The sequence below is a fragment of the Papaver somniferum genome, unplaced genomic scaffold (assembly GCF_003573695.1).
Source record: "Papaver somniferum cultivar HN1 unplaced genomic scaffold, ASM357369v1 unplaced-scaffold_33, whole genome shotgun sequence".
Taxonomy (NCBI): Eukaryota; Viridiplantae; Streptophyta; class Magnoliopsida; order Ranunculales; family Papaveraceae; genus Papaver; species Papaver somniferum.
The window spans coordinates 7271348-7343436 of NW_020644373.1; positions in this window are offsets into that span (position 1 = coordinate 7271348).

Here is a 72089-nt window from a genome sequence, read left to right on the forward strand (position 1 = left end):
ACTCATCTTTAACAGAAAAAGTTTGAAAAATGTATTGTAATCACAATTAATATGTTCTAAGGAAGTACGTCTAGTAAAAGTTCCATTTCTATGTACGTTGATTCAAAAATATATGAAGGAAGTCAAAATTCACTAGAAGAAGGACGAAAGACGAAGCAGAACTAATCCAAATCCTAACAAATTTCATCTATCTTGTATCAAATGGAAATACAAAGCCAACACAAAAAGAAAGTATGCATAAAAATGTTGAATTTTATATAAGTTAACTCAAAAAGTCTACACACTTCGTTATAAGTCAGAAATTGATTTCTGAGACTATATTGTAAATTAGATAAACTCATCTTTAACAGAAAAAGTTTGAAAAATGTATTGTAATTACAATTAATATGTTCTAAGGCAATACGTCTAGTAAAAACTGCAATTCTATGTACGTTGACTCAAGAAAATATGAAGGAAGTTAAATATCACAATAGAAGAAGGATGAAGGACCAAGAAGAACTAATCCAAATCCTAACAAATTTCATCTATATTGAATCAAATAGAAAGACAAAGCCAACACAAAAAGAAAGAGTTCATAAAAATGTTGAGTTTTATACACGTTAACTCAAAAAAGTCTACACACTTCGTTATACATATGAAATTGATTTCTGAGACTAAATTGTAAACTAGTTAAACTCATCTTTAACAGAAAAAATTTGAAAAATGTATTGTAATCACAATAAATATGTTCTAAGGCATTACGTCTAGTAAAAATTGCATTTCTATGTACGTTGATTCAAAAATATATGAAGGAAGTCAAAGTTCACTATAGAAGAAGGCCGAAAGACCAAGCAGAACTAATCCAAATCCTAACAAATTTCATCTATCTTGAATCAAATAGAAATACAAAGCCAACACAAAAAGAAAGTATGCATAAAAATGTTGAATTTTATATACGTTAACTCAAAAAGTCTACACACTTCGTTATAAGTCGGAAATTGATTTCTGAGACTATATTGTAATTTAGATAAACTCATCTTTAACAGAAAAAGTTTGAAAAATGTATTTTAATCACAAATTATATGTTCTAAGGGATTACGTCTAGTAAAAATTGCATTTCTATGTACGTTAATTTAAGAAAATATGAAGGAAGCCAAATTTCACAATAAAAGAAGGATGAAAGACCAGCCAGAACTAATCCAAATTGTAACAAAATTCATATATTTGAATCAAATTGAAAGACAAAGCCAATACAAAAATAAAGAGTTCATAAAAATGTTGAATTTTTTATACGTTAACTCAAAAGAGTCTACACTCTTCGTTATAAATCGGAAATCGATTTCTGAGACTCAATTGTAAATTAGTTAAACTCATTTTTAACAGAAAAATTTTGAAAAATGTATTGTAATCACAATAAATATGTTCTAAGGCAGTACGTCTAGTAAAAATTGCATTTATATTTACATTGATTCAAGAATATATGAAGGAAGTCAAATTTCACTATAGAAGAAGGACAATAGACCAAGCAGAACTAATCCAAATCCTAACAAATTTTATCTATCTTGAATCAAATAGAAAGACAAAGCCAACACAAAAAGAAAGTGTTCATAAAAATGTTGACTTTTATATATGTTAACTAAAAAAGTCTACACACTTCGTTATATGTCTGAAATTGATTTCTGAAACTAAATTATAAACTAGATAAACTCATCTTTAACAGAAAAAGTTTTAAAAATGTATTGTAATCACAAATAATATGTTCTAAGGCATTACGTCTAGTAAAAATTGCATTTCTATGTACGTTGATTCAAGAAAATATGAAGGAAGTCAAATTTCACAATAGAAGAAGGATGAAAGAACAGCCAGAACAAATCCAAATTCTAACAAATTTTATCTATTTGAATCAAATTGAAAGACAAAGCCAATACAAAAATAAAGAGTTCATAAAAATGTTGAAGTTTTATACGTTAACTCAAATAAGTCTACACTCTTTGTTATAAGTCAGAAGTTGATTTCTGAGACTAAATTGTAAACAAGTTAAGCTCATCTTTAACAGAAAAAGTTTGAAAAATGTATTGTAATCACAATTAATATGTTCTAAGCCATTACGTCTAGTAAAAATTGCATTTCTGTGTACGTTGATTCAAGAAAATATGAAAGAAGTCAAATTTCACACTATAAGAAGGATGAAAGACCAGCCAGAACTAATCCAAATTCCAACAAATTTCATCTATTTGAATCAAATTGAAAGACAAAGCTAAGACAAAAATAAAGAGTTCATAAAAATGTTGAATTTTATATACGTTAACTCAAAAAAGTCTACACTCTTCGTTATAAGTCGGAAATTGATTTCTGAGACTAAATTGTAAACTAGATAGACTCATCTTTAACAGAAAAAGTTTAAAAAAATGTATTTTAATCAGAAATTATATGTTCTAAGGAATTATGTCTAGTAAAAATTGCATTTCTATGTACGTTAATTCAAGAAAATATGAAGGAAGCCAAATTTCACAATAGAAGAAGGATGAAAGACCAGCCAGAACTAATCCAAATTGTAACAAATTTCATCTATTTGATTCAAATTAAAAGACAAAGCCAATACAAAAATAACGAGTTCATAAAAATCTTTAAGTTTTATACGTTAACTCAAATAAGTCTACACTCTTTGTTATAAGTCGGAAGTTTATTTCTGAAACTAAAGTGTAAACAAGATAATAAACTCATCTTTAACAGAAAAAGTTTGAAAAATGTATTGTAATCACAATAAATATGTTTTAAGCCATTACGTCTAGTAAAAATTGCATTTTTGTGTACGTTGATTCAAGAAAATATGAAGGAAGTCAAATTTCACACTATAAGAAGGATGAAAGACCAGCAAGAACTAATCCAAATTCTAACAAATTTCAATATTTGAATCATATTGAAAGACAAAGCCAAGACAAAAATAAAGAGTTCATAAAAATGTTTAATTTTTTATACGTTAACCCAAAAAAGTCTACACTCTTCGTTATAAGTCGGAAGTTGATTTCTGAGACTAAATTGTAAACTAGAAAAACTCATCTTTAACAGAAAAAGTTTGAAAAATGTATTGTAATCACAATTAATATATTCTAAGGAAGTACGTCTAGTAAAAGTTGCATTTCTATGTACGTTGATTCAAAAATATATGAAGGAAGTCAAAATTCACTAGAAGAAGGACGAAAGACGAAGCAGAACTAATCCAAATCCTAACAAATTTCATCTATCTTGAATCAAATGGAAATACAAAGCCAACACAAAAAGAAAGTATGCATAAAAATGTTGAATTTTATATAAGTTAACTCAAAAAGTCTACACACTTCGTTATATGTCTGAAATTGATTTCTGAGACTAAATTGTAAACTAGATAAACTCTTCTTTAACAGAAAAAGTTTTAAAAATGTATTGTAATCACAAATAATATGTTCTAAGGCATTACGTCTAGTAAAAATTGCATTTCTATGTACGTTGATTCACGAAAATATGAAGGAAGTCAAATTTCACAATAGAAGAAGGATGAAAGACCAGCCAGAACAAATCCAAATTCTAACAAATTTCATCTATTTGAATCAAATTGAAAGACAAAGCCAATACAAAAATAAAGAGTTCATAAAAATGTTGAAGTTTTATACGTTAACTCAAATAAGTCTACACTCTTTGTTATAAGTCAGAAGTTGATTTCTGAGACTAAATTGTAAACAAGTTAAGCTCATCTTTAACAGAAAAAGTTTAAAAAATGTATTGTAATCACAATTAATATGTTCTAAGCCATTACATCTAGTAAAAATTGCATTTCTGTGTACGTTGATTCAAGAAAATATGAAGGAAGTCAAATTTCACACTATAAGAAGGATGAAAGACCAGCCAGAACTAATCCAAATTCTAACAAATTTCATCTATTTGAATCAAATTGAAAGACAAAGCCAAGACAAAAATAAAGAGTTCATAAAAATGTTGAATTTTTTATACGTTAACTCAAAAAAGTCTACACTCTTCGTTATAAGTCGGAAGTTGATTTCTGAGACTAAATTGTAAACTAGAAAAACTCATCTTTAACAGAAAAAGTTTGAAAAATGTATTGTAATCACAATTAATATGTTCTAAGCCATTACGTCTAGAAAAAATAGCATTTATGTGTACGTTGATTCAAGAAAATATGAAGGAAGTCAAATTTCACACTATAAGAAGGATGAAATACCAGCCAAAACTAATCCAAATTCTAACAAATTTCATCTATTTGAATCAAATTGAAAGACAAAGCCAAGACAAAAATAAAGAGTTCATAAAAATGTTGAATTTTTTATGCGTTAACTCAAAAAAGTCTACACTCTTCGTTATAAGTCGGAAGTTGATTTCTGAGACTAAATTGTAAACTAGAAAAACTCATCTTTAACAGAAAAAGTTTGAAAAATGTATTGTAATCACAATTAATATGTTCTAAGGCATTACGTCTAGTAAAAATTGCATTTCTATGTACGTTGATTCAAGAAAATATGAAGGAAGTCAAATTTCACAATAGAAGAAGGATGAAAGAACAGCCAGTACAAATCCAAATTCTAACAAATTTTATCTATTTGAATCAAATAGAAATACAAAGCCAACACAAAAAGAAAGTATTCATAAAAATGTTGAATTTTATATACGTTAACTCATAAAATCTACACACTTCGTTATAAGTTGGAAATTGTTTCTGAGACTATATTGTAAACTAGATAAACTCATGTTTAACAGAAAAAGTTTGAAAAATGTATTGTAATTACAATTAATATGTTCTAAGGCAATACGTCTAGTAAAAATTGCATTTCTATGTACGTTGATTCAAGAAAATATGAAGGAAGTCAAATATCACAATAGAAGAAGGATGAAAGACCTAGAAGAACTAATCCAAAACCTAACAAATTTCATCTATCTTGCATCAAATAGAAAGACAAAGCCAACACAAAAAGAAAGAGTTCATAAAAATGTTGAGTTTTATATACGTTAACTCAAAAAAGTATACACACTTCGTTATACATCTGAAATTGATTTCTAAGACTAAATTGTAAACTAGATAAACTCATCTTTAATAGAAAAAGTATAAAAAATGTATTGTAATCACAATTAATATGTTTTAAGCCATTACGTCTAGTAAAAATTGCATTTCTCTGTACGTTGATTCAAGAAAATATGAAGGAAGTCAAATTTCACACTATAAGAAGGATTAAAGACCATCAATCCAAATTATAACAAATTTTAATATTTGAATCAAATTGAAAGACAAAGCCAAGACAAAAATAAAGAGTTCATAAAAATGTTTAATTTTTTATACGTTAACCCAAAAAAGTCTACACTCTTCGTTATAAGTCGGAAGTTGATTTCTGAGACTAAATTGTAAACTAGAAAAACTCATCTTTAACAGAAAAAGTTTGAAAAATGTATTGTAATCACAATTAATATGTTCTAAGGAAGTACGTCTAGTAAAAGTTGCATTTCTATGTACGTTGATTCAAAAATATATGAAGGAAGTCAAAATTCACTAGAAGAAGGACGAAAGACGAAGCAGAACTAATCCAAATCCTAACAAATTTCATCTATCTTGAATCAAATGGAAATACAAAGCCAACACAAAAAGAAAGTATGCATAAAAATGTTGAATTTTATATAAGTTAACTCAAAAAGTCTACACACTTCGTTATATGTCTGAAATTGATTTCTGAGACTAAATTGTAAACTAGATAAACTCTTCTTTAACAGAAAAAGTTTTAAAAATGTATTGTAATCACAAATAATATGTTCTAAGGCATTACGTCTAGTAAAAATTGCATTTCTATGTACGTTGATTCACGAAAATATGAAGGAAGTCAAATTTCACAATAGAAGAAGGATGAAAGACCAGCCAGAACAAATCCAAATTCTAACAAATTTCATCTATTTGAATCAAATTGAAAGACAAAGCCAATACAAAAATAAAGAGTTCATAAAAATGTTGAAGTTTTATACGTTAACTCAAATAAGTCTACACTCTTTGTTATAAGTCAGAAGTTGATTTCTGAGACTAAATTGTAAACAAGTTAAGCTCATCTTTAACAGAAAAAGTTTGAAAAATGTATTGTAATCACAATTAATATGTTCTAAGCCATTACGTCTAGTAAAAATTGCATTTCTGTGTACGTTGATTCAAGAAAATATGAAAGAAGTCAAATTTCACACTATAAGAAGGATGAAAGACCAGCCAGAACTAATCCAAATTCCAACAAATTTCATCTATTTGAATCAAATTGAAAGACAAAGCCAAGACAAAAATAAAGAGTTCATAAAAATGTTGAATTTTATATACGTTAACTCAAAAAAGTCTACACTCTTCGTTATAAGTCGGAAATTGATTTCTGAGACTAAATTGTAAACTAGATAGACTCATCTTTAACAGAAAAAGTTTAAAAAAATGTATTTTAATCAGAAATTATATGTTCTAAGGAATTATGTCTAGTAAAAATTGCATTTCTATGTACGTTAATTCAAGAAAATATGAAGGAAGCCAAATTTCACAATAGAAGAAGGATGAAAGACCAGCCAGAACTAATCCAAATTGTAACAAATTTCATCTATTTGATTCAAATTAAAAGACAAAGCCAATACAAAAATAACGAGTTCATAAAAATCTTTAAGTTTTATACGTTAACTCAAATAAGTCTACACTCTTTGTTATAAGTCGGAAGTTTATTTCTGAAACTAAAGTGTAAACAAGATAAACTCATCTTTAACAGAAAAAGTTTGAAAAATGTATTGTAATCACAATAAATATGTTTTAAGCCATTACGTCTAGTAAAAATTGCATTTTTGTGTACGTTGATTCAAGAAAATATGAAGGAAGTCAAATTTCACACTATAAGAAGAATGAAAGACCAGCAAGAACTAATCCAAATTCTAACAAATTTCAATATTTGAATCAAATTGAAAGACAAAGCCAAGACAAAAATAAAGAGTTCATAAAAATGTTTAATTTTTTATACGTTAACCCAAAAAAGTCTACACTCTTCGTTATAAGTCGGAAATTGATTTCTGAGACTAAATTGTAAACTAGAAAAACTCATCTTTAACAGAAAAAGTTTGAAAAATGTATTGTAATCACAATTAATATATTCTAAGGAAGTACGTCTAGTAAAAGTTGCATTTCTATGTACGTTGATTCAAAAATATATGAAGGAAGTCAAAATTCACTAGAAGAAGGACGAAAGACGAAGCAGAACTAATCCAAATCCTAAAAAATTTCATCTATCTTGAATCAAATGGAAATACAAAGCCAACACAAAAAGAAAGTATGCATAAAAATGTTGAATTTTATATAAGTTAACTCAAAAAGTCTACACACTTCGTTATATGTCTGAAATTGATTTCTGAGACTAAATTGTAAACTAGATAAACTCTTCTTTAACAGAAAAAGTTTTAAAAATGTATTGTAATCACAAATAATATGTTCTAAGGCATTACGTCTAGTAAAAATTGCATTTCTATGTACGTTGATTCACGAAAATATGAAGGAAGTCAAATTTCACAATAGAAGAAGGATGAAAGACCAGCCAGAACAAATCCAAATTCTAACAAATTTCATCTATTTGAATCAAATTGAAGGACAAAGCCAATACAAAAATAAAGAGTTCATAAAAATGTTGAAGTTTTATACGTTAACTCAAATAAGTCTACACTCTTTGTTATAAGTCAGAAGTTGATTTCTGAGACTAAATTGTAAACAAGTTAAGCTCATCTTTAACAGAAAAAGTTTGAAAAATGTATTGTAATCACAATTAATATGTTCTAAGCCATTACATCTAGTAAAAATTGCATTTCTGTGTACGTTGATTCAAGAAAATATGAAGGAAGTCAAATTTCACACTATAAGAAGGATGAAAGACCAGCCAGAACTAATCCAAATTCTAACAAATTTCATCTATTTGAATCAAATTGAAAGACAAAGCCAAGACAAAAATAAAGAGTTCATAAAAATGTTGAATTTTTTATACGTTAACTCAAAAAAGTCTACACTCTTCGTTATAAGTCGGAAGTTGATTTCTGAGACTAAATTGTAAACTAGAAAAACTCATCTTTAACAGAAAAAGTTTGAAAAATGTATTGTAATCACAATTAATATGTTCTAAGCCATTACGTCTAGAAAAAATAGCATTTATGTGTACGTTGATTCAAGAAAATATGAAGGAAGTCAAATTTCACACTATAAGAAGGATGAAATACCAGCCAAAACTAATCCAAATTCTAACAAATTTCATCTATTTGAATCAAATTGAAAGACAAAGCCAAGACAAAAATAAAGAGTTCATAAAAATGTTGAATTTTTTATACGTTAACTCAAAAAAGTCTACACTCTTCGTTATAAGTCGGAAGTTGATTTCTGAGACTAAATTGTAAACTAGAAAAACTCATCTTTAACAGAAAAAGTTTGAAAAATGTATTGTAATCACAATTAATATGTTCTAAGGAAGTACGTCTAGTAAAAATTGCATTTCTATGTATGTTGATTCAAGAATATATGAAGGAAGTCAAATTTTGCTATAGAAGAAGGACGAAAGACCAAGCAGAACTAATCCAAATCCTAACAAATTTCATCTATCTTGAATCAAATAGAAATACAAAGCCAATACAAAAAGAAAGTATTCATAAAAATGTTGAATTTTATATACGTTAACTCAAAAAATCTACACACTTCGTTATAAGTTGGAAATTGTTTCTGAGACTATATTGTAAACTAGATAAACTCATGTTTAACAGAAAAAGTTTGAAAAATGTATTGTAATTACAATTAATATGTTCTAAGGCAATACGTCTAGTAAAAATTGCATTTCTATGTACGTTGATTCAAGAAAATATGAAGGAAGTCAAATATCACAATAGAAGAAGGATGAAAGACCAAGAAGAACTAATCCAAATCCTAACAAATTTCATCTATCTTGAATCAAATAGAAAGACAAAGCCAACACAAAAAGAAAGAGTTCATAAAAATGTTGAGTTTTATACACGTTAACTCAAAAAAGTCTACACACTTGGTTATACATATGAAATTGATTTCTGAGATTAATTGTAAACAAGATAAACTCATCTTTAACAGAAAAAGTTTGAAAAATGTATTGTAATTACAATTAATATGTTGTAAGGCAATACGTCTAGTAAAAATTGCATTTTTATGTACGTTGATTCAAGAAAATATGAAGGAAGTCAAATATCACAATAGAAGAAGGATGAAAGACCTAGAAGAACTAATCCAAAACCTAACAAATTTCATCTATCTTGCATCAAATAGAAAGACAAAGCCAACACAAAAAGAAAGAGTTCATAAAAATGTTGAGTTTTATATACGTTAACTCAAAAAAGTCTACACACTTCGTTATACATCTGAAATTGATTTCTAAGACTAAATTGTAAACTAGATAAACTCATCTTTAATAGAAAAAGTATAAAAAATGTATTGTAATCACAATTAATATGTTTTAAGCCATTACGTCTAGTAAAAATTGCATTTCTATGTACGTTGATTCAAGAAAATATGAAGGAAGTCAAATTTCACACTATAAGAAGGATTAAAGACCAGCAAGAACTAATCCAAATTATAACAAATTTTAATATTTGAATCAAATTGAAATACAAAGCCAAGACAAAAATAAAGAGTTCATAAAAATGTTGAATTTTTTATACGTTAACTCAAAAAAGTCTACACTCTTCGTTATAAGTCGGAAGTTGATTTCTGAGACTAAATTGTAAACTAGAAAAACTCATCTTTAACAGAAAAAGTTTGAAAAATGTATTGTAATCACAATTAATATGTTCTAAGGCATTACGTCTAGTAAAAATTGCATTTCTATGTACGTTGATTCAAGAAAATATGAAGGAAGTCAAATTTCACAATAGAAGAAGGATGAAAGAACAGCCAGAACAAATCCAAATTCTAACAAATTTTATCTATTTGAATCAAATAGAAATACAAAGCCAACACAAAAAGAAAGTATTCATAAAAATGTTGAATTTTATATACGTTAACTCAAAAAATCTACACACTTCGTTATAAGTTGGAAATTGTTTCTGAGACTATATTGTAAACTAGATAAACTCATGTTTAACAGAAAAAGTTTGAAAAATGTATTGTAATTACAATTAATATGTTCTAAGGCAATACGTCTAGTAAAAATTGCATTTCTATGTACGTTGATTCAAGAAAATATGAAGGAAGTCAAATATCACAATAGAAGAAGGATGAAAGACCTAGAAGAACTAATCCAAAACCTAACAAATTTCATCTATCTTGCATCAAATAGAAAGACAAAGCCAACACAAAAAGAAAGAGTTCATAAAAATGTTGAGTTTTATATACGTTAACTCAAAAAAGTCTACACACTTCGTTATACATCTGAAATTGATTTCTAAGACTAAATTGTAAACTAGATAAACTCATCTTTAATAGAAAAAGTATAAAAAATGTATTGTAATCACAATTAATATGTTTTAAGCCATTACGTCTAGTAAAAATTGCATTTCTATGTACGTTGATTCAAGAAAATATGAAGGAAGTCAAATTTCACACTATAAGAAGGATTAAAGACCAGCAAGAACTAATCCAAATTATAACAAATTTTAATATTTGAATCAAATTGAAATACAAAGCCAAGACAAAAATAAAGAGTTCATAAAAATGTTGAATTTTTTATACGTTAACTCAAAAAAGTCTACACTCTTCGTTATAAGTCGGAAGTTGATTTCTGAGACTAAATTGTAAACTAGAAAAACTCATCTTTAACAGAAAAAGTTTGAAAAATGTATTGTAATCACAATTAATATGTTCTAAGGCATTACGTCTAGTAAAAATTGCATTTCTATGTACGTTGATTCAAGAAAATATGAAGGAAGTCAAATTTCACAATAGAAGAAGGATGAAAGAACAGCCAGAACAAATCCAAATTCTAACAAATTTTATCTATTTGAATCAAATAGAAATACAAAGCCAACACAAAAAGAAAGTATTCATAAAAATGTTGAATTTTATATACGTTAACTCAAAAAATCTACACACTTCGTTATAAGTTGGAAATTGTTTCTGAGACTATATTGTAAACTAGATAAACTCATGTTTAACAGAAAAAGTTTGAAAAATGTATTGTAATTACAATTAATATGTTCTAAGGCAATACGTCTAGTAAAAATTGCATTTCTATGTACGTTGATTCAAGAAAATATGAAGGAAGTCAAATATCACAATAGAAGAAGGATGAAAGACCTAGAAGAACTAATCCAAAACCTAACAAATTTCATCTATCTTGCATCAAATAGAAAGACAAAGCCAACACAAAAAGAAAGAGTTCATAAAAATGTTGAGTTTTATATACGTTAACTCAAAAAAGTCTACACACTTCGTTATACATCTGAAATTGATTTCTAAGACTAAATTGTAAACTAGATAAACTCATCTTTAATAGAAAAAGTATAAAAAATGTATTGTAATCACAATTAATATGTTTTAAGCCATTACGTCTAGTAAAAATTGCATTTCTATGTACGTTGATTCAAGAAAATATGAAGGAAGTCAAATTTCACACTATAAGAAGGATTAAAGACCAGCAAGAACTAATCCAAATTATAACAAATTTTAATATTTGAATCAAATTGAAATACAAAGCCAAGACAAAAATAAAGAGTTCATAAAAATGTTGAATTTTTTATACGTTAACCCAAAAAAGTCTACACTCTTCGTTATAAGTCGGAAGTTGATTTCTGAGACTAAATTGTAAACTAGAAAAACTCATCTTTAACAGAAAAAGTTTGAAAAATGTATTGTAATCACAATTAATATGTTCTAAGGAAGTACGTCTAGTAAAAATTGCATTTCTATGTATGTTGATTCAAAAATATATGAAGGAAGTCAAAATTCACTATAGAAGAAGGCCGAAAGACTAAGTAGAACTAATCCAAATCCAAACAAATTTCATCTATCTTGAATCAAATAGAAATACAAAGCCAACACAAAAAGAAAGTATGCATAAAAATGTTGAATTTTATATACGTTAACTCAAAAGGTCTACACACTTCGTTATAAGTCGGAAATTGATTTCTGAGACTATATTGTAAATTAGATAAACTCATCTTTAACAGAAAAAGTTTGAAAAATATATTGTAATTACAATTAATATGTTCTAAGGCAATACGTCAAGTAAAAATTGCATTTCTATGTACGTTGATTCAAGAAAATATGAAGGAAGTAAAATATCACAATAGAAGAAGGATGAAAGACCAAGAAGAACTAATCCAAATCCTAACAAATTTCATCTATCTTGAACCAATTAGAAAGACAAAGCCAACACAAAAAGAAAGAGGTCATAAAAATGTTGAGTTTTATACACGTTAACTCAAAAAAGTCTACACACTTCGTTATACATATGAAATTGATTTCTGAGACTAAATTGTAAACTAGTTAAACTCATCTTTAACAGAAAAAGTTTGAAAAATGTATTGTAATCACAATAAATATGTTCTAAGGCATTACGTCTAGTAAAAATTGCATTTCTATGTACGTTGATTCAAAAATATATGAAGGAAGTCAAAGTTCACTATTGAAGAAGGCCGAAAGACCAAGCAGAACTAATCCAAATCCTAACAAATTTCATCTATCTTGAATCAAATAGAAATACAAAGCCAACAGAAAAAGTCAAAAAGTCTACACACTTCGTTATAAGTCGGAATTTGATTTCTGAGACTATATTGTAATTTAGATAAACTCATCTTTAACAAAAAAAGTTTGAAAAATGTATTTTAATCACAAATTATATGTTCTAAGGAATTACGTCTAGTAAAAATTGCATTTCTATGTACGTTAATTCAAGAAAATATGAAGGAAGCCAAATTTCACAATAAAAGAAGGATGAAAGACCAGCCAGAACTAATCCAAATTGTAACAAAATTCATCTATTTGAATCAAATAAAAAGACAAAGCCAATACAAAAATAAAGAGTTCATAAAAATGTTGAATTTTTTATACGTTAAGTCAAAAAAGTCTACACTCTTTGTTATAAGTCGGAAGTTGATTTCTGAGACTAAATTGTAAACACGATAAACTCATCTTTAACAGAAAAAGTTTGACAAATGTATTGTAATCACAATAAATATGTTCTAAGCCATTACGTTTAGTAAAAATTGCATTTCTGTGTACGTTGATTCAAGAAAATATGAAGGAAGTCAATTTTCACAATATAAGAAGGATGAAAGACCAGCCAGAACTAATCCAAATTCTAACAAATTTCATCTATTGGAATCAAATTGAAAGACAAAGCCAAGACAAAAATAAAGAGTTCATAAAACTGTTGAATTTTTTATACGTTAACACAAAAAAGTCTACACTCTTCGTTATAAATCGGAAGTCGATTTCTGAGACTAAATTGTAAATTAGTTAAACTCATCTTTAACAGAAAAAGTTTTAAAAATGTATTGTAATCACAATAAATATGTTCTAAGGCAGTACGTCTAGTAAAAATTGCATTTATATTTACATTGATTCAAGAATATATGAAGGAAGTCAAATTTCACTATAGAAGAAGGACAAAAGACCAAGCAGAACTAATCCAAATCCTAACAAATTTTATCTATCTTGAATCAAATAGAAAGACAAAGCCAACACAAAAAGAAAGTGTTCATAAAAATGTTGAATTTTATATATGTTAACTAAAAAAGTCTACACACTTCGTTATATGTCTGAAATTGATTTCTGAAACTAAATTATAAACTAGATAAACTCATCTTTAACAGAAAAAGTTTTAAAAATGTATTGTAATCACAAATAATATGTTCTAAGGCATTACGTCTAGTAAAAATTGCATTTCTATGTACGTTGATTCAAGAAAATATGAAGGAAGTCAAATTTCACAATAGAAGAAGGATGAAAGAACAGCCAGAACAAATCCAAATTCTAACAAATTTTATCTATTTGAATCAAATTGAAAGACAAAGCCAATACAAAAATAAAGAGTTCATAAAAATGTTGAAGTTTTATACGTTAACTCAAATAAGTCTACACTCTTTGTTATAAGTCAGAAGTTGATTTCTGAGACTAAATTGTAAACAAGTTAAGCTCATCTTTAACAGAAAAAGTTTGAAAAATGTATTGTAATCACAATTAATATGTTCTAAGCCATTACGTCTAGTAAAAATTGCATTTCTGTGTACGTTGATTCAAGAAAATATGAAAGAAGTCAAATTTCACACTATAAGAAGGATGAAAGACCAGCCAGAACTAATCCAAATTCCAACAAATTTCATCTATTTGAATCAAATTGAAAGACAAAGCTAAGACAAAAATAAAGAGTTCATAAAAATGTTGAATTTTATATACGTTAACTCAAAAAAGTCTACACTCTTCGTTATAAGTCGGAAATTGATTTCTGAGACTAAATTGTAAACTAGATAGACTCATCTTTAACAGAAAAAGTTTAAAAAAATGTATTTTAATCAGAAATTATATGTTCTAAGGAATTATGTCTAGTAAAAATTGCATTTCTATGTACGTTAATTCAAGAAAATATGAAGGAAGCCAAATTTCACAATAGAAGAAGGATGAAAGACCAGCCAGAACTAATCCAAATTGTAACAAATTTCATCTATTTGATTCAAAATAAAAGACAAAGCCAATACAAAAATAACGAGTTCATAAAAATCTTTAAGTTTTATACGTTAACTCAAATAAGTCTACACTCTTTGTTATAAGTCGGAAGTTTATTTCTGAAACTAAAGTGTAAACAAGATAAACTCATCTTTAACAGAAAAAGTTTGAAAAATGTATTGTAATCACAATAAATATGTTTTAAGCCATTACGTCTAGTAAAAATTGCATTTTTGTGTACGTTGATTCAAGAAAATATGAAGGAAGTCAAATTTCACACTATAAGAAGGATGAAAGACCAGCAAGAACTAATCCAAATTCTAACAAATTTCAATATTTGAATCAAATTGAAAGACAAAGCCAAGACAAAAATAAAGAGTTCATAAAAATGTTTAATTTTTTATACGTTAACCCAAAAAAGTCTACACTCTTCGTTATAAGTCGGAAGTTGATTTCTGAGACTAAATTGTAAACTAGAAAAACTCATCTTTAACAGAAAAAGTTTGAAAAATGTATTGTAATCACAATTAATATGTTCTAAGGAAGTACGTCTAGTAAAAGTTGCATTTCTATGTACGTTGATTCAAAAATATATGAAGGAAGTCAAAATTCACTAGAAGAAGGACGAAAGACGAAGCAGAACTAATCCAAATCCTAACAAATTTCATCTATCTTGAATCAAATGGAAATACAAAGCCAACACAAAAAGAAAGTATGCATAAAAATGTTGAATTTTATATAAGTTAACTCAAAAAGTCTACACACTTCGTTATAAGTCGGAAATTGATTTCTGAGACTATATTGTAAATTAGATAAACTCATCTTTAACAGAAAAAGTTTGAAAAATGTATTGTAATTACAATTAATATGTTCTAAGGCAATACGTCTAGTAAAAACTGCAATTCTATGTACGTTGACTCAAGAAAATATGAAGGAAGTCAAATATCACAATAGAAGAAGGATGAAAGACCAAGAAGAACTAATCCAAATCCTAACAAATTTCATCTATATTGAATCAAATAGAAAGACAAAGCCAACACAAAAAGAAAGAGTTCATAAAAATGTTGAGTTTTATACACGTTAACTCAAAAAAGTCTACACACTTCGTTATACATATGAAATTGATTTCTGAGACTAAATTGTAAACTAGTTAACCTCATCTTTAACAGAAAAAGTTTGAAAAATGTATTGTAATCACAATAAATATGTTCTAAGGCATTACGTCTAGTAAAAATTGCATTTCTATGTACATTGATTCAAAAATATATGAAGGAAGTCAAAGTTCACTATAGAAGAAGGCCGAAAGACCAAGCAGAACTAATCCAAATCCTAACAAATTTCATCTATCTTGAATCAAATAGAAATACAAAGCCAACACAAAAAGAAAGTATGCATAAAAATGTTGAATTTTATATAGGTTAACTCAAAAAGCCTACACACTTCGTTATAAGTCGGAAATTGATTTCTGAGACTATATTGTAATTTAGATAAACTCATCTTTAACAGAAAAAGTTTGAAAAATGTATTTTAATCACAAATTATATGTTCTAAGGAATTACGTCTAGTAAAAATTGCATTTCTATGTACGTTAATTTAAGAAAATATGAAGGAAGCCAAATTTCACAATAAAAGAAGGATGAAAGACCAGCCAGAACTAATCCAAATTGTAACAAAATTCATATATTTGAATCAAATTGAAAGACAAAGCCAATACAAAAATAAAGAGTTCATACAAATGTTGAATTTTGTATACGTTAACTCAAAAGAGTCTACACTCTTCGTTATAAATCGGAAATCGATTTCTGAGACTCAATTGTAAATTAGTTAAACTCATCTTTAACAGAAAAAGTTTGAAAAATGTATTGTAATCACAATAAATATGTTCTAAGGCAGTACGTCTAGTAAAAATTGCATTTATATGTACATTGATTCAAGAATATATGAAGGAAGTCAAATTTCACTATAGAAGAAGGACAAAAGACCAAGCAGAACTAATCCAAATCGTAACAAATTTCATCTATCTTGAATCAAATAGAAAGACAAAGTCAACACAAAAAGAAAGTGTTCATAAAAATGTTGAATTTTATATATGTTAACTAAAAAAGTCTACACACTTCGTTATATGTCTGAAATTGATTTCTGAGACTAAATTGTAAACTAGATAAACTCTTCTTTAACAGAAAAAGTTTTAAAAATGTATTGTAATCACAAATAATATGTTCTAAGGCATTACGTCTAGTAAAAATTGCATTTCTATGTACGTTGATTCACGAAAATATGAAGGAAGTTAAATTTCACAATAGAAGAAGGATGAAAGACCAGCCAGAACAAATCCAAATTCTAACAAATTTCATCTATTTGAATCAAATTGAAAGACAAAGCCAATACAAAAATAAAGAGTTCATAAAAATGTTGAAGTTTTATACGTTAACTCAAATAAGTCTACACTCTTTGTTATAAGTCGGAAGTTTATTTCTGAAACTAAAGTGTAAACAAGATAAACTCATCTTTAACAGAAAAAGTTTGATAAATGTATTGTAATCACAATAAATATGTTCTAAGCCATTACGTCTAGTAAAAATTGCATTTCTGTGTACGTTGATTCAAGAAATATGAAGGAAGTCAAATTTCACTATAGAAGAAGGACAAAAGACCAAGAAGAACTAATCCAAATCCTAACAAATTCCATCTATCTTGAATCAAATAGAAAGACAAAGACAACACAAAAAGAAAGAGTTCATAAAAATGTTGAGTTTTATACACGTTAACTCTAAAAAGTCTACACACTTCGTTATACATCTGAAATTGATTTCTGAGACTAAATTGTAAACTAGAAAAACTCATCTTTAACAGAAAAAGTTTGAAAAATGTATTGTAATCACAATTAATATGTTGTAAGGAAGTACGTCTAGTAAAAATTGCATTTCTATGTACGTTGATTCAAGAATATTTGAAGAAAGTCAAATTTCACTATAGAAGAAGGACGAAAGACCAAGCAGAACTAATCCAAATCCTATCAAATTTCATCTATCTTGAATCAAATAGAAATACAAAGCCAACACAAAAAGAAAGTATGCATAAAAATGTTGAATTTATATACGTTAACTCAAAAAGTCTACACACTTCGTTATAAGTCGGAAATTGATTTCTGAGACTATATTGTAAATTAGATAAACTCATCTTTAACAGAAAAAGTTTGAAAAATGTATTGTAATCACAATTAATATGTTCTAAGCCATTACGTCTAGTAAAAATTGCATTTCTGTGTACGTTGATTCAAGAAAATATGAAGGAAGTCAAATATCACAATAGAAGAAGGATGAAAGACCAAGAAGAACTAATCCAAATCCTAACAAATTTCATCTATCTTGAATCAAATAGAAAGACAAAGCCAACACAAAAAGAAAGAGTTCATAAAAATGTTGAGTTTTATACACGTTAACTCAAAAAAGTCTACACACTTCGTTATACATATGAAATTGATCTCTGAGATTAATTATAAACTAGATAAACTCATCTTTAACATAAAAAGTATGAAAAATGTATTGTAATCACAATTAATATGTTCTAAGCCATTACGTCCAGAAAAAATAGCATTTCTGTGTACGTTGATTCAAGAAAATATGAAGGAAGTCAAAATTCACACTATAAGAAGGATGAAAGACCAGCCAGAACTAATCCAAATTCTAACAAATTTCATCTATTTGAATCAAATTGAAAGACAAAGCCAAGACAAAAATAAAGAGTTCATAAAAATGTTGAATTTTATATACGTTAACTCAAAAAAGTCTACAAACTTCGGTATAAGTCGAAAATTGATTTCTGAGACTAAATTTTAAACTAGATAAACTCATCTTTAACAGAAAAAGTTTGAAAAATGTATTGTAATCACAAATAATATGTTCTAGTAAAAATTGCATTTCTATGTACGTTGATTCAAGAAAATATGAAGGAAGTCAAATTTCACAATATAAGAAGGATGAAAGACCAGCCAGAACTAATCCAAATTCTGTCAAAATTCAACTATTTGAATCAAATTGAAAGACAAAGCCAAGACAAAAATAAAGAGTTCATAAAAATGTTGAATTTTTTATACGTTAACTCAAAAAAGTCTACACTCTTCCTTATAAGTCGGAAGTCGATTTCTGAGACTAAATTGTAAACTAGTTAAACTCATCTTTAACAGAAAAAGTTTGAAAAATGTATTGTAATCACAATAAATATGTTCTAAGGAATTACGTCTAGTAAAAATTGCATTTCTATGTACGTTGATTCAAGAAAATATGAAGGAAGTCAATTTCACAATATAAGAAGGATGAATGACCAGCTAGAACTAATCCAAATTCTAACAAATTTCATCTATTTGAAACAAATAGAAATACAAAGCCAACACAAAAATAAAGTATTCATAAAAATTTTGAATTTTATATACGTTAACTCAAAAAGTCTACACACTTCGTTTTAATAAGGAAATTGATTTCTGAGACTATATTGTAAATTAGATAACCTCAACTTTAACAGAAAAAGTTTGAAAAATGTATTGATATTACAATTAATATGTTCTAAGGCAATACGTCTAGTAAAAATTGCACTTCTATGTACGTTGATTCAAGAAAATATGCAGGAAGTCAAATATCACAATAGAAGAAGGATGAAAGACCAAGAAGAACTAATCCAAATCCTAACAAATTTCATCTATCTTGAATCAAATAGAAAGACAAAGCCAACACAAAAAGAAAGAGTTCATAAAAATGTTAAGTTTTATATACGTTAACTCAAAAAAGTCTACACACTTCGTTATACATCTAAAATTGATTTATCAGACTAAATTGTAAACTAGATAAACTCATCTTTAACAGAAAAAGTATGAAAAATGTATTGTAATCACAATTAATATGTTCTAAAGCAGTACGTCTAGTAAAAAATGCATTTCTATGTACGTTGATTCAAGAATATATGAAGGAAGTCAAATTTCACTATAGAAGAAGGACAAAAGACCAAGCAGAACTAATCAAAATCCTAACAAATTTCATATATCTTGAATCAAATAGAAAGAAAAAGCCAACACAAAAACAAAGTGTTCATAAAAATGTTGAATTTTATATATGTTAACTAAAACAGTCTACACACTTCGTTATATGCCTGAAATTGATTTCTGAGACTAAATTGTAAACTAGATAAACTCATCTTTAACAGAAAAAGTTTGAATAATGTATTGTAATCACAAATAATATGTTCTAAGGCAATACATCTAGTAAAAATTGCATTTCTATGTACGTTGATTCAAGAAAATATGAAGGAAGTCAAATATCACAATAGAAGAAGGATGAAAGACCTAGAAGAACTAATCCAAATCCTAACAAATTTCATCTATCTTGAATCAAATAGAAAGACAAAGCCAACACAAAAAGAAAGAGTTCATAAAAATGTTGACTTTTATATACGTTAACTCAAAAAAGTCTACACACATCGTTATACATCTGAAATTGATTTCTGAGACTAAATTGTAAACTAACTCATCTTTAACACAAAAAGTTTGAAAAATGTATTGTAATCACAATCAATATGTTGTAAGGAAGTACGTCTAGTAAAAATTGCATTTCTATGTACGTTGATTCAAGAATATATGAAGGAAGTCAAATTTCACTATAGAAGAAGGACGAAAGACCAAGCAGAACTAATCCAAATCCTAACAAATTTCATCTATCTTGAATCAAATAGAAATACAAAGCCAACACAAAAAGAAAGTATTCGTAAAAATGTTGAATTTTATATACGTTAACTCAAAAAGTCTACACACTTCGTTATAAGTCGGAAATTGATTTCTGAGACTATATTGTAAATTAGATAAACTCATCTTTAACAGCAAAAGTTTGAAAAATGTATTGTAATTACAATTAATATGTTCTAAGACAATACGTCTAGTAAAAATTGCATTTCTATGTACGTTGATTCAAGAATATATGAAGGAAGTCAAATTTCACTATACAAGAAGGACAAAAGACCAAGCAGAACCAATCCAAATCCTAACAAATTTCATCTATCTTGAATCAAAAAGAAAGACAAAGCCAACACAAAAAGAAAGTGTTCATAAAAATTTTGAATTTTATATATGTTAACTAAAAAAGTCTACACACTTCGTTATATGTCTGAAATTGATTTCTGAGACTAAATTGTAAACTAGATAAACTCATCTTTAACGAAAAAAAGTTTGAAAAATGTATTGTAATCACATATAATATGTTCTAAGGCATTACGTCTAGTAAAAATTACATTTCTATGTACGCTGATTCAAGAAAATATGAAGGAAGTCAAATTTCACAATAGAAGAAGGATGAAAGACCAGCCAGAACAAATCCAAAGTCTAACAAATTTCATCTATTTGAATCAAATTGAAAGACAAAGCTAATACAAAAATAAAGAGTTCATAAAAATGTTGAAGTTTTATACGTTAACTCAAATAATTCTACACTCTTTGTTATAAGTCGGAAGTTGATTTCTGAGACAAATTTGTAAACAAGTTAAACTCATCTTTAACAGAAAATTTTTGAAAAATGTATTTTAATCACAATAAATATGTTCTAAGGCATTACGTCTAGTAAAAATTGCATTTCTATGTACGTTGATTCAAGAAAATATGAAGGAAGTCAATTTTCACAATATAAGAAGGATGAAAGACCATCCAGAACTAATCCAAATTCTAACAAATTTCATTTATTTGAATCAAATAGAAATACAAAGCCAACACAAAAAGAAAGTATGCATAAAAATGTTGAATTTTATATACGTTAACTCAAAAAATCTACACACTTCGTTATAAGTCGGAAATTGATTTCTGAGACTATATTGTAAATTAGATAAACTCATCTTTAACATAAAAAGTTTGAAAAATGTATTTTAATCACAAATTATATGTTCTAAAGAATTACGTCTAGTAAAAATTGCATTTCTATGTACGTTAATTCAAGAAAATATGAAGGAAGCCAAATTTCACAATAGAAGAAGGATGAAACACCATCTAGAACTAATCTAAATTGTAACAAAAAAATTCATCTATTTGAATCAAATTGAAAGACAAATCCAATACAAAAATATAGAGTTCATAAAAATGTTGAATTTTTTATACGTTAACTCAAAAAAGTCTACACACTTCGTTATAAGTCGAAAATTGATTTCTGAGACTATATTGTAAATTAGATAAACTCATCTTTAACAGAAAAAGTTTGAAAACTGTATTTTAATCAAAAATTATATGTTCTAAAGAATTACGTCTAGTAAAAATTGCATTTCTATGTACGTTAATTCAAGAAAATATGAAGGAAGCCAAATTTCACAATAGAAGAAGGATCAAAGACCAGCCAGAACTAATCCAAATTGTAACAAAATTCATCTATTTGAATCAAATTGAAAGACAAAGCCAATACAAAATTAAAGAGTTCATAAAAATGTTGAATTTTTTATTCGTTAACTCAAAAAAGTATACACTCTTTGTTATAAGTCGAAAGTTGATTTCTGAGACTAAATTGTAAACAAGATAAACTCATCTTTAACAGAAAAAGTTTGACAAATGTATTGTAATCACAATAAATATGTTCTAAGCCATTACGTCTAGTAAAAATTGCGTTTCTGTATACGTTGATTCAACAAAATATGAAGGAAGTCAAATTTCAAAATATAAGAAGGATTAAAGACCATCCAGAACTAATCCAAATTCTAACAAATTTCATCTATTTGAATCAAATTGAAAGACAAAGCCAAGACAAAAATAAAGAGTTCATAAAAATGTTGAATTTTTTATTCGTTAACTCAAAAAAGTCTACACTCTTCGTTATAAGTCGGAAGTCGATTTCTGAGACTAAATTGTAAACTAGTTAAACTCATCTTTAACAGAAAAAGTTTGAAAAATGTATTGTAATCACAATAAATATGTTCTAAGGCAGTACGTCTAGTAAAAATTGCATTTCTATGTAAGTTGATTCAAGAATATATGAAGGAAGTCAAATTTCACTATAGAAGAAGGACAAAAGACCAAGCAGAACTAATCCAAATCCTAAAAAATTTCATCTATCTTGAATCAACTAGAAAGACAAAGCCAACACAAAAAGAAAGTGTTCATAAAAATGTTGAATTTTATATATGTTAACTCAAAAAAGTCTACACACTTCGTTATAAGTCTGAAATTGATTTCTGAGACTAAATTGTAAACTAGATAAACTCATCTTTGATAGAAAAGGTTTGAAAAATGTATTGTAATCACAAATAATATGTTCTAAGGCATTACGTCTAGTAAAAATTGCATTTCTATGTAAGTTGATTCAAGAAAATATGAAGGAAGTCAAATTTCACAATAGAAGAAGGATGAAAGACCATCCAGAACTATTCCAAATTCTAACAAATTTCATCTATTTGTATCAAACTGAAAGACAAAGCCAATACAAAAATAAAGAGTTCATAAAAATGTTGAATTTTTTATACGTTAACTCAAAAAAGTCTACACTCTTCGTTATAAGTCGGAAGTTGATTTCTGAGACTAAATTGTAAACTAGATAAACTCATATTTAACAGAAAGTTTTTCAAAAATGTATTATAATCACAATTAATATGTTCTAAGGCAGTACGTTGATTCAAGAAAATATGAAGGAAGTCAAATTTCACAATAGAAGAAGGATGAAAGACCAAGAATAACTAATCCAAATCCTAACAAATTTCATCTATCTTGAATGAAATAGAAAGACAAAGCCAAAACAAAAAGAAAGTATTCGTAAAAATGTTGAGTTTTATATACATTAACTCAAAAAAGTCTACACACTTTGTTATACATCTGAAATTGATTTCTGAGACTAAATTGTAAACTAGATAAACTCATCTTTAACAGAAAAAGTTTGAAAAATGTATTGTAATCACAAATAATATGTTCTAAGCCATTACGTCTAGTAAAAATGAACGTTGATTCAAGACAATATAAAGGAAGTCAAATTTCACAATAGAAGAAGGATAAAAGCCCAGGCAGAACTAATCCAAATTCCAACAAATTTTATTTATTTGAATCAAATTGAAAGACAAAGCAATTACAAAATAAAGAGTTCATAAAAATGTTAGATTTTTTATACGTTAACTCAAAAAAGTCTAGGCTCTTCGTTATAAGTCGGAAGTTGATTTCTGAGACTAAATTGTAAACTAGATAAACTCATATTTAACAGAAAAAGTTTGAAAAATGTATTGTTACCACAATTAATATGTTCTAAGGCAATACATCTAGTAAAAATTGCATTTCTATTTACGTTGATTCAAGAAAATATGAAGGAAGTCAAATTTCACAATAGAAGAATGTTGAAAGACCAAGCAAAACTAATACAAATCCTAAAAAATTTCATCTATCTTGAATCACATAGAAAGACAAAGCCAACATAAAAAGAAAGAGTTCATTAAAATGTTGAATTTTATATACGTTAACTCAAAAAAGTCTACACATTTCGTTATAAGTCGGAAATTGATTTCTGAGACTAAATTGTAAACTAGATAAACTCATCTTTAACATAAAAAGTTTGAAAAATGTATTTTAATCACAAATTATATGTTCTAAAGAATTACGTCTAGTAAAAATTGCATTTCTATGTACGTTAATTCAAGAAAATATGAAGGAAGCCAAATTTCACAATAGAAGAAGGATGAAACACCATCTAGAACTAATCTAAATTGTAACAAAAAAATTCATCTATTTGAATCAAATTGAAAGAAAAATCCAATACAAAAATATAGAGTTCATAAAAATGTTGAATTTTTTATACGTTAACTCAAAAAAGTCTACACACTTCGTTATAAGTCGAAAATTGATTTCTGAGACTATATTGTAAATTAGATAAACTCATCTTTAACAGAAAAAGTTTGAAAACTGTATTTTAATCAAAAATTATATGTTCTAAAGAATTACGTCTAGTAAAAATTGCATTTCTATGTACGTTAATTCAAGAAAATATGAAGGAAGCCAAATTTCACAATAGAAGAAGGATCAAAGACCAGCCAGAACTAATCCAAATTGTAACAAAATTCATCTATTTGAATCAAATTGAAAGACAAAGCCAATACAAAATTAAAGAGTTCATAAAAATGTTGAATTTTTTATTCGTTAACTCAAAAAAGTATACACTCTTTGTTATAAGTCGAAAGTTGATTTCTGAGACTAAATTGTAAACAAGATAAACTCATCTTTAACAGAAAAAGTTTGACAAATGTATTGTAATCACAATAAATATGTTCTAAGCCATTACGTCTAGTAAAAATTGCGTTTCTGTATACGTTGATTCAACAAAATATGAAGGAAGTCAAATTTCAAAATATAAGAAGGATTAAAGACCATCCAGAACTAATCCAAATTCTAACAAATTTCATCTATTTGAATCAAATTGAAAGACAAAGCCAAGACAAAAATAAAGAGTTCATAAAAATGTTGAATTTTTTATTCGTTAACTCAAAAAAGTCTACACTCTTCGTTATAAGTCGGAAGTCGATTTCTGAGACTAAATTGTAAACTAGTTAAACTCATCTTTAACAGAAAAAGTTTGAAAAATGTATTGTAATCACAATAAATATGTTCTAAGGCAGTACGTCTAGTAAAAATTGCATTTCTATGTAAGTTGATTCAAGAATATATGAAGGAAGTCAAATTTCACTATAGAAGAAGGACAAAAGACCAAGCAGAACTAATCCAAATCCTAAAAAATTTCATCTATCTTGAATCAACTAGAAAGACAAAGCCAACACAAAAAGAAAGTGTTCATAAAAATGTTGAATTTTATATATGTTAACTCAAAAAAGTCTACACACTTCGTTATAAGTCTGAAATTGATTTCTGAGACTAAATTGTAAACTAGATAAACTCATCTTTGATAGAAAAGGTTTGAAAAATGTATTGTAATCACAAATAATATGTTCTAAGGCATTACGTCTAGTAAAAATTGCATTTCTATGTAAGTTGATTAAAGAAAATATGAAGGAAGTCAAATTTCACAATAGAAGAAGGATGAAAGACCATCCAGAACAATTCCAAATTCTAACAAATTTCATCTATTTGTATCAAACTGAAAGACAAAGCCAATACAAAAATAAAGAGTTCATAAAAATGTTGAATTTTTTATACGTTAACTCAAAAAAGTCTACACTCTTCGTTATAAGTCGGAAGTTGATTTCTGAGACTAAATTGTAAACTAGATAAACTTATATTTAACAGAAAGTTTTTCAAAAATGTATTATAATCACAATTAATATGTTCTAAGGCAGTACGTTGATTCAAGAAAATATGAAGGAAGTCAAATTTCACAATAGAAGAAGGATGAAAGACCAAGAATAACTAATCCAAATCCTAACAAATTTCATCTATCTTGAATGAAATAGAAAGACAAAGCCAAAACAAAAAGAAAGTATTCGTAAAAATGTTGAGTTTTATATACATTAACTCAAAAAAGTCTACACACTTTGTTATACATCTGAAATGATTTCTGAGACTAAATTGTAAACTAGATAAACTCATCTTTAACAGAAAAAGTTTGAAAAATGTATTGTAATCACAAATAATATGTTCTAAGCCATTACGTCTAGTAAAAATGAACGTTGATTCAAGAAAATATAAAGGAAGTCAAATTTCACAATAGAAGAAGGATAAAAGCCCAGGCAGAACTAATCCAAATTCCAACAAATTTTATTTATTTGAATCAAATTGAAAGACAAAGCAATTACAAAATAAAGAGTTCATAAAAATGTTAGATTTTTTATACGTTAACTCAAAAAAGTCTAGGCTCTTCGTTATAAGTCGGAAGTTGATTTCTGAGACTAAATTGTAAACTAGATAAACTCATATTTAACAGAAAAAGTTTGAAAAATGTATTGTTACCACAATTAATATGTTCTAAGGCAGTACGTCTAGTAAAAATTGCATTTCCATGTAAGTTGATTCAAGAATATATGAAGGAAGTCAAATTTCACAATAGAAGAAGGATGAAAGGCCAAGCAGAACTAATCCAAATCTTAACAAATTTCATCTATCTTGAATCAAATAGAAAGACAAAGCCAACACAAAAAGAAAGAGTTCATAAAAATGTTGAATTTTATATACGTTAACTCAAAAAAGTCTACAAACTTCGGTATAAGTCGGAAATTGATTTCTAAGACTAAATTGTAAACTAGATAAACTCATCTATAACTGAAAAAGTTTGAAAAATGTATTTTAATCACAAATTCTATGTTCTAAGGAATTACGTCTAGTAAAAATTGCATTTCTATGTACGTTAATTCAAGAAAATATGAAGGAAGCTAAATTTCACAATAGAAGAAGGATGAAAAACCAGCCGGAACTAATCCAAATTGTAAAAAATTTCATCTATTTGAATCAAATTGAAAGACAAAGCCAATACAAAATAAAGAGCTCATAAAAATGTTGAAATTTTATACGTTAACTCAAATAAGTCTACACTCTTTGTTATAAGTTGGAAGTTGCTAAATTGTAAACAAGATAAACTCATCTTTAACAGAAAAAGGTTGAAAAATGTATTGTAATCACAATAAATATGTTCTAAGCCATTACGTCTAGTAAAAATTGCATTTCTGTGTACGTTGATTCAAGAAAATATGAAGGAAGACAAATTTCACAATATAAGAAGGATGAAAGACAAGAAATCACTAATCCAAATTCTAACAAATATCATCTATTTGAATCAAATTGAAAGACAAAGCCAAGACAAAAATAAAGAGTTCATAAAAATGTTGAATTTTTTATATGTTAACTCAAAAAATTCTACACTCTTCGTTATAAGTCGGAAGTTGATTACTGAGACTAAATTGTAAACTAGTTAAACTCATCTTTAACATAAAAAGTTTGAAAAATGTAATGTAATCCCAATAAATATGTTCTAAGGCAGTACGTCTAGTAAAAATTGCATTTCTATGCACGTTGATTCAAGAATATATGAAGGAAGTCAAATTTCACTATAGAAGAAGGACAAAAGACCAAGCAGAACTAATCCAAATCCTAACAAATTTCATCTATCTTGAATCAAATAGAAAGAAAAAGCCAACACAAAAAGAAAGTGTTCATAAAAATGTTGAATTATATATATGTTAACTAAAAAAGTCTACACACTTCGTAATACGTCTGAAATTGATTTCTGAGACTAAATTGTAAACTAGATAAACTCATCTTTAACAGAAAAAGTTTGAAAAATGTATTGTAATCACAAATAATATGTTCTAAGGCATTACGACTAGTAAAAATGAACGTTGATTCAAGAAAATATAAAGGAAGTCAAATATCACAATAGAAGAAGGATAAAAGCCCGGGCAGAACTAATCCAAATTCCAACAAATTTTATTTATTTGAATCAAATTGAAAGACAAAGCCAATACAAAATAAAGAGTTCATAAAAATGTTAGATTTTTTATACGTTAACTCAAAAAAGTCTACACTCTTCGTTATAAGTCGGAAGTTGATTTCTGAGACTAAATTGTAAACTAGATAAACTCATATTTAACAGAAAAAGTTTGAAAAATGTATTGTTACCACAATTAATATGTTCTAAGGCAGTACGTCTAGTAAAAATTGCATTTCTGTGTACGTTGATTCAAGAAAATATGAAGGAAGTCAAATTTCACAATATAAGAAGGATGAAAGACCATGCAGAACTAATCCAAATCCTAACAAATTTCATCTATCTTGAATCAAATAGAGAGACAAAGCTAACACAAAAAGAAAGAGTTCATAAAAATGTTGAATCTTATATAATTAACTCAAAAAATTCTACACACTTCGTTATAAATCGAAAATTAATTTCTGAGATTAAATTGTAAACTAGATAAACTCAAATTTAACAGTTAAAGTTTGAAAAATGTATTGTAATCACAATTAATATGTTCAAAGGAAATACGTCTAGTAAAAATTGCATTTCTATGTACGTTGATTCAAGAAAATATGAAGGAAGTCAAATTTCACAATAGAAGAAGGTTGAAATACCATGCAGAATTAATCCAAATCCTAACAAATTTCATCTATCTTGAATCAAACAGAACGACAAAGCCAACACAAAAAGAAAGAGTTCATAAAAATGTTGAATTTTATATACGTTAACTCAAAATAGTCTACACATTTCGTTATAAGTCGGAAATTAATTTCTGAGACTAAATTGTAAACTAGATAAACTCAAATTTAACAGAAAAAGTTTGAAAAATGTATTGTAATCACAATTAATATGTTCAAAGGAAATACGTCTAGTAAAAATTGCATTTCTGTGTACGTTGATTTAAGAAAATATGAAGGAAGTCAAATTTCACAATATAAGAAGGATGAAAGACCAGCCAGAACTAATTCAAATTCTAACAAATTTCATCTATTTGAATCAAATTTAAAGACAAATCTAAGACAAAAATAAAGAGTTCATAAAAATGTTGAATTTTGTATACGTTAACTCAAAAAAGTCTACACTCTTCGTTATAAGTCGGAAGTCGATTACTGAGACTAAATTGTAAACTAGTTAAACTCATCTTTAACAGAAAAAGTTTGAAAAATGTATTGTAATCACATTAAATATGTTCTAAGGCAGTACGTCTAGTAAAAAGGGGATTTCTATGTACGTTGATTCAAGAAAATATGAAGGAAGCCAAATTTCACAATAGAATAAGGATGAAAGACCAGCTTGAACTAATCCAAATTGTAACAATTTCATCTGTTTGAATCAAATTGAAATACAAAGCCAATACAAAAATAAAGAGCTCATAAAAATGTTGAAATTTTATACGTTAACTCAAATAAGTCTACACTCTTTGTTATAAGTCGGAAGTTGATTTCTGAGACTAAATTGTAAACAAGATAAACTCATCTTTAACAGAAAAAGTTTGAAAAATGTATTTTCATCACAATTAATATGTTCTAAGCCATTACGTCTAGTAAAAATTGCATTTCTGTGTACGTTGATTCAAGAAAATATGAAGGAAGACAAATTTCACTATAGAAGAAGGACGAAAGAGCAAGCAGAACTAATCCAAATCCTAACAAATTTCATCTATCTTGAATCAAATAGAAATACAAAGCCAACACAAAAAGAAAGTATTCATAAAAATGTTGAATTTTATATACGTTAACTCAAAAAGTCTACACACTTCGTTATAAGTCGGAAATTGATTTCTGAGACTATATTGTAAACTAGATAAACTCATCTTTAACAGAAAAAGTTTGAAAAATGTATTGTCATCACAATTAATATGTTCTAAGCCATTACGTCTAGTAAAAATTGCATTTCTGTGTACGTTGATTCAAGAAAATATGAAGGAAGACAAATTTCACTATAGAAGAAGGACGAAAGAGCAAGCAGAACTAATCCAAATCCTAACAAATTTCATCTATCTTGAATCAAATAGAAAGAAAAATCCAACACAAAAAGAAAGTGTTCATAAAAATGTTGAATTTTATATATGTTAACTAAAAAAGTCTACACACTTCGTAATACGTCTGAAATTGATTTCTGAGACTAAATTGTAAACTAGATAAACTCATCTTTAACAGAAAAAGTTTGAAAAATGTATTGTAATCACAAATAATATGTTCTAAGGCATTACGACTAGTAAAAATGAACGTTGATTCAAGAAAATATAAAGGAAGTCAAATATCACAATAGAAGAAGGATAAAAGCCCGGGCAGAACTAATCCAAATTCCAACAAATTTTATTTATTTGAATCAAATTGAAAGACAAAGCCAATACAAAATAAAGAGTTCATCAAAATGTTAGATTTTTTATACGTTAACTCAAAAAAGTCTACACTCTTCGTTATAAGTCGGAAGTTGATTTCTGAGACTAAATTGTAAACTAGATAAACTCATATTTAACTGGGAAAGTTTGAAAAATGTATTGTTACCACAATTAATATGTTCTAAGGCAGTACGTCTAGTAAAAATTGCATTTCTGTGTACGTTGATTCAAGAAAATATGAAGGAAGTCAAATTTCACAATATAAGAAGGATGAAAGACCATGCAGAACTAATCCAAATCCTAACAAATTTCATCTATCTTGAATCAAATAGAGAGACAAAGCTAACACAAAAAGAAAGAGTTCATAAAAATGTTGAATCTTATATAATTAACTCGAAAAATTCTACACACTTCGTTATAAATCGAAAATTGATTTCTGAGACTAAATTGTAAACTAGATAAACTCAAATTTAACAGAAAAAGTTTGAAAAATGTATTGTAATCACAATTAATATGTTCAAAGGAAATACGTCTAGTAAAAATTGCATTTCTATGTACGTTGATTCAAGAAAATATGAAGGAAGTCAAATTTCACAATAGAAGAAGGTTGAAATACCATGCAGAACTCATCCAAATCCTAACGAATTTCATCTATCTTGAATCAAACAGAAAGACAAAGCCAACACAAAAAGAAAGAGTTCATAAAAATGTTGAATTTTATATACGTTAACTCAAAATAGTCTACACATTTCGTTATAAGTCGGAAATTGATTTCTGAGACTAAATTGTAAACTAGATAAACTCAAATTTAACAGAGAAAGTTTGAAAAATGTATTGTAATCACAATTAATATGTTCAAAGGAAATACGTCTAGTAAAAATTGCATTTCTGTGTACGTTGATTCAAGAAAATATGAAGGAAGCCAAATTTCACAATAGAAGAAGGATGAAAGACCAGCCTGAACTAATCCAAATTGTAAAAAATTTCATCTATTTGAATCAAATTGAAAGACAAAGCCAATACAAAAATAAAGAGCTCATAAAAATGTTGAAATTTTATACGTTAACTCAAATAAGTCTACACTCTTTGTTATAAGTCGGAAGTTGATTTCTGAGACTAAATTGTAAACAAGATAAACTCATCTTTAACAGAAAAAGTTTGAAAAATGTATTGTCATCACAATTAATATGTTCTAAGCCATTACGTCTAGTAAAAATTGCATTTCTGTGTACGTTGATTCAAGAAAATATGAAGGAAGACAAATTTCACTATAGAAGAAGGACGAAAGAGCAAGCAGAACTAATCCAAATCCTAACAAATTTCATCTATCTTGAATCAAATAGAAAGAAAAATCCAACACAAAAAGAAAGTGTTCATAAAAATGTTGAATTTTATATATGTTAACTAAAAAAGTCTACACACTTCGTAATACGTCTGAAATTGATTTCTGAGACTAAATTGTAAACTAGATAAACTCATCTTTAACAGAAAAAGTTTGAAAAATGTATTGTAATCACAAATAATATGTTCTAAGGCATTACGACTAGTAAAAATGAACGTTGATTCAAGAAAATATAAAGGAAGTCAAATATCACAATAGAAGAAGGATAAAAGCCCGGGCAGAACTAATCCAAATTCCAACAAATTTTATTTATTTGAATCAAATTGAAAGACAAAGCCAATACAAAATAAAGAGTTCATCAAAATGTTAGATTTTTTATACGTTAACTCAAAAAAGTCTACACTCTTCGTTATAAGTCGGAAGTTGATTTCTGAGACTAAATTGTAAACTAGATAAACTCATATTTAACTGGGAAAGTTTGAAAAATGTATTGTTACCACAATTAATATGTTCTAAGGCAGTACGTCTAGTAAAAATTGCATTTCTGTGTACGTTGATTCAAGAAAATATGAAGGAAGTCAAATTTCACAATATAAGAAGGATGAAAGACCATGCAGAACTAATCCAAATCCTAACAAATTTCATCTATCTTGAATCAAATAGAGAGACAAAGCTAACACAAAAAGAAAGAGTTCATAAAAATGTTGAATCTTATATAATTAACTCAAAAAATTCTACACACTTCGTTATAAATCGAAAATTAATTTCTGAGATTAAATTGTAAACTAGATAAACTCAAATTTAACAGTTAAAGTTTGAAAAATGTATTGTAATCACAATTAATATGTTCAAAGGAAATACGTCTAGTAAAAATTGCATTTCTATGTACGTTGATTCAAGAAAATATGAAGGAAGTCAAATTTCACAATAGAAGAAGGTTGAAATACCATGCAGAATTAATCCAAATCCTAACAAATTTCATCTATCTTGAATCAAACAGAACGACAAAGCCAACACAAAAAGAAAGAGTTCATAAAAATGTTGAATTTTATATACGTTAACTCAAAATAGTCTACACATTTCGTTATAAGTCGGAAATTAATTTCTGAGACTAAATTGTAAACTAGATAAACTCAAATTTAACAGAAAAAGTTTGAAAAATGTATTGTAATCACAATTAATATGTTCAAAGGAAATACGTCTAGTAAAAATTGCATTTCTGTGTACGTTGATTTAAGAAAATATGAAGGAAGTCAAATTTCACAATATAAGAAGGATGAAAGACCAGCCAGAACTAATTCAAATTCTAACAAATTTCATCTATTTGAATCAAATTTAAAGACAAATCTAAGACAAAAATAAAGAGTTCATAAAAATGTTGAATTTTGTATACGTTAACTCAAAAAAGTCTACACTCTTCGTTATAAGTCGGAAGTCGATTACTGAGACTAAATTGTAAACTAGTTAAACTCATCTTTAACAGAAAAAGTTTGAAAAATGTATTGTAATCACATTAAATATGTTCTAAGGCAGTACGTCTAGTAAAAATGGCATTTCTATGTACGTTGATTCAAGAATATATGAAGGAAGTCAAATTTCACAATAGAAGAAGGATGAAAGACCCGCCAGAACTAATCAAAATTCTAACAAATTTCATCTATTTGAATCAAATTGAAAGACAAAGCCAACACAAAAATAAAGAGTTCATAAAAATGTTGGATTTTTTATACGTTAACTCAAAAAAGTCTACACTCTTCTTTATAAGTCGGAAGTTGATTTCTGAGACTAAATTGTAAACTAGATAAACTAATATTTAACAGAAAGTATTTCAAAAATGTATTATAATCACAATTAATATGTTCTAAGGCAGTACGTTGATTCAAGAAAATATGAAGGAAGTCAAATTTCACAATAGAAGAAGGATGAAAGACCAAGAAGAACTAATCCAAATTGTAACAAAATTCATCTATTTGAATCAAATTGAAAGAAAAAGCCAATACAAAAATAAAGAGTTCATAAAAATGTTGAATGTTTTATATGTTAACTCAAAAAAGTCTACACCCTTTGTTATAAGTCGGAAGTTGATTTCTGAGAATAAATTGTAAACAAGATAAACTCATCTTTAACAGAAAAAGTTTGAAAAATTTATTGTCATCACAATTAATATGTTCTAAGCCATTACGTCTAGTAAAAATTGCATTTCTGTGTACGTTGATTCAAGAAAATATGAAGGAAGTCAAATTTCACACTATAAGAAGGATGAAAGACCAGCCAGAACTAATCCAAATTCTAACAAATTTCATCTATTTGAATCAAATTGAAAGACAAAGCCAAGGAAAATATAAAGAATTCATAAAAATGTTGAATTTTTTATACGTTAACTCAAAAAAGTCTACACTCTTCGTTATAAGTCGGAAGTTGATTTCTGAGACTAAATTGTAAACTAGAAAAACTCATCTTTAACAGAAAAAGTTTGAAAAATGTATTGTCATCACAATTAATATGTTCTAAGCCATTACGTCTAGTAAAAATTGCATTTCTATGTACGTTGATTCAAGAATATATGAAGGAAGTCAAATTTCACTATAGAAGAAGGACGAAAGACCAAGCAGAACTAATCCAAATCCTAACAAATTTCATCTATCTTGAATCAAATAGAAATACAAAGCCAACACAAAAAGAAAGTATTCATAAAAATGTTGAATTTTATATACGTTAACTCAAAAAGTCTACACACTTCGTTATAAGTCGGAAATTGATTTCTGAGACTATATTGTAAACTAGATAAACTCATCTTTAACAGAAAAAGTTTGAAAAATGTATTGTAATCACAATTAATATGTTCTAAGGAAGTACGTCTGGTAAAAATTGCATTTCTATGTACGTTGATTCAAGAAAATATGAACGAAGTCAAATTTCACAATAGAAGAAGAATGAAAGACCAAGAAGAACTAATCCAAATTGTAACAAAATTCATCTATTTGAATCAAATTGAAAGAAAAAGCCAATACAAAAATAAAGAGTACATAAAAATGTTGAATTTTTTATACGTTAACTCAAAAAAGTCTACACTCTTTCTTATAAGTCGGAAGTTGATTTCTGAGAATAAATTGTAAACAAGATAAACTCATCTTTAACAGAACAAGGTTGAAGAATGTATTGTAATCACAATAAATATGTTCTAAGCCATTACGTCTAGTAAAAATTGCATTTCTGTGTACGTTGATTCAAGAAAATATGAAGGAAGTCAAATTTCACAATATAAGAAGGATGAAAGACAATAAAGAACTAATCCAAATTCTAACAAATTTCATCTATTTGAATCAAATTGAAAGACAAAGCCAAGACAAAAATAAAGAGTTCATAAAAATGTTGAATTTTTTATACGTTAACTCAAAAAATTCTACACTCTTCGTTATAAGTCGGAAGTTGATTACTGAGACTAAATTGTAAACTAGTTAAACTCATCTTTAACATAAAAAGTTTGAAAAATGTAATGTAATCCCAATAAATATGTTCTAAGGCAGTACGTCTAGTAAAAATTGCATTTCTATGCACGTTGATTCAAGAATATATGAAGGAAGTCAAATTTCACTATAGAAGAAGGACAAAAGACCAAGCAGAACTAATCCAAATCCTAAAAAATTTCATCTATCTTGAATCAAATAGAAAGAAAAAGCCAACACAAAAACAAAGTGTTCATAAAAATGTTGAATTTTATATATGTTAACTAAAAAAGTCTACACACTTCGTAATACGTTTGAAATTGATTTCTGATACTAAATTGTAAACTAGATAAACTCATCTTTAACAGAAAAAGTTTGAAAAATGTATTGTAATCACAAATAATATGTTCTAAGGAATTACGTCTAGTAAAAATTGCATTTCTATGTACGTTAATTCAAGAAAATATGAAGGAAGCCAAATTTCACAATAGAAGAAGGATGAAAGACCAGCCTGAACTAATCCAAATTGTAAAAAATTTCATCTATTTGAATCAAATTGAAAGACAAAGCCAATACAAAAATAAAGAGCTCATAAAAATGTTGAAATTTTATACGTTAACTCAAATAAGTCTACACTCTTTGTTATAAGTCGGAAGTTGATTTCTGAGACTAAATTGTAAACAAGATAAACTCATCTTTAACAGAAAAAGTTTGAAAAATGTATTGTCATCACAATTAATATGTTCTAAGCCATTACGTCTAGTAAAAATTGCATTTCTGTGTACGTTGATTCAAGAAAATATGAAGGAAGACAAATTTCACTATAGAAGAAGGACGAAAGAGCAAGCAGAACTAATCCAATTCCTAACAAATTTCATCTATCTTGAATCAAATAGAAATACAAAGCCAACACAAAAAGAAAGTATTCATAAAAATGTTGAATTTTATATACGTTAACTCAAAAAGTCTACACACTTCGTTATAAGTCGGAAATTGATTTCTGAGACTATATTGTAAACTAGATAAACTCATCTTTAACAGAAAAAGTTTGAAAAATGTATTGTCATCACAATTAATATGTTCTAAGCCATTACGTCTAGTAAAAATTGCATTTCTGTGTACGTTGATTCAAGAAAATATGAAGGAAGACAAATTTCACTATAGAAGAAGGACGAAAGAGCAAGCAGAACTAATCCAAATCCTAACAAATTTCATCTATCTTGAATCAAATAGAAAGAAAAATCCAACACAAAAAGAAAGTGTTCATAAAAATGTTGAATTTTATATATGTTAACTAAAAAAGTCTACACACTTCGTAATACGTCTGAAATTGATTTCTGAGACTAAATTGTAAACTAGATAAACTCATCTTTAACAGAAAAAGTTTGAAAAATGTATTGTAATCACAAATAATATGTTCTAAGGCATTACGACTAGTAAAAATGAACGTTGATTCAAGAAAATATAAAGGAAGTCAAATATCACAATAGAAGAAGGATAAAAGCCCGGGCAGAACTAATCCAAATTCCAACAAATTTTATTTATTTGAATCAAATTGAAAGACAAAGCCAATACAAAATAAAGAGTTCATCAAAATGTTAGATTTTTTATACGTTAACTCAAAAAAGTCTACACTCTTCGTTATAAGTCGGAAGTTGATTTCTGAGACTAAATTGTAAACTAGATAAACTCATATTTAACTGGGAAAGTTTGAAAAATGTATTGTTACCACAATTAATATGTTCTAAGGCAGTACGTCTAGTAAAAATTGCATTTCTGTGTACGTTGATTCAAGAAAATATGAAGGAAGTCAAATTTCACAATATAAGAAGGATGAAAGACCATGCAGAACTAATCCAAATCCTAACAAATTTCATCTATCTTGAATCAAATAGAGAGACAAAGCTAACACAAAAAGAAAGAGTTCATAAAAATGTTGAATCTTATATAATTAACTCGAAAAATTCTACACACTTCGTTATAAATCGAAAATTGATTTCTGAGACTAAATTGTAAACTAGATAAACTCAAATTTAACAGAAAAAGTTTGAAAAATGTATTGTAATCACAATTAATATGTTCAAAGGAAATACGTCTAGTAAAAATTGCATTTCTATGTACGTTGATTCAAGAAAATATGAAGGAAGTCAAATTTCACAATAGAAGAAGGTTGAAATACCATGCAGAACTCATCCAAATCCTAACGAATTTCATCTATCTTGAATCAAACAGAAAGACAAAGCCAACACAAAAAGAAAGAGTTCATAAAAATGTTGAATTTTATATACGTTAACTCAAAATAGTCTACACATTTCGTTATAAGTCGGAAATTGATTTCTGAGACTAAATTGTAAACTAGATAAACTCAAATTTAACAGAGAAAGTTTGAAAAATGTATTGTAATCACAATTAATATGTTCAAAGGAAATACGTCTAGTAAAAATTGCATTTCTGTGTACGTTGATTCAAGAAAATATGAAGGAAGTCAAATTTCACAATATAAGAAGGATGAAAGACCAGCCAGAACTAATTCAAATTCTAACAAATTTCATCTATTTGAATCAAATTTAAAGACAAATCTAAGACAAAAATAAAGAGTTCATAAAAATGTTGAATTTTGTATACGTTAACTCAAAAAAGTCTACACTCTTCGTTATAAGTCGGAAGTCGATTACTGAGACTAAATTGTAAACTAGTTAAACTCATCTTTAACAGAAAAAGTTTGAAAAATGTATTGTAATCACATTAAATATGTTCTAAGGCAGTACGTCTAGTAAAAATGGCATTTCTATGTACGTTGATTCAAGAAAATATGAAGGAAGCCAAATTTCACAATAGAATAAGGATGAAAGACCAGCTAGAACTAATCCAAATTGTAACAAATTTCATCTATTTGAATCAAATTGAAAGACAAAGCCACTACAAAAATAAAGAGTTCATAAAAATGTTGAATTTTTATACGTTAACTCAAATAAGTCTACACTCTTTGTTATAAGTCAGAAGTTTATTTCGGAGACTAAATTGTAAACAAGATAAACTCATCTTTAACAGAAAAAGTTTGAAAAATGTATTGTAATCACAATTAATATGTTCTAAGCCATTACGTCTAGTAAAAATTGCATTTCTGTGTACGTTGATTCAAGAAAATATGAAGGAAGTCAAATTTCACAATATAAGAAGGATGAAGACCAGCCAGAACTAATTCAAATTCTAACAAATTTCATCTATTTAAATCAAATTTAAAGACAAATCTAAGACAAAAATAAAGAGTTCATAAAAATGTTGAATTTTGTATACGTTAACTCAAAAAAGTCTACACTCTTCGTTATAAGTCGGAAGTCGATTACTGAGACTAAATTGTAAACTAGTTAAACTCATCTTTAACAGAAAAAGTTTGAAAAATGTATTGTAATCACATTAAATATGTTCTAAGGCAGTACGTCTAGTAAAAATGGCATTTCTATGTACGTTGATTCAAGAATATATGAAGGAAGTCAAATTTCACAATAGAAGAAGGATGAAAGACCCGCCAGAACTAATCAAAATTCTAACAAATTTCATCTATTTGAATCAAATTGAAAGACAAAGCCAACACAAAAATAAAGAGTTCATAAAAATGTTGGATTTTTTATACGTTAACTCAAAAAAGTCTACACTCTTCTTTATAAGTCGGAAGTTGATTTCTGAGACTAAATTGTAAACTAGATAAACTAATATTTAACAGAAAGTATTTCAAAAATGTATTATAATCACAATTAATATGTTCTAAGGCAGTACGTTGATTCAAGAAAATATGAAGGAAGTCAAATTTCACAATAGAAGAAGGATGAAAGACCAAGAAGAACTAATCCAAATTGTAACAAAATTCATCTATTTGAATCAAATTGAAAGAAAAAGCCAATACAAAAATAAAGAGTTCATAAAAATGTTGAATGTTTTATATGTTAACTCAAAAAAGTCTACACCCTTTGTTATAAGTCGGAAGTTGATTTCTGAGAATAAATTGTAAACAAGATAAACTCATCTTTAACAGAAAAAGTTTGAAAAATTTATTGTCATCACAATTAATATGTTCTAAGCCATTACGTCTAGTAAAAATTGCATTTCTGTGTACGTTGATTCAAGAAAATATGAAGGAAGTCAAATTTCACACTATAAGAAGGATGAAAGACCAGCCAGAACTAATCCAAATTCTAACAAATTTCATCTATTTGAATCAAATTGAAAGACAAAGCCAAGGCAAAAATAAAGAGTTCATTATTGTAGGGTATTTTATTATTATCATTCTTTATAAAGAATTAAGTTACTTTCAGCTGGCTTTAACGTATCCCATGGCTAGTAGATACTAGTGCTACGAAATATAATTAAAGCTTTTCAGATCTTTTAAGAGTTATTCAGAGCTCTTTAGATTTTTCAAAGCTCTTTGGATATTTTAGGGCTTTTCAGAGTTTTCAGGGTTTTTTTAGAGTTTTCAAGGCTTTTTAGAGAACACTCAAAGTTGATCTTCACTATTGTAGGGATTTGTTATTATCATTCTTTAACGAATCTCCTATCTTATAGATCCTAGTGCTCCGGAGTATAATTAAATTGAAGCTTTTAAAAGTTTTTTGGAGTCTTCCTGAACTTTTTAGAGTTTTCCAGTGCTCTTTTAGGGCTCTTTTGTGTTTTTTGGGTTTCTAGGAAACATTCAAAGATAATCTTCAGTATTTTAGGGAATTTTGTTAGTATCATTCTTTATAAAGAATTAAGTTACTTTCAGTTGGCTTTAACGAATCCCCTGGCTAGTAGATACTAGTGCTACGAAATATAATTAACTTAAAGCCTTTTCCGAGCTTTTTAAAGATTTATAGAGCTCTTTAGATTTTTATGAGCTCTTTAGATGTTTTAGGGCTTTTTAGAGTTTTGAGGGTTTTTTTAGAGTTTTCAAGGCTTTTTAGAGAACATTCAAAGTTGATCTTCACTATTGTAGGGATTTGTTATTATCATTCTTTAAGGAATCTCCTAGCTTGTAGATCCCAGTGTTAAGGAGTATAATTAAATTTAAGCTTTTCAAAGCTTTTTGGAGTCTTCCTGAGATTTTTAGAGTTTCCCAGAGCTCTTTCAGGGCTCTTTAGTGTTTTTAGGAAACATTCAAATATAATCTTCATTATTGTAGGGAATTTTGTTAGTATCATTATTTATAAAGAATTAAGTTACTTTCAGTTGGCTTTAAATAATCCCCTGGCTAGTAGATACTAGTGCTACGAAATATAATTAACTTAAAGCTTTTTCCGAGCTTTTTAAAGCTTTTCAGAGTTCTTTAGATTTTTATGTGCTCTTTAGATATTTTAGGGCTTTTTAGAGTTTTCAGTTTTTTTTTAGAGTTTTCAAGGCTTTTTAGAGAACATTCAAAGTTGATCATCACTATTGTAGCGATTTGTTATTATCATTCTTTAACGAATCTCCTAGCTTATAGTTCCCAGTGCTACAGAGTATAATTAAATTTAAGCTTTTAAAAGCTTTTTGGAGTCTTCCTGAGATTTTAGAGTTTCTCACAGCTCTTTCAGGGCTCTTTAGTGATTTTAGGGTTTTTAGGAAACGTTCAAAGATAATCTTCAGTATTGTAGGGAATTTTGTTAGTATCATTCTTTATAAAGAATTAAGTTACTTTCAGCTGGCTTTAACGGATCCCCTGGCTAGTAGATACTAGTGCTACGAAATATAATTAAAGCTTTTCAGATCTTTTAAGAGTTTTCAGAGCTCATTAGATTTCTCAGAGCTCTTTTGGTATGTTAGGGCTTTTTAGAGTTTTCAGGGGTTTTTTAGAGTTTTCAAGGCTTTTTAGAGAACATTCAAAGTTGATCTTCACTATTGTAGGGATTTGTTATTATCATTCTTTAACGAATCTCCTATCTTGTGGATCCCAGTGTTCCGGAGTATAATTAAATTTAAGCTTTTAAAAGCTTTTTGGATTCTTCCTGAGATTTTAGAGTTTCTCATAGCTCTTTCAGGGCTCTTTAGTGATTTTAGAGTTTTTAGGAAAAATTCAAAGATAATCTTCATTATTGTAGGAAATTTTGTTAGTATCATTCTTTATAAAGAATTAAGTAACTTTCAGTTGGCTTTAACAAATCCCCTGGCTAGTAGATACTAGCGCTACGAAATATAATTAACTTAAAGCTTTTTCAGATCTTTTCAGAGTTTTCAGAGCTCTTTCGATTTTTCGGAGCTCTTTAGATATTTTAGAGAGTTTTAGATTTTTTAGGGTTTTTTTTAGAGTTTTCAAGGCTTTTTAGAGAACATTCAAAGTTGATATTCACTATTGTAAGGATTTGTTATTATCATTCTTTAACGAATCTCCTAGCTTGTAGATCCCAGTGTTCCGGAGTATAATTAAATTTAAGCTATTCAAAGATTTTTGGAGTCTTCCTGAGATTTTTAGAGTTTCTCAGAGCTCTTTCAGGGCTCTTTAGTGTTTTTAGGAAACATTCAAAAAAATCTTCATTATTGTAGGGAATTTTGTTAGTATCATTCTTTATAAAGAATTAAGTTATTTTCAATTGGCTATAACGAATCCCCTGGCTAGTAGATACTAGTGCTACGAAATATAATTAACTTAAAGCTTTTTTCGAGCTTTTTAAAGCTTTTCAGAGCTCTTTAGATTTTTATGAGCTCTTTAAATATTTTAGGGCTTTTTAGAGTTTCAGGGTTTTTTTAGAGTTTCCAAGGCTTTTTAGAGAACATTCAAAGTTGATCATCACTATTGTAGCGATTTGTTATTATCATTATTTAACGAATCTCCTAGCTTATAGATCCCAGTGCTACAGAGTATAATTAAATTTAACCTTTTAAAAGCTTTTTGTAGTCTTCCTGAGCTTTTTAGAGTTTCTCATAGCTCTTTCAGGGCTCCTTAGTGATTTTAGGAAACATTCAAAGATAACCTTCATAATTGTAGGGAATTTTGTTAGTATCATTCTTTAAAAAGAATTAAGTTACTTTGAGTTGGCTTTAACGAATACCCTGGCTAGTAGATACCAGTGCTACGAAATATAATTAACTTAAAGTTTTTTCAGAGCTTTTTAGAGTTTTTCAGAGCTCTTTAGATTTTTCAGAGCTCTTTGGATATGTAAGGGCTTTTTAGAGTTTTCAGGGGTTTTTTAGAGTTTTCAAGGCTTTTTAGAGAACATTAAAAGTTGATCTTCACTATTGTTGGGATTTGTTATTATCATTCATTAACGAATCTCCTATCTTGTAGATCCCAGTGCTCTAGAGTATAATTAAATTTAAGCTTTTCAAAGATTTTTGGAGTCTTCCTGAACTTTTTAGAGTTTCCCAGAGCTCTTTCAGGGCTCTTTTGTGTTTTTTGGGTTTCTAGGAAACATTCAAAGATAATCTTCAGTATGTTAGGGAATTTTGTTAGTATCATTCTTTATAAAGAATTAAATTACTTTCAGTTGGCTTTAACGAATCCCCTGGCTAGTAGATACTAGTGCTACGAAATATAATTAACTTAAATCTTTTTCCGAGCTTTTTAAAGCTTTTCAGAGCTCTTTAGATTTTTATGAGCTCTTTAGATGTTTTAGGGCTTTTTAGAGTTTTGAGGGTTTTTTTAGAGTTATCAAGGCTTTTTAGAGAACATTCTAAGTTGATCTTCACTATTGTAGGGATTTGTTATTATCATTCTTTAACGAATCTCCTAGCTTGTAGATCCCAGTGTTACGGAGTATAATTAAATTTAAGCTTTTCAAAGCTTTTTGGAGTCTTCCTGAGCTTTTTAGAGTTTCCCAGAGCTCTTTCAGGGCTCTTTAGTGTTTTTAGGAAACATTCAAATATAATCTTCATTATTGTAGGGAGTTTTGTTAGTATCATTCTTTATAAAGAATTAAGTTACTTTCAGTTGGCTTTAACGAATCCCCTGGCTAGTAGATACTAGTGCTACAAGATATAATTAACTTAAAGCTTTTTCCGAGCTTTTTAAAGCTTTTCAGAGTTCTTTAGATTTTTATGTGCTCTTTAGATATTTTAGGGCTTTTTAGAGTTTTCACGTTTTTTTATAGTTTTCAAGGCTTTTTAGAGAACATTCAAAGTTGATCATCACTATTGTAGCGATTTGTTATTATCATTCTTTAACGAATCTCCTATCTTGTAGATCCCAGTGCTCCGGAGTACAATTAAATTTAAGATTTTCAAAGCTTTTTGAAGTCTTCTTGAGCTTTTTAGAGTTTCCCAGAGCTCTTTTAGCGCTCTTTAGTCTTTTTAGGGTTTCAAGGAAACATTCAAAGATAATCTTCATTATTGTAGGGAATTTTTATAGTTTCATTCTTTATAAAGAATTAAGTTATTTTCAGTTGGCTTTAACGAATCCCCTGCCTAGTACATACTAGTGCTACAAAATATAATTAACTTAAAGCTTTTTCAGATCTTTTTAAAGTTTTTCAGAGCTCTTTAGATTTTTCAGAGCTCTTTGGATATGTCAGAGCTTTTTAGAGTTTTTAGGGTTTTTTTAGAGTTTTCAAGGCTTTTTAGAGGACATCCAAAGTTGATCTTCACTATTGTAGGGATTTGTTATTATCATTCTTTAACGAATCTCCTATCTTATCGATCCAGTGCTCCGGAGTATAATTAAATTTAAGCTTTTCAAAGATTTTTAGAGTCTTCCTGAGCTTTTTAGAGTTTTTCAGAGCAGGGCTCTTTAGTGTTTTTATGAAGCATTCAAAGAAAATCTTCATCATGGTATGGAATTTTGTTAGTATCATTCTTTATAAAGAATTAAATTACTTTCAGTTGGCTTTAACGAATCCCCTGGCTAGTAGATACTAGTGCTACGAAATATAATTAACTTAAATCTTTTTCCGAGCTTTTTAAAGCTTTTCAGAGCTCTTTCGATTTTTATGAGCTCTTTAGATGTTTTAGGGCTTTTTAGAGTTTTGAGGGTTTTTTTAGAGTTATCAAGGCTTTTTAGAGAACATTCTAAGTTGATCTTCACTATTGTAGGGATTTGTTATTATCATTCTTTAACGAATCTCCTAGCTTGTAGATCCCAGTGTTACGGAGTATAATTAAATTTAAGCTTTTCAAAGCTTTTTGGAGTCTTCCTGAGCTTTTTAGAGTTTCCCAGAGCTCTTTCAGGGCTCTTTAGTGTTTTTAGGAAACATTCAAATATAATCTTCATTATTGTAGGGAGTTTTGTTAGTATCATTCTTTATAAAGAATTAAGTTACTTTCAGTTGGCTTTAACGAATCCCCTGGCTAGTAGATACTAGTGCTACAAGATATAATTAACTTAAAGCTTTTTCCGAGCTTTTTAAAGCTTTTCAGAGTTCTTTAGATTTTTATGTGCTCTTTAGATATTTTAGGGCTTTTTAGAGTTTTCACGTTTTTTTATAGTTTTCAAGGCTTTTTAGAGAAATCAAAGTTGATCATCACTATTGTAGCGATTTGTTATTATCATTCTTTAACGAATCTCCTATCTTGTAGATCCCAGTGCTCCGGAGTACAATTAAATTTAAGATTTTCATTTTTGAAGTCTTCTTGAGCTTTTTAGAGTTTCCCAGAGCTCTTTTAGCGCTCTTTAGTCTTTTTAGGGTTTCAAGGAAACATTCAAAGATAATCTTCATTATTGTAGGGAATTTTTATAGTTTCATTCTTTATAAAGAATTAAGTTATTTTCAGTTGGCTTTAACGAATCCCCTGCCTAGTACATAGTAGTGCTACAAAATATAATTAACTTAAAGCTTTTTCAGATCTTTTTAAAGTTTTTCAGAGCTCTTTAGATTTTTCAGAGCTCTTTGGATATGTCAGAGCTTTTTAGAGTTTTTAGGGTTTTTTTAGAGTTTTCAAGGCTTTTTAGAGGACATCCAAAGTTGATCTTCACTATTGTAGGTATTTGTTATTATCATTCTTTAACGAATCTCCTATCTTATCGATCCAGTGCTCCGGAGTATAATTAAATTTAAGGTTTTCAAAGATTTTTAGAGTCTTCCTGAGCTTTTTAGAGTTTTTCAGAGCAGGGCTCTTTAGTGTTTTTATGAAGCATTCAAAGAAAATCTTCATCATGGTATGGAATTTTGTTAGTATCATTCTTTATAAAGAATTAAGTTATTTTCAGTTGGCTTTAACGAATCCCCTGGTTAGTAGATACTAGTGCTACGAAATATAATTAACTTAAAGATTTTTCAGAGCTTTTTAAAGTTTCTCAGAGCTCTTTAGATTTTTATGAACTCTTTAGATATTTTAGGGCTTTTAAGTTTTCAGGGTTTTTTTTAGAGTTTTCAAGGCTTTTTAGAGAACATTCAAAGTTGATCTACACTATTGTAGGGATTTGTTATTATCATTCTTTAATGAATCTCCTATCTTGTAGATTCCACTGTTCCAGAGTATAATTAAATTTAAGTTTTTCAAAGATTTTTGGGGTCTTCCTGAGCTTGTTAGAGTTTCTCAGAGCTCTTTCAGGGCTCTTTAGTGTTTTTAGGAAACATTAAAAGATAATCTTCATTATTGTAGGGTATTTTATTAGTATCATTCTTTATAAAGAATTAAGTTACTTTCAGCTGGCTTTAACGGATCCCCTGGCTAGTAGATACTAGTGCTACGAAATATAATTAACTTAAAGCTTTTCAGATCTTTTAAGAGTTTTTTAGAGATCTTTAGATTTTTCAGAGCTCTTTGGATATTTTAGGGAATTTTAGAGTTTTCAGGGTTTTTTTAGAGTTTTCAAGGCTTTTTAGAGAACACTCAAAGTTGATCTTCACTATTGTAGGGATTTGTTATTATCATTCTTTAACGACTCTCCTATCTTATAGATCCCAGTGCTCCGGAGTATAATTAAATTTAAGCTTTTAAAAGCTTTTTGGAGTCTTCCTGAGATTTTAGAGTTTCTCATAGCTCTTTCAGGGGTCTTTAGTGATTTTAGGGTTTTTAGGAAAAATTCAAAGATAATCTTCATTATTGTAGGAAATTTTGTTAGTATCATTCTTTATAAAGAATTAAGTAACTTTCAGTTGGCTTTAACGAATCCCCTGGCTAGTAGATACTAGCGCTACGAAATATAATTAACTTAAAGCTTTTTCAGATCTTTTCAGAGTTTTTAGAGCTCTTTCGATTTTTCGGAGCTCTTTAGATATTTTAGAGAGTTTTAGATTTTTCAGGGTTTTTTTTAGAGTTTTCAAGGATTTTTAGAGAACATTCAAAGTTGATCTTCACTATTGTAAGGATTTGTTATTATCATTCTTTAACGAATCATCTAGCTTGTAGATCCCAGTGTTCCGGAGTATAATTAAATTTAAGCTATTCAAAGCTTTTTGGAGTCTTCCTGAGATTTTTAGAGTTTCTCAGAGCTCTTTCAGGGCTCTTTAGTGTTTTTAGGAAACATTCAAAGATAATCTTCATTATTGTAGGGAATTTTGTTAGTATCATTCTTTATAAAGAATTAAGTTATTTTCAATTGGCTATAACGAATCCCCTGGCTAGTAGATACTAGTGCTACGAAATATAATTAACTTAAAGCTTTTTTCGAGCTTTTTAAAGCTTTTCAGAGCTCTTTAGATTTTTATGAGCTCTTTAGATATTTTAGGGCTTTTTAGAGTTTCAGGGTTTTTTTAGAGTTTCCAAGGATTTTAAGAGAACATTCAAAGTTGATCATCACTATGGTAGCGATTTGTTATTATAATTCTTTAATGAATCTCCTAGCTTATAGATCCCAGTGCTACAGAGTATAATTAAATTTAACCTTTTAAAAGCTTTTTGGAGTCTTCCTAAGCTTTTTAGAGTTTCTCATAGCTCTTTCAGGGCTCCTTAGTGATTTTAGGAAACATTCAAAGATAACCTTCATAATTGTAGGGAATTTTGTTAGTATCATTCTTTAAAAAGAATTAAGTTACTTTGAGTTGGCTTTAACGAATACCCTGGCTAGTAGATACCAGTGCTACCAAATATAATTAACTTAAATTTTTTTCAGAGCTTTTTAGAGTTTTTCAGAGCTCTTTAGATTTTTCAGAGCTCTTTGGATATGTAAGGGCTTTTTAGAGTTTTCAGGGTTTGTTTAGAGTTTTCAAGGCTTTTTAGAGAACATTAAAAGTTGATCTTCACTATTGTAGGGATTTGTTATTATCATTCATTAACGAATCTCCTATCTTGTAGATCCCAGTGCTCTAGAGTATAATTAAATTTAAGCTTTTCAAAGTTTTTGGGAGTCTTCCTGAGCTTTTTAGAGTTTCCCAGAGCTCTTTTAGGGCTCATAGTGTTTTTAGGGTTTTTTGGAAACATTCAAAGATAATCTTCATTATTGTAGGGAGTTTTGTTAGTTTCATTCTTTAAAAAGAATTAGGTTATTTTCAGTTGCCTTTAACGAGTCCCCTGGCTAGTACATACTAGTGCTACAAAATATAATTAACTTAAAGTTTTTTCAGATCTTTTTAAAGTTTTTCAGAGCTCTTTGGATATGTTAGAGCTTTTTAGAGTTTTCAGGGTTTTTTTTTGAGTTTTCAAGGCTTTTTAGAGGACATTCAAAGTTGATCTTCACTATTGTAGGGATTTGTTATTATCATTCTTTAACGAATCTCCTATCTTATCGATCCAGTGCTCCAGAGTATAATTAAATTTAAGCTTTTCAAAGATTTTTGGAGTCTTCCTGAACTTTTTAGAGTTTCCCAGAGCTCTTTCAGGGCTCTTTTGTGTTTTTTGGGTTTCTAGGAAACATTCAAAGATAATCTTCAGTATTTTAGGGAATTTTGTTAGTATCATTCTTTATAAAGAATTAAGTTACTTTCAGTTGGCTTTAACGAATCCCCTGGCTAGTAGATACTAGTGCTACGAAATATAATTAACTTAAAGCTTTTTCCGAGCTTTTTAAAGCTTTTCAGAGCTCTTTAGATTTTTATGAGCTCTTTAGATGTTTTAGGGCTTTTTAGAGTTTTGAGGGTTTTTTTAGAGTTTTCAAGGCTTTTTAGAGAACATTCAAAGTTGATCTTCACTATTGTAGGGATTTTTTATTATCATTCTTTAACGAATCTCCTAGCTTGTAGATCCCAGTGTTAGGGAGTTTAATTAAATTTAAGCTTTTCAAAGCTTTTTGGAGTCTTCCTGAGCTTTTTAGAGTTTCCCAGAGCTCTTTCAGGGCTCTTTAGTGTTTTTAGGAAACATTCAAATATAATCTTCATTATTGTAGGGAATTTTGTTAGTATCATTCTTTATAAAGAATTAAGTTACTTTCAGTTGGCTTTAACGAATCCGCTGGCTAGTAGATACTAGTGCTACGAAATATAATTAACTTAAAGCTTTTTCCGAGCTTTTTAAAGCTTTTCAGAGTTCTTTAGATTTTTATGTGCTCTTTAGATATTTTAGGGCTTTTTAGAGTTTTCACGTTTTTTTATAGTTTTCAAGGCTTTTTAGAGAACATTCAAAGTTGATCATCACTATTGTAGCGATTTGTTATTATCATTATTTAACGAAACTCCTATCTTGTAGATCCCAGTGCTCCGGAGTACAATTAAATTTAAGATTTTCAAAGCTTTTTGAAGTCTTCTTGAGCTTTTTAGAGTTTCCCAGAGCTCTTTTAGCGCACTTTAGTCTTTTTAGGGTTTCAAGGAAACATTCAAAGATAATCTTCATTATTGTAGGGAATTTTTATAGTTTCATTCTTTAAGAAGAATTAGGTTATTTTCAGTTGGCTTTAACGAATCCCCTGGCTAGTACATACTAGTGCTACAAAATATAATTAACTTAAAGCTTTTTCAGATCTTTTTAAAGTTTTTCATTGCTCTTTAGATTTTTCAGAGCTCTTTGGATATGTCAGAGCTTTTTAGAGTTTTTAGGGTTTTCAAGGCTTTTTAGAGGACATCCAAAGTTGATCTTCACTATTGTAGGGATTTGTTATTATCATTCTTTAACGAATCTCCTATCTTATCGATCCAGTGCTCCGGAGTATAATTAAATTTAAGCTTTTCAAAGATTTTTGGAGTCTTCCTGAGCTTTTTAGAGTTTCTCAGAGCAGGGCTCTTTCGTGTTTTTATGAAGCATTCAAAGAAAATCTTCATCATTGTATGGAATTTTTTTAGTATCATTCTTTATAAAGAATTAAGTTATTTTCAGTTGGCTTTAACGAATCCCCTGGCTAGTAGATACTAGTGCTACGAAATATAATTAACTTAAAGATTTTTCAGAGCTTTTTAAAGTTTCTCAGAGCTCTTTAGATTTTTATGAACTCTTTAGATATTTTAGGGATTTTAAGAGTTTTCAGGGTTTTTCTTAGAGTTTTCAAGGCTTTTTAGAGAACATTCAAAGTTGATCTACACTATTATAGGGATTTGTTATTATCATTCTTTAATGAATCTCCTATCTTGTAGATCCCACTGTTCCAAAGTATAATTAAATTTATGTTTTTCAAAGATTTTTGGGGTCTTCCTGAGCTTGTTAGAGTTTCTCAGAGCTCTTTCAGGGCTCTTTAGTGTTTTTAGGAAACATTAAAAGATAATTTTCATTATTGTAGGGTATTTTATTAGTATCATTCTTTATAAAGAATTAAGTTACTTTCAGCTGGCTTTAACGGATCCCCTGGCTAGTAGATATTAGTGCTACGAAATATAATTAACTTAAAGCTTTTCAGAGCTTTTTAGATTTTTTCAGAGCTCTTTAGATTTTTCAGAGCTCTTTGGATATTTTAGGGAATTTTAGAATTTTCAGGGTTTTTTTTAGAGTTTTCAAGGCTTTTTAGAGAACACTCAAAGTTGATCTTCACTATTGTAAGGATTTGTTATTATCATTCTTTAACGAATCTCCTAGCTTGTAGATCCCAGTGTTCCGGAGTATAATTAAATTTAAGCTATTCAAAGCTTTTTGGAGTCTTCCTGAGATTTTAAGAGTTTCTCAGAGCTCTTTCAGGGCTCTTTAGTGTTTTTAGGAAACATTCAAAGACAATCTTCATTATTGTAGGGAATTTTGTTAGTATCATTCTTTATAAAGAATTAAGTTATTTTCAATTGGCTATAACGAATCCCCTGGCTAGTAGATACTAGTGCTACGAAATATAATTAACTTAAAGCTTTTTTCGAGCTTTTTAAAGCTTTTCAGAGCTCTTTAGATTTTTATGAGCTCTTTAGATATTTTAGAGATTTTTAGAGTTTCAGGGTTTTTTAGAGTTTCCAAGGATTTTTAGAGAACATTCAAAGTTGATCAACACTATTGTAGCGATTTGTTATTATAATTCTTTAACGAATCTCCTAGATTATAGATCCCAGTGCTACAGAGTATAATTAAATTTAACCTTTTAAAAGCTTTTTGGAGTCTTCCTGAGCTTTTTAGAGTTTCTCATAGCTCTTTCAGGGCTCCTTAGTGATTTTATTAAACATTCAAAGATAACCTTCATAATTGTAGGGAATTTTGTTAGTATCATTCTTTAAAAGGAATTAAGTTACTTTGAGTTGGCTTTAACGAATACCCTGGCTAGTAGATACTAGTGCTACGAAATATAATTAACTTAAAGTTTTTTCAGAGCTTTTTAGAGTTTTTCAGAGCTCTTTGGATATGTAAGGGCTTTTTAGAGTTTTCAGGGGTTTTATAGAGTTTTCAAGGCTTTTTAGAGAACATTAAAGGTTGATCTTCACTATTGTAGGGATTTGTTATTATCATTCATTAACGAATCTCCTATCTTGTAGATCCCAGTGCTCTAGAGTATAATTAAATTTAAGCTTTACAAAGTTTTTTGGAGTCTTCCTGAGCTTTTTAGAGTTTCCCAGAGCTCTTTTAGGGCTCATAGTGTTTTTAGGGTTTTTTGGAAACACTCAAAGATAATCTTCATTATTGTAGGGAGTTTTGTTAGTTTCATTCTTTAAAAAGAATTAGGTTATTTTCAGTTGGCTTTAACGAATCCCCTGGCTAGTACATACTAGTGCTACAAAATATAATTAACTTAAAGCTTTTTCAGATCTTTTAAAGTTTTTCAGAGCTCTTTGGATATGTCAGAGCTTTTTAGAGTTTTAAGGATTTTTTTTTGAGTTTTCAAGGCTTTTTAGAGGACATTCAAAGTTGATCTTCACTATTGTAGGGATTTGTTATTATCATTCTTTAACGAATCTCCTATCTTATCGATCCAGTGCTCCAGAGTATAATTAAATTTAAGCTTTTCAAAGATTTTTGGAGTCTTCCTGAACTTTTTAGAGTTTCCCAGAGCTCTTTCAGGGCTCTTTTGTGTTTTTTGGGTTTCTAGGAAACATTCAAAGATAATCTTCAGTATTTTAGGGAATTTTGTTAGTATCATTCTTTATAAAGAATTAAGTTACTTTCAGTTGGCTTTAACGAATCCCCTGGCTAATAGATACTAGTGCTACGAAATATAATTAACTTAAAGCTTTTTCCGAGCTTTTTAAAGCTTTTCAGAGCTCTTTAGATTTTTATGAGCTCTTTAGATGTTTTAAGGCTTTTTAGAGTTTTGAGGGTTTTTTTAGAGTTTTCAAGGCTTTTTAGAGAACATTCAAAGTTGATCTTCACTATTGTAGGGATTTTTTATTATCATTCTTTAACGAATCTCCTAGCTTGTAGATCCCAGTGTTACGGAGTATAATTAAATTTAAGGTTTTCAAAGCTTTTTGGAGTCTTCCTGAGCTTTTTAGAGTTTCCCAGAGCTCTTTCAGGGCTCTTTAGTGTTTTTAGGAAACATTTAAATATAATCTTCATTATTGTATGGAATTTTGTTAGTATCATTCTTTATAAAGAATTAAGTTACTTTCAGTTGGCTTTAACGAATCCCCTGGCTAGTAGATACTAGTGCTACGAAATATAATTAACTTATAGCTTTTTCCGAGCTTTTTAAAGCTTTTCAGAGTTCTTTAGATTTTTATGTGCTCTTTAGATATTTTAGGGCTTTTTAGAGTTTTCACGTTTTTTTATAGTTTTCAAGGCTTTTTAGAGAACATTCAAAGTTGATCATCACTATTGTAGCGATTTGTTATTATCATTCTTTAACAAATCTCCTATCTTGTAGATCCCAGTGCTCCGGAGTACAATTAAATTTAATATTTTCAAAGCTTTTTGAAGTCTTCTTGAGCTTTTTAGAGTTTTCCAGAGCTCTTTTAGCGCTCTTTAGTCTTTTTAGGGTTTTAAGGAAACATTCAAAGATAATCTTCATTATTGTAGGGAATTTTTATAGTTTCATTCTTTATAAAGAATTAGGTTATTTTCAGTTGGCTTTAACGAATCCCCTGGATAGTACATACTAGTGCTACAAAATATAATTAACTTAAAGCTTTTTCAAATCTTTTTAAAGTTTTTCAGAGCTCTTTAGATTTTTCAGAGGTCTTTGGATATGTCAGAGCTTTTTAGAGTTTTTAGGGTTTTTTTAGAGTTTTCAAGGCTTTTTAGAGGACATCCAAAGTTGATCTTCACTATTGTAGGGATTTGTTATTATCATTCTTTACGAATCTCCTATCTTATCGATCCAGTGCTCCGGAGTATAATTAAATTTAAGCTTTTCAAAGATTTTTGGAGTCTTCCTGAGCTTTTTAGAGTTTCTCAGAGCAGGGATCTTTAGTGTTTTTATGAAGCATTCAAAGAAAATCTTCATCATTGTATGGAATTTTGTTAGTATCATTCTTTATAAAGAATTAAGTTATTTTCAGTTGGCTTTAACGAATCTCATATCTTATCGATCCAGTGCTCCGGAGTATAATTAAATTTAATCTTTTCAAAGATTTTTGGAGTCTTCCTGAACTTTTTAGAGTTTCCCAGAGCTCTTTCAGGGCTCTTTTGTGTTTTTTGGGTTTCTAGGAAACATTCAAAGATAATCTTCAGTATTTTAGGGAATTTTGTTAGTATCATTCTTTATAAAGAATTAAGTTACTTTCAGTTGGCTTTAACGAATCCCCTGGCTAGTAGATACTAGTGCTACGAAATATAATTAACTTAAAGCTTTTTCCGAGCTTTTTAAAGCTTTTCAGAGCTCTTTAGATTTTTAAGAGCTCTTTAGATGTTCTAGGGCTTTTTAGAGTTTTGAGGGTTTTTTTAGAGTTTTCAAGGCTTTTTAGAGAACATTCAAAGTTGATCTTCACTATTGTAGGGATTTGTTATTATCATTCTTTAACGAATCTCCTAGCTTGTAGATCCCAGTGTTACAGAGTATAATTAAATTTAAGCTTTTCAAAGCTTTTTGGAGTTTTCCTGAGCTTTTTAGAGTTTCCCAGAGCTCTTTCAGGGCTCTTTAGTGTTTTTAGGAAACATTCAAATATAATCTTCATTATTGCAGGGAATTTTGTTAGTATCATTCTTTATAAAGAAAATTAAGTTACTTTCAGTTGTCTTTAACGAATCCCCTGGCTAGTAGATACTAATGCTACGAAATATAATTAACTTAAAGCTTTTTCCGAGCTTTTTAAAGCTTTTCAGAGTTCTTTAGATTTTTATGTGCTCTTTAGATATTTTAGGGCTTTTTAGAGTTTTCACGTTTTTTTATAGTTTTCAAGGCTTTTTAGAGAACATTCAAAGTTGATCTTCACTATTGTAGGAATTTTTTATTATCATTCTTTAACGAATCTCCTAGCTTGTAGATCCCAGTGTTACGGAGTATAATTAAATTTAAGCTTTTCAAAGCTTTTTGGAGTCTTCCTGAGCTTTTTAGAGTTTCCCAGAGCTCTTTCAGGGCTCTTTAGTGTTTTTAGGAAACATTCAAATATAATCTTCATTATTGTAGGGAATTTTGTTAGTATCATTCTTTATAAAGAATTAAGTTACTTTCAGTTGGCTTTAACGAATCCCTTGGCTAGTAGATACTAGTGCTACGAAATATAATTAACTTAAAGCTTTTTCCGAGCTTTTTAAAGCTTTTCAGAGTTCTTTAGATTTTTATGTGCTCTTTAGATATTTTAGGGCTTTTTAGAGTTTTCACGTTTTTTTATAGTTTTCAAGGCTTTTTAGAGAACATTCAAAGTTGATCATCACTATTGTAGCGATTTGTTATTATCATTCTTTAACGAATCTCCTATCTTGTAGATCCCAGTGCTCCGGAGTACAATTAAATTTAATATTTTCAAAGCTTTTTGAAGTCTTCTTGAGCTTTTTAGAGTTTCCAGAGCTCTTTTAGCGCTCTTTAGTCTTTTTAGGGTTTCAAGGAAACATTCAAAGATAATCTTCATTATTGTAGGGAATTTTTATAGTTTCATTCTTTATAAAGAATTAGGTTATTTTCAGTTGGCTTTAACGAATCCCCTGGATAGTACATACTAGTGCTACAAAATATAATTAACTTAAAGCTTTTTCAGATCTTTTTAAAGTTTTTCAGAGCTCTTTAGATTTTTCAGAGCTCTTTGGATATGTCAGAGCTTTTTATTGTTTTTAGGGTTTTTTTAGAGTTTTCAAGGCTTTTTAGAGGACATCCAAAGTTGATCTTCACTATTGTAGGGATTTGTTATTATCATTCTTTACGAATCTCCTATCTTATCGATCCAGTGCTCCGGAGTATAATTAAATTTAAGCTTTTCAAAGATTTTTGGAGTCTTCATGAGCTTTTTAGAGTTTCTCAGAGCAGGGCTCTTTAGTGTTTTTATGAAGCATTCAAAGAAAATCTTCATCATTGTATGGAATTTTGTTAGTATCATTCTTTATAAAGAATTAAGTTATTTTCAGTTGGCTTTAATGAATCCCCTGGCTAGTAGATACTAGTGCTACGAAATATAATTAACTTAAAGATTTTTCAGAGCTTTTTAAAGTTTCTCAGAGTTCTTTAGATTTTTATGAACTCTTTAGATATTTTAGGGCTTTTAAGAGTTTTCAGGGTTTTTTTAGAGTTTTCAAGGCTTTTTAGAGAACATTCAAAGTTGATCTACACTATTGTAGGGATTTGTTATTATCATTCTTTAATGAATCTCATATCTTGTAGATCCCACTGTTCCAGAGTATAATTAAATTTAATTTTTTCAAAGATTTTTGGGGTCTTCCTGAGCTTGTTAGAGTTTCTCAGAGCTCTTTCAGGGCTCTTTAGTGTTTTTAGGAAACATTAAAAGATAATCTTCATTATTGTAGGGTATTTTATTAGTATCATTCTTTATAAAGAATTAAGTTACTTTCAGCTGGCTTTAACGGATCCCCTGGCTATTAGATACTAGTGCTACGAAATATAATTAACTTAAAGTTTTTCAGAGCTTTTTAGATTTTTTCAGAGCTCTTTAGATTTTTCAGAGCTCTTTGGATATGTAAGGGCTTTTTAGAGTTTTCAGGGGTTTTTTAGAGTTTTCAAGGCTTTTTAGCGAACATTAAAAGTTTTTCTTCACTATTGTAGGGATTTGTTATTATCATTCATTAACGAATCTCCTATCTTGTAGATCCCAGTGCTCTAGAGTATAATTAAATTTAAGCTTTTCAAAGTTTTTTGGAGTCTTCCTGAGCTTTTTAGAGTTTCCCAGAGCTCTTTTAGGGCTCATAGTGTTTTTAGGGTTTTTAGGAAATATTCAAAGATAATCTTCATTATTGTAGGGAGTTTTGTTAGTTTCATTCTTTAAAAACAATTAGGTTATTTTCAGTTGGCTTTAACGAATCCCCTGGCTAGTACATACTAGTGCTATAAAATATAATTAACTTAAAGCTTTTTCAGATCTTTTTAAAGTTTTTGAGAGCTCTTTGGATTTGTCAGAGCTTTTTAGAGTTTTCAGGGTTTTTTTTTGAGTTTTCAAGGCTTTTTAGAGGACATTCAAAGTTGATCTTCACTATTGTAGGGATTTGTTTTTATCATTCTTTAACGAATCTCCTATCTTATCGATCCAGTGCTCCGGATTATAATTAAATTTAAGCTTTTCAAAGATTTTTGGAGTCATCCTGAACTCTTTAGAATTTCCCAGAGCTCTTTCAGGGCTCTTTTGTGTTTTTTGGGTTTCTAGGAAACATTCAAAGATAATCTTCAGTATTTTAGGGAATTTTGTTAGTATCATTCTTTATAAAGAATTAAGTTACTTTCAGTTGGCTTTAACGAATCCCCTGGCTAGTAGATACTAGTGCTACGAAATATAATTAACTTATAGCTTTTTCCGAGCTTTTTAAAGCTTTTCAGAGTTCTTTAGATTTTTATGTGCTCTTTAGATATTTTAGGGCTTTTTAGAGTTTTCACGTTTTTTTATAGTTTTCAAGGCTTTTTAGAGAACATTCAAAGTTGATCATCACTATTGTAGCGATTTGTTATTATCATTCTTTAACGAATCTCCTATCTTGTAGATCCCAGTGCTCCGGAGTACAATTAAATTTAATATTTTCAAAGCTTTTTGAAGTCTTCTTGAGCTTTTTAGAGTTTTCCAGAGCTCTTTTAGCGCTCTTTAGTCTTTTTAGGGTTTCAAGGAAACATTCAAAGATAATCTTCATTATTGTAGGGAATTTTTATAGTTTCATTCTTTATAAAGAATTAGGTTATTTTCAGTTGGCTTTAACGAATCCCCTGGATAGTACATACTAGTGCTACAAAATATAATTAACTTAAAGCTTTTTCAGATCTTTTTAAAGTTTTTCAGAGCTCTTTAGATTTTTCAGAGCTCTTTGGATATGTCAGAGCTTTTTAGAGTTTTTAGGGTTTTTTTAGAGTTTTCAAGGCTTTTTAGAGGACATCCAAAGTTGATCTTCACTATTGTAGGGATTTGTTATTATCATTCTTTACGAATCTCCTATCTTATCGATCCAGTGCTCCGGAGTATAATTAAATTTAAGCTTTTCAAAGATTTTTGGAGTCTTCCTGAGCTTTTTAAAGTTTCTCAGAGCAGGGATCTTTAGTGTTTTTATGAAGCATTCAAAGAAAATCTTCATCATTGTATGGAATTTTGTTAGTATCATTCTTTATAAAGAATTAAGTTATTTTCAGTTGGCTTTAACGAATCTCCTATCTTATCGATCCAGTGCTCCGGAGTATAATTAAATTTAATCTTTTCAAAGATTTTTGGAGTCTTCCTGAACTTTTTAGAGTTTCCCAGAGCTCTTTCAGGGCTCTTTTGTATTTTTTGGGTTTCAAGGAAACATTCAAAGATAATCTTCAGTATTTTAGGGAATTTTGTTAGTATCATTCTTTATAAAGAATTAAGTTACTTTCAGTTGGCTTTAACGAATCCCCTGGCTAGTAGATACTAGTGCTACGAAATATAATTAACTTAAAGCTTTTTCCGAGCTTTTTAAAGCTTTTCAGAGCTCTTTAGATTTTTATGAGCTCTTTAGATGTTTTAGGGATTTTTAGAGTTTTGAGGGTTTTTTTTAGAGTTTTCAAGGCTTTTTAGAGAACATTCAAAGTTGATCTTCACTATTGTAGGGATTTGTTATTATCATTCTTTAACGAATCTCCTAGCTTGTAGATCCCAGTGTTACGGAGTATAATTAAATTTAAGCTTTTCAAAGCTTTTTGGAGTTTTCCTGAGCTTTTTAGAGTTTCCCAGAGCTCTTTCAGGGCTCTTTAGTGTTTTTAGGAAACATTCAAATATAATCTTCATTATTGCAGGGAATTTTGTTAGTATCATTCTTTATAAAGAATTAAGTTACTTTCAGTTGTCTTTAACGAATCCCCTGGCTAGTAGATACTAATGCTACGAAATATAATTAACTTAAAGCTTTTTCCGAGCTTTTTAAAGCTTTTCAGAGTTCTTTAGATTTTTATGTGCTCTTTAGATATTTTAGGGCTTTTTAGAGTTTTCACGTTTTTTTATAGTTTTCAAGGCTTTTTAGAGAACATTCAAAGTTGATCTTCACTATTGTAGGAATTTTTTATTATCATTCTTTAACGAATCTCCTAGCTTGTAGATCCCAGTGTTACGGAGTATAATTAAATTTAAGCTTTTCAAAGCTTTTTGGAGTCTTCCTGAGCTTTTTAGAGTTTCCCAGAGCTCTTTCAGGGCTCTTTAGTGTTTTTAGGAAACATTCAAATATAATCTTCATTATTGTAGGGAATTTTGTTAGTATCATTCTTTATAAAGAATTAAGTTACTTTCAGTTGGCTTTAACGAATCCCTTGGCTAGTAGATACTAGTGCTACGAAATATAATTAACTTAAAGCTTTTTCCGAGCTTTTTAAAGCTTTTCAGAGTTCTTTAGATTTTTATGTGCTCTTTAGATATTTTAGGGCTTTTTAGAGTTTTCACGTCTTTTTATAGTTTTCAAGGCTTTTTAGAGAACATTCAAAGTTGATCATCACTATTGTAGCGATTTGTTATTATCATTCTTTAACGAATCTCCTATCTTGTAGATCCCAGTGCTCCGGAGTACAATTAAATTTAATATTTTCAAAGCTTTTTGAAGTCTTCTTGAGCTTTTTAGAGTTTCCAGAGCTCTTTTAGCGCTCTTTAGTCTTTTTAGGGTTTCAAGGAAACATTCAAAGATAATCTTCATTATTGTAGGGAATTTTTATAGTTTCATTCTTTATAAAGAAATAGGTTATTTTCAGTTGGCTTTAACGAATCCCCTGGATAGTACATACTAGTGCTACAAAATATAATTAACTTAAAGCTTTTTCAGATCTTTTTAAAGTTTTTCAGAGCTCTTTAGATTTTTCAGAGCTCTTTGGATATGTCAGAGCTTTTTAGAGTTTTTAGGTTTTTTTTTAGAGTTTTCAAGGCTTTTTAGAGGACATCCAAAGTTGATCTTCACTATTGTAGGGATTTGTTATTATCATTCTTTAACGAATCTCCTATCTTATCGATCCAGTGCTCCGGAGTATAATTAAATTTAAGCTTTTCAAAGATTTTTGGAGTCTTCATGAGCTTTTTAGAGTTTCTCAGAGCAGGGCTCTTTAGTGTTTTTATGAAGCATTCAAAGAAAATCTTCATCATTGTATGGAATTTTGTTAGTATCATTCTTTATAAAGAATTAAGTTATTTTCAGTTGGATTTAATGAATCCCCTGGCTAGTAGATACTAGTGCTACGAAATATAATTAACTTAAAGATTTTTCAGAGCTTTTTAAAGTTTCTCAGAGTTCTTTAGATTTTTATGAACTCTTTAGATATTTTAGGGCTTTTAAGAGTTTTCAGGGTTTTTTTAGAGTTTTCAAGGCTTTTTAGAGAACATTCAAAGTTGATCTACACTATTGTAGGGATTTGTTATTATCATTCTTTAATGAATCTCCTATCTTGTAGATCCCACTGTTCCAGAGTATAATTAAATTTAATTTTTTCAAAGATTTTTGGGGTCTTCCTGAGCTTGTTAGAGTTTCTCAGAGCTCTTTCAGGGCTCTTTAGTGTTTTTAGGAAACATTAAAAGATAATCTTCATTATTGTAGGGTATTTTATTAGTATCATTTTTTATAAAGAATTAAGTTACTTTCAGCTGGCTTTAACGGATCCCCTGGCTATTAGATACTAGTGTTACGAAATATAATTAACTTAAAGTTTTTCAGAGCTTTTTAGATTTTTTCAGAGCTCTTTAGATTTTTCAGAGCTCTTTGGATATGTAAGGGCTTTTTAGAGTTTTCAGGGGTTTTTTAGAGTTTTCAAGGCTTTTTAGCGAACATTAAAAGTTTATCTTCACTATTGTAGGGATTTGTTATTATCATTCATTAACGAATCTCATATCTTGTAGATCCCAGTGCTCTAGAGTATAATTAAATTTAAGCTTTTCAAAGTTTTTTGGAGTCTTCCTGAGCTTTTTAGAGTTTCCCAGAGCTCTTTTAGGGCTCATAGTGTTTTTAGGGTTTTTAGGAAATATTCAAAGATAATCTTCATTATTGTAGGGAGTTTTGTTAGTTTCATTCTTTAAAAAGAATTAGGTTATTTTCAGTTGGCTTTAACGAATCCCCTGGCTAGTACATACTAGTGCTATAAAATATAATTAACTTAAAGCTTTTTCAGATCTTTTTAAAGTTTTTGAGAGCTCTTTGGATTTGTCAGAGCTTTTTAGAGTTTTCAGGGTTTTTTTTTGAGTTTTCAAGGCTTTTTAGAGGACATTCAAAGGTTATCTTCACTATTGTAGGGATTTGTTATTATCATTCTTTAACGAATCTCCTATCTTATCGATCCAGTGCTCCGGATTATAATTAAATTTAAGCTTTTCAAAGATTTTTGGAGTCATCCTGAACTCTTTAGAATTTCCCAGAGCTCTTTCAGGGCTCTTTTGTGTTTTTTGGGTTTCTAGGAAACATTCAAAGATAATCTTCAGTATTTTAGGGAATTTTGTTAGTATCATTCTTTATAAAGAATTAAGTTACTTTCAGTTGGCTTTAACGAATCCCCTGGCTAGTAGATACTAGTGCTACGAAATATAATTAACTTATAGCTTTTTCCGAGCTTTTTAAAGCTTTTCAGAGTTCTTTAGATTTTTATGTGCTCTTTAGATATTTTAGGGCTTTTTAGAGTTTTCACGTTTTTTTATAGTTTTCAAGGCTTTTTAGAGAACATTCAAAGTTGATCATCACTATTGTAGCGATTTGTTATTATCATTCTTTAACGAATCTCCTATCTTGTAGATCCCAGTGCTCCGGAGTACAATTAAATTTAATATTTTCAAAGCTTTTTGAAGTCTTCTTGAGCTTTTTAGAGTTTTCCAGAGCTCTTTTAGCGCTCTTTAGTCTTTTTAGGGTTTCAAGGAAACATTCAAAGATAATCTTCATTATTGTAGGGAATTTTTATAGTTTCATTCTTTATAAAGAATTAGGTTATTTTCAGTTGGCTTTAACGAATCCCCTGGATAGTACATACTAGTGCTACAAAATATAATTAACTTAAAGCTTTTTCAGATCTTTTTAAAGTTTTTCAGAGCTCTTTAGATTTTTCAGAGCTCTTTGGATATGTCAGAGCTTTTTAGAGTTTTTAGGGTTTTTTTAGAGTTTTCAAGGCTTTTTAGAGGACATCCAAAGTTGATCTTCACTATTGTAGGGATTTGTTATTATCATTCTTTACGAATCTCCTATCTTATCGATCCAGTGCTCCGGAGTATAATTAAATTTAAGCTTTTCAAAGATTTTTGGAGTCTTCCTGAGCTTTTTAGAGTTTCTCAGAGCAGGGATCTTTAGTGTTTTTATGAAGCATTCAAAGAAAATCTTCATCATTGTATGGAATTTTGTTAGTATCATTCTTTATAAAGAATTAAGTTATTTTCAGTTGGCTTTAACGAATCTCCTATCTTATCGATCCAGTGCTCCGGAGTATAATTAAATTTAATCTTTTCAAAGATTTTTGGAGTCTTCCTGAACTTTTTAGAGTTTCCCAGAGCTCTTTCAGGGCCCTTTTGTGTTTTTTGGGTTTCTAGGAAACATTCAAAGATAATCTTCAGTATTTTAGGGAATTTTGTTAGTATCATTCTTTATAAAGAATTAAGTTACTTTCAGTTGGCTTTAACGAATCCCCTGGCTAGTAGATACTAGTGCTACGAAATATAATTAACTTAAAGCTTTTTCCGAGCTTTTTAAAGCTTTTCAGAGCTCTTTAGATTTTTATGAGCTCTTTAGATGTTTTAGGGCTTTTTAGAGTTTTGAGGGTTTTTTTAGAGTTTTCAAGGCTTTTTAGAGAACATTCAAAGTTGATCTTCACTATTGTAGGGATTTGTTATTATCATTCTTTAACGAATCTCCTAGCTTGTAGATCCCAGTGTTACGGAGTATAATTAAATTTAAGCTTTTCAAAGCTTTATGGAGTTTTCCTGAGCTTTTTAGAGTTTCCCAGAGCTCTTTCAGGGCTCTTTAGTGTTTTTAGGAAACATTCAAATATAATCTTCATTATTGCAGGGAATTTTGTTAGTATCATTCTTTATAAAGAATTAAGTTACTTTCAGTTGGCTTTAACGAATCCCCTGGCTAGTAGATACTAATGCTACGAAATATAATTAACTTAAAGCTTTTTCCGAGCTTTTTAAAGCTTTTCAGAGTTCTTTAGATTTTTATGTGCTCTTTAGATATTTTAGGGCTTTTTAGAGTTTTCACGTTTTTTTATAGTTTTCAAGGCTTTTTAGAGAACATTCAAAGTTGATCTTCACTATTGTAGGAATTTTTTATTATCATTCTTTAACGAATCTCCTAGCTTGTAGATCCCAGTGTTACGGAGTATAATTAAATTTAAGCTTTTCAAAGCTTTTTGGAGTCTTCCTGAGCTTTTTAGAGTTTCCCAGAGCTCTTTCAGGGCTCTTTAGTGTTTTTAGGAAACATTCAAATATAATCTTCATTATTGTAGGGAATTTTGTTAGTATCATTCTTTATAAAGAATTAAGTTACTTTCAGTTGGCTTTAACGAATCCCTTGGCTAGTAGATACTAGTGCTACGAAATATAATTAACTTAAAGCTTTTTCCGAGCTTTTTAAAGCTTTTTAGAGTTCTTTAGATTTTTATGTGCTCTTTAGATATTTTAGGGCTTTTTAGAGTTTTCACGTTTTTTTATAGTTTTCAAGGCTTTTTAGAGAACATTCAAAGTTGATCATCACTATTGTAGCGATTTGTTATTATCATTCTTTAACGAATCTCCTATCTTGTAGATCCCAGTGCTCCGGAGTACAATTAAATTTAATATTTTCAAAGCTTTTTGAAGTCTTCTTGAGCTTTTTAGAGTTTCCAGAGCTCTTTTAGCGCTCTTTAGTCTTTTTAGGGTTTCAAGGAAACATTCAAAGATAATCTTCATTATTGTAGGGAATTTTTATAGTTTCATTCTTTATAAAGAATTAGGTTATTTTCAGTTGGCTTTAACGAATCCCCTGGATAGTACATACTAGTGCTACAAATTATAATTAACTTAAAGCTTTTTCAGATCTTTTTAAAGTTTTTCAGAGCTCTTTAGATTTTTCAGAGCTCTTTGGATATGTCAGAGCTTTTTAGAGTTTTTAGGGTTTTTTTAGAGTTTTCAAGGCTTTTTAGAGGACATCCAAAGTTGATCTTCACTATTGTAGGGATTTGTTATTATCATTCTTTAACGAATCTCCTATCTTATCGATCCAGTGCTCCGGAGTATAATTAAATTTAAGCTTTTCAAAGATTTTTGGAGTCTTCATGAGCTTTTTAGAGTTTCTCAGAGCAGGGCTCTTTAGTGTTTTTATGAAGCATTCAAAGAAAATCTTCATCATTGTATGGAATTTTGTTAGTATCATTCTTTATAAAGAATTAAGTTATTTTCAGTTGGCTTTAATGAATCCCCTGGCTAGTAGATACTAGTGCTACGAAATATAATTAACTTAAAGATTTTTCAGAGCTTTTTAAAGTTTCTCAGAGCTCTTTAGATTTTTATGAACTCTTTAGATATTTTAGGGCTTTTAAGAGTTTTCAGGGTTTTTTTAGAGTTTTCAAGGCTTTTTAGAGAACATTCAAAGTTGATCTACACTATTGTAGGGATTTGTTATTATCATTCTTTAATGAATCTCATATCTTGTAGATCCCACTGTTCCAGAGTATAATTAAATTTAATTTTTTCAAAGATTTTTGGGGTCTTCCTGAGCTTGTTAGAGTTTCTCAGAACTCTTTCAGGGCTCTTTAGTGTTTTTAGGAAACATTAAAAGATAATCTTCATTATTGTAGGGTATTTTATTAGTATCATTCTTTATAAAGAATTAAGTTATTTTCAGCTGGCTTTAACGGATCCCCTGGCTATTAGATACTAGTGCTACGAAATATAATTAACTTAAAGTTTTTCAGAGCTTTTTAGATTTTTTCAGAGCTCTTTAGATTTTTCAGAGCTCTTTGGATATGTAAGGGCTTTTTAGAGTTTTCAGGGGTTTTTTAGAGTTTTCAAGGCTTTTTAGCGAACATTAAAAGTTTATCTTCACTATTGTAGGGATTTGTTATTATCATTCATTAACGAATCTCCTATCTTGTAGATCCCAGTGCTCTAGAGTATAATTAAATTTAAGCTTTTCAAAGTTTTTTGGAGTCTTCCTGAGCTTTTTAGAGTTTCCCAGAGCTCTTTTAGGGCTCATAGTGTTTTTAGGGTTTTTAGGAAATATTCAAAGATAATCTTCATTATTGTAGGGAGTTTTGTTAGTTTCATTCTTTAAAAAGAATTAGGTTATTTTCAGTTGGCTTTAACGAATCCCCTGGCTAGTACATACTAGTGCTATAAAATATAATTAACTTAAAGCTTTTTCAGATCTTTTTAAAGTTTTTGAGAGCTCTTTGGATTTGTCAGAGCTTTTTAGAGTTTTCAGGGTTTTTTTTTGAGTTTTCAAGGCTTTTTAGAGGACATTCAAAGTTGATCTTCACTATTGTAGGGATTTGTTATTATCATTCTTTAACGAATCTCCTATCTTATCGATCCAGTGCTCCGGATTATAATTAAATTTAAGCTTTTCAAAGATTTTTGGAGTCATCCTGAACTCTTTAGAATTTCCCAGAGCTCTTTCAGGGCTCTTTTGTGTTTTTTGGGTTTCTAGGAAACATTCAAAGATAATCTTCAGTATTTTAGGGAATTTTGTTAGTATCATTCTTTATAAAGAATTAAGTTACTTTCAGTTGGCTTTAACGAATCCCCTGGCTAGTAGATACTAGTGCTACGAAATATAATTAACTTAAAGCTTTTTCCGAGCTTTTTAAAGCTTTTCAGAGCTCTTTAGATTTTTATGAGCTCTTTAGATGTTTTAGGGCTTTTTAGAGTTTTGAGGGTTTTTTTAGAGTTTTCAAGGCTTTTTAGAGAACATTCAAAGTTGATCTTCACTATTGTAGGGATTTGTTATTATCATTCTTTAACGAATCTCCTAGATTGTAGATCCCAGTGTTACGGAGTATAATTAAGTTTAAGCTTTTCAAAGCTTTTTGGAGTCTTCCTGAGCTTTTTAGAGTTTCCCAGAGCTCTTTCAGGGCTCTTTAGTGTTTTTAGGAAACATTCAAATATAATCTTCATTATTGTAGGGAATTTTGTTAGTATCTTTCTTTATAAAGAATTAAGTTACTTTCAGTTGGCTTTAACGAATCCCCTGGCTAGTAGATACTAATGCTACGAAATATAATTAACTTAAAGCTTTTTCCGAGCTTTTTGAAGCTTTTCAGAGTTCTTTAGATTTTTATGTGCTCTTTAGATATTTTAGGGCTTTTTAGAGTTTTCACGTTTTTTTATAGTTTTCAAGGCTTTTTAGAGAACATTCAAAGTTGATCATCACTATTGTAGCGATTTGTTATTATCATTCTTTAACGAATCTCCTATCTTGTAGATCCCAGTGCTCCGGAGTACAATTAAATTTAAGATTTTCAAAGCTTTTTAAGTCTTCTTGAGCTTTTTAGAGTTTCCCAGAGCTCTTTTTGCGCTCTTTAGTCTTTTTAGGGTTTCAGGGAAACATTCAAAGATAATCTTCATTATTGTAGGGAATTTTTATAGTTTCATTCTTTATAAAGAATTAGGTTATTTTCAGTTGGCTTTAACGAATCCCCTGGCTAGTACATACTAGTGCTACAAAATATAATTAACTTAAAGCTTTTTCAGGTCTTTTTAAAGTTTTTCAGAGCTCTTTAGATTTTTCAGAGCTCTTTGGATATGTCAGAGCTTTTTAGAGTTTTTAGGGTTTTTTTAGAGTTTTCAAGGCTTTTTAGAGGACATCCAAAGTTGATCTTCACTATTGTAGGGATTTGTTATTATCATTCTTTAACGAATCTCCTATCTTATCGATCTAGTGCTCCGGAGTATAATTAAATTAAGCTTTTCAAAGATTTTTGGAGTCTTCCTGAGCTTTTTAGAGTTTCTCAGAGCAGGGCTCTTTAGTGTTTTTATGAAGCATTCAAAGAAAATCTTCATCATTGTATGGAATTTTGTTAGTATCATTCTTTATAAAGAATTAAGTTATTTTCAGTTGGGTTTAACGAATCCCCTGGCTAGTAGATACTAGTGCTACGAAATATAATTAACTTAAAGATTTTTCAGAGCTTTTTAAAGTTTCTCAGAGCTCTTTATATTTTTATGAACTCTTTAGATATTTTAGGGCTTTTAAGAGTTTTCAGGGTTTTTTTTAGAGTTTTCAAGGCTTTTTAGAGAACATTCAAAGTTGATCTACACTATTATAGGGATTTGTTATTATCATTCTTTAATGAATCTCCTATCTTGTAGATCCCACTGTTCCAGAGTATAATTAAATTTAAACTTTTCAAAGATTTTTGGGGTCTTCCTGAGCTTGTTAGAGTTTCTCAGAGCTCTTTCAGGGCTCTTTAGTGTTTTTAGGAAACATTAAAAGATAATCTTCATTGTTGTAGGGTATTTTATTAGTATCATTCTTTATAAAGAATTAAGTTACTTTCAGCTGGCTTTAACGGATCCCCTGGCTAGTAGATACTAGTGCTACGAAATATAATTAACTTAAAGCTTTTCAGAACTTTTAAGAGTTTTTCAGAGCTCTTTAGATTTTTCAGAGCTCTTTGGATATTTTAGGTAATTTTAGAGTTTTCAGGGCTTTTTTAGAGTTTTTAAGGCTTTTTAGAGAACACTCAAAGTTGATCTTCACTATTGTAGGGATTTGTTATTATCATTCTTTAACGAATCTCCTATCTTATAGATCCCAGTGCTCCGGAGTATAATTAAATTTAAGCTTTTAAAAGCTTTTTGGAGTCTTCCTGAGATTTTAGAGTTTCTCATAGCTCTTTCAGGGCTCTTTAGTGATTTTAGGGTTTTTAGGAAAAATTCAAAGATAATCTTCATTATTGTAGGAAATTTTGTTAGTATCATTCTTTATAAAGAATTAAGTAACTTTCAGTTGGCTTTAACGAATCCCCTGGCTAGTAGATACTAGCGCTACGAAATATAATTAACTTAAAGCTTTTTCAGATCTTTTCAGAGTTTTCAGAGCTCTTTCGATTTTTCGGAGCTCTTTAGATATTTTAGAGAGTTTTAGATTTTTCAGGTTTTTTTTTTAGAGTTTTCAAGGCTTTTTAGAGAACATTCAAAGTTGATCTTCACTATTGTAAGGATTTGTTATTATCATTCTTTAACGAACATCCTAGCTTGTAGATCCCAGTGTTCCAGAGGATAATTAAATTTAAGCTATTCAAAGCTTTTTGGAGTCTTCCTGAGATTTTTAGAGTTTCCCAGAGCTCTTTCAGGGCTCTTTTGTGTTTTTAGAAAACATTCAAATATAATCTTCATTATTGTAGGGAATTTTGTTAGTATCATTCTTTATAAAGAATTAAGTTACTTTCAGTTGGCTTTAACGAATCCCCTGGCTAGTAGATACTAGTGCTAAGAAATATAATTAACTTAAAGCTTTTTCCGAGCTTTTTAAAGCTTTTCAGAGCTCTTTAGATTTTTATGAGCTCTTTAGATGTTTTAGGGATTTTTAGAGTTTTGAAGGTTTTTTTAGAGTTTTCAAGGCTTTTTAGAGAACATTCAAAGTTGATCTTCACTATTGTAGGGATTTGTTATTATCATTCTTTAACGAATCTCCTAGCTTGTAGATCCCAGTGTTACGGAGTATAATTAAATTTAAGCTTTTCAAAGCTTTTTGGAGTCTTCCTGAGCTTTTTAGAGTTTCCCAGAGCTCTTTCAGGGCTCTTTAGTGTTTTTAGGAAACATTCAAATATAATCTTCATTATTGTAGGGAATTTTGTTAGTATCATTCTTTATAAAGAATTAAGTTACTTTTAGTTGGCTTTAACGAATCCCCTGGCTAGTAGATACTAATGCTACGAAATATAATTAACTTAAAGCTTTTTCCGAGCTTTTTAAAGCTTTTCAGAGTTCTTTAGATTTTTATGTGCTCTTTAGATATTTTAGGGCTTTTTAGAGTTTTCACGTTTTTTTATAGTTTTCAAGGCTTTTTAGAGAACATTCAAAGTTGATCTTCACTATTGTAGGAATTTTTTATTATCATTCTTTAACGAATCTCCTAGCTTGTAGATCCCAGTGTTACGGAGTATAATTAAATTTAAGCTTTTCAAAGCTTTTTGGAGTCTTCCTGAGCTTTTTAGAGTTTCCCAGAGCTCTTTCAGGGCTCTTTAGTGTTTTTAGGAAACATTCAAATATAATCTTCATTATTGTAGGGAATTTTGTTAGTATCATTCTTTATAAAGAATTAAGTTACTTTCAGTTGGCTTTAACGAATCCCTTGGCTAGTAGATACTAGTGCTACGAAATATAATTAACTTAAAGCTTTTTCCGAGCTTTTTAAAGCTTTTCAGAGTTCTTTAGATTTTTATGTGCTCTTTAGATATTTTAGGGCTTTTTAGAGTTTTCACGTTTTTTTATAGTTTTCAAGGCTTTTTAGAGAACATTCAAAGTTGATCATCACTATTGTAGCGATTTGTTATTATCATTCTTTAACGAATCTCCTATCTTGTAGATCCCAGTGCTCCGGAGTACAATTAAATTTAATATTTTCAAAGCTTTTTGAAGTCTTCTTGAGCTTTTTAGAGTTTCCAGAGCTCTTTTAGCGCTCTTTAGTCTTTTTAGGGTTTCAAGGAAACATTCAAATATAATCTTCATTATTGTAGGGAATTTTGTTAGTATCATTCTTTTTAAAGAATTAAGTTACTTTCAGTTGGCTTTAACGAATCCCCTGGCTAGTAGATACTAGTGCTACGCAGTATAATTAACTTAAAGCTTTTTCCGAGCTTTTTAAAGCTTTTCGGAGCTCTTTAGATTTTTATGAGCTCTTTAGATGTTTTAGGGCTTTTTAGAGTTTTGAGGGTTTTTTTAGAGTTTTCAAGGCTTTTTAGAGAACATTCAAAGCTGATCTTCACTATTGTAGGGATTTGTTATTATCATTCTTTAACGAATATCCTAGCTTGTAGATCCCAGTGTTACGGAGGATAATTAAATTTAAGCTTTTCAGGGCTTTTTGGAGTCTTCCTGAGCTTTTTAGATTTTCCCAGAGCTCTTTCAGAGCTCTTTAGTGTTTTTAGGAAACATTCAAATATAATCTTCATTATTGTAGGGAATTTTGTTTGTATCATTCTTTATAAGGAATTAAGTTACTTTCAGTTGACTTTAACGAATCCTCTGGCTAGTAGATACTAGTGCTACGAAATATAATTAACTTAAAGCTTTTTCCGAGCTTTTTAAAGCTTTTCAGAGTTCTTTAGATTTTTATGTGCTCTTTAGATATTTTAGGGCTTTTTAGAGTTTTCACGTTTTTTTTACAGTTTTCTAGGCTTTTTAGAGAACATTCAAAGTTGATCATCACTATTGTAGCGATTTATTATTATCATTCTTTAACGAATCTCCTATCTTCTAGATCCCAATGCTCCGGAGTACAATTAAATTTAAGATTTTCAAAGATTTTTGGAGTCTTCTTGAGCTTTTTAGAGTTTCCCAGAGTTCTTTTAGGGCTCTTTAGTGTTTTTAGGGTTTCAAGGAAACATTCAAAGATAATCTTCATTATTGTAGGGAATTTTGTTAGTTTCATTCTTTATAAAGAATTAGGTTATTTTCAGTTGGCTTTAACGAATCCCCTGGCTAGTACATACTAGTGCTACAAAATATAATTAACTTAAAGCTTTTTCAGATCTTTTTAAAGTTTTTCAGAGCTCTTTCGATTTTTCAGAGCTCTTTGGATATGTCAGAGCTTTTTAGAGTTTTCAGGTTTTTTTTTAGAGTTTTCAAGGCTTTTTAGAGGACATCCAAAGTTGATCTTCACTATTGTAGGGATTTGTTATTATCATTCTTTAACGAATCTCTTATCTTATCGATCCAGTGCTCCGGAGTATAATTAAATTTAAGCTTTTCAAAGATTTTTGGAGTCTTCCTGAGCTTTTTAGAGTTTCTCAGAGCAGGGATCTTTAGTGTTTTTATAAAGCATTCAAAGAAAATGTTCATCATTGTATGGAATTTTGTTAGTATCATTCTTTATAAAGAATTAAGTTATTTGCAGTTGGCTTTAACGAATCCCCTGGCTAGTAGTTACTAGTGCTACGAAATATAATTAACTTAAAGATTTTTCAGAGCTTTTTAAAGTTTCTCAGAGCTCTTTAGATTTTTATGAACTCTTTAGATATTTTAGGGCTTTTTAGTGTTTTCAGGGTTTTTTATATTTAGTTTTCAAGGCTTTTTAGAGAACATTCAAAGTTGATCTACACTATTGTAGGGATTTGTTATTGTCATTCTTTAATGAATCTCCTATCTTGTAGATCCCACTATTCCAGAGTATAATTAAATTTAAGCTTTTCAAAGATTTTTGTGGTCTTCCTGAGCTTGTTAGAGTTTCTCAGAGCTCTTTCAGGGCTCTTTAGTGTTTTTAGGAAACATTCAAAGATAATCTTCATTATTGTAGGGTATTTTATTAGTATCATTCTTTATAAAGAATTAAGTTACTTTCAGCTAGCTTTAACGGATCCCCTGGCTAGTAGATACTAGTGCTACGAAATAAAATTAACTTAAAGCTTTTCAGATCTTTTAAGAGTTTTTCAGAGCTCTTTAGATTTTTCAGAGCTCTTTGGATATTTTACGGCTTTTTAGAGTTTTCAGGGTTTTTTTAGAGTTTTCAAGGCTTTTTAGAGAACACTCAAAGTTGATCTTCACTATTGTAGGGATTTGTTATTATCATTCTTTAATGAATCTCCTATCTTATAGATCCCAGTACTCCAGAGTATAATTAAATTTAAGCTTTTCAAAGTTTTTTGGAGTCATCCTGAAGTTTTTAGAGTTTCCCAGAGCTCTTTCAGGGCTCTTTTGTGTTTTTTTGGGTTTTTAGGAAACATTCAGAGATAATCTTTAGTATTTTAGGGAATTTTGTTAGTATCATTCTTTATAAAGAATTAAGTTACTTTCAGTTGGCTTTAACGAATCCCCTGGCCAGTAGATACTAGTGCGACGAAATATAATTAACTTAAAGCTTTTTCCGAGCTTTTTAAAGCTTTTCAGAGCTCTTTAGATTTTTATGAGCTCTTTAGATGTTTTAGGGCTTTTTAGAGTTTTGAGGTTTTTTTTAGAGTTTTCAAGGCTTTTTAGAGAACATTCAAAGTTGATCTTCACTATTGTAGGGATTTGTTATTATCATTCTTTAACGAATCTCCTATCTTATAGATCCCAGTGCTCCAGAGTATAATTAAATTTAAGCTTTTCAAAGTTTTTTGGAGTCATCCTGAACTTCTTAGAGTTTCCCAGAGCTCTTTCAGGGCTCTTTTGTGTTTTTTGGGTTTCTAGGAAACATTCAAAGATAATCTTCAGTATTTTAGGGAATTTTGTTAGTATCATCCTTTATAAAGAATTAAGTTACTTTCAGTTGGCTTTAACGAATCCCCTGGCTAGTAGATACTAGTGCTACGAAATATAATTAACTTAAAGCTTTTCAGAGCTCTTTAGATTTTTATGAGCTCTTTAGATGTTTTAGGGCTTTTTAGAGTTTTGAGGGTTTTTTTAGAGTTTTCAAGGCCTTTTAGAGAACATTCAAAGTTGATCTTCACTATTGTAGGGATATGTAATTATCATTCTTTAACGAATCTCCTAGCTTGTAGATCCCAGTGTTTCGGAGTATAATTAAATTTAAGCTTTTCAAAGCTTTTTGGAGTCTTCCTGAGCTTTTTAGAGTTTCCCAGAGCTCTTTCAGGGCTCTTTAGTGTTTTTAGGAAACATTCAAATATAATCTTCATTATTGTAGGGAATTTTGTTAATATCATTCTTTATAAAGAATTAAGTTACTTTCAGTTGGCTTTAACAAATCCCCTGGCTAGTAGATACTATTGCTACGAAATATAATTAACTTAAAGCTTTTTCCGAGCTTTTTAAAGCTTTTTAGAGTTCTTTAGATTTTTATGTGCTCTTTAGATATTTTAGGGCTTTTTAGAGTTTTCACGTTTTTTTTAGAGTTTTCAAGGCTTTTTAGAGAACATTCAAAGTTGATCATCACTATTGTAGCGATTTGTTATTATCATTCTTTAACGAATCTCCTATCTTGTAGATACCAGTGCTCCTGAGTACAATTAAATTTAAGATTTTCAAAGCTTTTTGGAGTCTTCTTGAGCTTTTTAGAGTTTCCCAGAGCACTTTTAGGGCTCTTTAGTTTTTTTAGGGTTTCAAGGAAACATTCAAATATAATCTTCATTATTTTAGGGAATTTTGTTAGTTTCATTCTTTATAAAGAATTAGGTTATTTTCAGTTGGCTTTAACGAATCCCCTGGCTAGTACATACTAGTGCTACAAAATATAATTAACTTAA